The 68372-nt window shown below is 58.7% G+C and overlaps 3 protein-coding genes across 5 annotated transcripts; 1 reads left to right on the top strand and 2 right to left on the bottom strand.

Moving 5' to 3' along the window:
- Positions 1-8482: 8482 nt before the first annotated feature.
- Positions 8483-10937, top strand: CCDC8 (coiled-coil domain containing 8; the record flags this gene model as incomplete). The annotated part of the gene is made up of 2 exons (XM_058673942.1): positions 8483-10057; positions 10322-10937. Coding segments are annotated over 2 exons (2067 nt in total), but the record flags the coding sequence as incomplete, so codon positions are not given.
- Positions 10938-18315: 7378 nt separating this feature from the next.
- Positions 18316-38796, bottom strand: PPP5C (protein phosphatase 5 catalytic subunit). The gene is made up of 13 exons (XM_004597046.3): positions 38574-38796; positions 33835-34076; positions 27117-27264; positions 23462-23583; positions 22027-22092; positions 21676-21774; positions 21152-21257; positions 20342-20484; positions 20173-20260; positions 19688-19728; positions 19408-19586; positions 18927-19008; positions 18316-18831 (listed from the first exon to the last, which is right to left on the bottom strand). The coding sequence occupies exons 1-13, from the start codon at positions 38692-38694 to the stop codon at positions 18769-18771; spliced, it is 1500 nt and encodes a 499-aa protein (XP_004597103.2). The 5' UTR covers positions 38695-38796; the 3' UTR covers positions 18316-18768.
- A 3798-nt stretch (positions 38797-42594) lies between these two features.
- Positions 42595-67533, bottom strand: HIF3A (hypoxia inducible factor 3 subunit alpha). 3 transcript variants are annotated; one of them, XM_004597218.2, is made up of 15 exons: positions 67427-67533; positions 62602-62792; positions 61488-61633; positions 60451-60535; positions 60072-60184; positions 59609-59817; positions 57756-57862; positions 57407-57554; positions 53032-53150; positions 52147-52340; positions 51062-51166; positions 48322-48593; positions 46859-46976; positions 45577-45658; positions 42595-44197 (listed from the first exon to the last, which is right to left on the bottom strand). In XM_004597218.2, exons 1-15 carry the CDS (start codon positions 67450-67452, stop codon positions 44100-44102), a joined length of 2013 nt encoding a protein of 670 aa, XP_004597275.2. In that variant the 5' UTR covers positions 67453-67533; the 3' UTR covers positions 42595-44099. The 3 variants fall into 3 exon arrangements, with proteins under 3 accessions (XP_004597275.2, XP_058530557.1, XP_058530556.1); XM_058674574.1 differs by lacking the exon at positions 67427-67533 and adding an exon at positions 66043-66140; XM_058674573.1 differs by having other exon boundaries at positions 57407-57862.
- Between the last annotated feature and the right edge of the window lie 839 nt (positions 67534-68372).

The following is a 68372-nucleotide window of genomic DNA, read 5'->3' as shown; positions in this document are numbered from 1 at the left end:
AGCCAAACCTGTCCCAGGGAACATTGAGGCCAGTCAGCAAGTACTGCACTCCGCACCCGCGCCAGGCAGCAGCACAAGCCTGGTGACAATTATAGGGCTTCTCTCGCCAACCTTACCAGGTGGGGCTGGCCTGCTGCGGCCAGAGCGCTAAGCTCCTCAAAGCAGCTTCTATCTCATGCACCCAAGTATGCCGGCACGGGGCCGGAGCGGGGATGGAAACATCTCCGTCAACACGGGTGGGAGACATACAGGAGGCCTTCTGTGGGCTGCTGCGCAAATCAGGAATGTGCCCCAGCCCTGGGAAATGAGAACAGGATTCCTACTGTCCTACGCTGAGGCTGGGAGCTCCCAGGAGGGAAGGCAAGTCCAGAGAGACACATGGCACGGGGACCCTCCCGTGGGGCTTGTAGGCGAAGGTGGGGAAGGAAGCCCCCCCACTCCAAGGCCGGGATCCAGGGAAGATCACCTTAGGGTGGGCACCAGGGAGCCCCAAGACACTGCTTCTGGGCTCGGTTAATCCCTGGGTGGGCAGGAGTAGGGCTGGGAGCAGGGTGCTGGAAGCTGTACACACTCCCCTACTGGCATTGGCCCAGGTTACCTAGAAAACCAGTTCCACCAATCACTGGAGGAAAGGGTGGGATTACAATGATTAGTTCAAATCTATCAGAGCCTGCCCACTCTTTTTCTTGTTTGTTTGTTTGTTTGGTTTTTTTAAGGGGGAGAGAAGGTAAGAAACGATGTTGGGAAGTGAGGAAGTGATTATGTAGGCGAAATTATTTCTTTTTTCTTTCTTTTTTTTTTAAGAATTTTTGTGTGGACACAGTTTTTTTTTTAAGATATATTTATTTCCCATTACAAAGTCAGATATACAGAGAGGAGAAGAGACAGAGAGGAAGATCTTCCATCTGATGATTCACTCCCTAAGTGGCTACAATGGCTGGAGCTGATCTGATCTGAAACCAGGAGCCAGGAGCTTCTTCCAGGTATCCCACATTAGTGCAGGGTCCCAAGGCTTTGGGCCGTCCTCGACTGCTTTTCCAGGACACAAGCAGGGAGCTAGATGGGAAGTGGAGCTGATGGGATTAGAACCGGCGCCCATATGGGATCCCCATGTGTGTAAGGCGAGGACTTTAGGCGCTAGGCCACCGTGCAGGGCCCGGAATTATTTCTTTTTGAGGCTCTCTGCCTGTGGTCAGTTAAGCTGCAGGGCTGGCATCCCAGATGAGTGCTGGTTCACTGACTGCTCCACGTCTGGTCCAGCTCCCTGCTTACGCACCTGGGAAGGCACTGGGAGATCGCCCCAGTGGCTGGGCCTTCACTGCGCTCCTGAAGGAATGCATGTTCTAGGCCCCTGGTCTCATCCTAGCCCACCTCTGCTGTGGCTCTTTGGGAAGGGACTCAGTGTGGATGCAAGAATTCCTCTCTTTCTCCCCGTAATTCTGCCTTTCAAATAATTCTGGCCAACACGGTGACCTAGCAGCCGAAGTCCTCACCTTGAATGTGCCGGGATCCCATATGGGCACCGGTTCTAATCCAGGCAGCTCCACTTCCCATCCAGCTCCCTGCTTGTGGCCTGGGAAAACAGTCGAGGACGGCCCAAAGCCTTGGGACCCTGCACCCATGTGGGAGACCTGGAGGAAGTTCCTGGCTCCTGGCTTTGGATTGGTGCAGTACCGGCTGTTCCAGTCACTTGGGGAGTGGTTGATCGGATGGAAGATCTTCCTCTCTGTCTCTCCTCTCTGTATATCTGACTTTCCAATAAAAAAATGTTTTAAAAATTTAATCCTTCTTAAAAATATCTGAAACAGGGACCGGAATGTTGGCTCAACTGGCTAATCCTCCACCTGCAAGCCATGGGATCCCATAGAAGCATTGGTTTGTGTCCCAGCTGCTCCACTTCCCATCCAGCTCACTCTTGTACCATGGGCAAGCAGCAAAGGATGCCTCAAGTCCTCGGGCACCTGTACCCATGTGGAAGACCCAGATGAATCTCTTGGCTTTGGGTCAGCTCAGCTTCAGCTGTTGTGGCCATCTGGGGAGTGAACCAGTACATGGATGCTCTTTCTCTCCTCTTGGTAAAATCTACCTTTGCAACAAACATAAATAAATCTTTAAATTTTTTATCTGAAAAAGCCACAGGCATAGAGAAAAGATGCAAAAACATGGCACAGTTTTTCAAACCATCGTGAGAATTAACCCACCGCTGTGCGTCTCCGTCTGCCTGTGGATCTCTGTATTTTTGCTTATATGTTTGCGTGTTTCCCTCTGTGTGTTCTTGCATGTATGTACACATATGTGTCTTTGTGTCCGTGTGCCTCTCTTTGTTCCTGTGTGTGTCTTACTCTCTGTCTCTCCATATCTTGCTGTGTGCCTGTGTGTCTCACAAACAAGGACATGTAATTTAAAGGCATGTCTGTTCTCTCACTGCTGAGGCTGCAAGTTCTTGAGGTGCCGCCCCAGTCCCTGTCCCCCCCAAATCTTCCCCGCACTCCTGCGCTGTGGCCACAGGGGCTAACTGCTCCCACTTTTGTTCCCCGGGGCTATCCTCTAACTATCTGTTTTGCTATGGTGATGCTCGCCCCTGGAGCCCTGACCGCCCGCTCGCGAGTCCTGCCAAGGTCCGCAGTGGGCTCAGAGTTCCCTCATGCGTTGCTCCCAAAGGATGCTCCAGGCTTATCTTGTACAGCTCTCTGCAATTGGTCACTTTCTCATGACCCCTCACCTCTGAATGACACCCTCAGACTCTCTGATATCAAGGCTGCTGGGGCGGTCAATGGCTGAGGGGACGCAATAGCAGTTGCCATGGTGATCGCCAGAGCAGAAGTAGCCAGTGGCCTCACTAAAGAAGCAAGTCTCTGGGTTGGGGGAGATGGCGCAGGCCACTGTGGCCGCCTCCCAGGAGGCGACCCTGGGACCGTTTCTTGTGGGCTTCCCGGAGAAGACCAGGCTGGCAACGACAGGAGGGACGAAAACAAGCACAAGAAAAGTGGCTGGGGGCTGGGCACGGTGAAACCCTCGCCTTGCAACTGCGAGGATTCCATGTGGGGGCTGGTTTGTGTTTCAGATGCTCCGCTTCCCATCCAGCTCCCTGCTTGTGGACTGAGAAAGCAGTCGAGGGACCCTGGACCTACATGGGAGACCAGAAAGAGGCTCCTGGTTCCTGACTTTGGATTGGCTCAGCTTTGTGGCCACTTGGGAAGTGAATCATTGGACAGAAGATCTTCCTCTCTGTCTTTCCTCCTCTGTATATCTGAGGGAGGAGGGTGACCAGACTCAGTCTCTAGAGAACTATAAAATGTGGGTGAACCTCCAACAGCCCCTGAGAATGAGGCGGGCAGAGGAGTTGATTCTGGTGCAAACACGGTTCTGAAATCCATGCCCAGGTCTCCGCAGGAGCATCTTCCACAAGCTGATTTTGAAGACTCCTCACATGCATGGCTTTCCAAATCCGCTAAAAAACAACCTATCTTTGGATTCCACTTTCCAATAGTTCTTAGAAACAGGTGCACTCGGAAGGTGGAGTTACAGAGAGAGGGAGAGGAGGAGATGTCCCACCTGCTGGTTTACCTCCCAAATGACTGCAGTGTCCCAGGCTGGCCAGGCTGGAGCCAGGAGCTGCTTGCAGGTCTCCCACAGGCTGCAGGGGCTCAATGGCTTGGACCCTCTGCTGCTGCTTTCCCAGGCGCAGGGAGCTGGCTTCAGAGTGAAGCAGCGGTGTCCGTATGGAATGCTGGCATTGCAGGTGGCACCTTTACCCACAGCACCACAAAACTGGCCCCACTGATGTTTTCCAAGAAGTGGCACTAAACTCTCTTTTTTTTTTTCCGGGGGTTTTAGGAGAACAAAGAATGATGAACCAGGGCTTGAGCCGGCTCAAGCCACTTCAATTTATTGTGTCAAATCGTGCTTTATATGAACACAATGATGGTGAATGTGGTGGTGGTGGTGGTGATGGTAGTTGGTGGTGTTGGTGATGGTGATGATGGTGTCTGTGGTGATGGTGATTATGGCAGCTGGTGGTGACTGTGATGATGCAACTGACCCCCCCCCCCCGGGATACCAAGGGGCAGCTTTCTATGTCATGGGGGAGGGAGCAGCTCCCCTCCCCCCAGTTCTTATCTGGGCTCTCTACTCAGGAATGAAGGACGGCAGGAGCTGCTGACCTGGAGACGAGCTAGCTGCTAACACTGGGATCACCACAGGAGTGATGGACGCACCGAGGCCTGGCATGCACAGCCTTTCTGGACAAACAGCTGTATGTCTGTGCAGGGACAGCAGGAGGAAGGGGTCGCTGTACCGGGCAGCAGTGGAGGCCCATGGGAGTGGGCTCCCCAGAGCTGGTGGATTCAGGCTCAGGGGGCCATAGGGGCCAGGTCCTGGCGACGCAGGCTGCTGTCTGGCCTCGGTGTGTGAAGGACGCCTTCCGGGGGACTGACCATGGGGGTGTGCCTCTCTGTGGGGAGACAGAAGAGGCCAATGACCCTCTGAGGTGGCCTTTCCTATGGGACATCAGCGCCTGACCCCCAAGAGACCAGCCCAGCGTCCTGCAGGAGGCGTCCCTGACGCCCCAGAGAAGGCAGTCTGTTGATTACCACCTGGGTGGTGCCTTAGGGGACCCTTCCAAGGTGCCCCTCCCCCAAACTGCCTCCTGGGGCTCAGGACACCCTGTGAGTACTTCAGGGGCTGTTACTCTTGGGGGTCAAGGTCAGAGTCACACTCTGAGTCTTCCTCCTTGCAGCCTGGAAAATCCGTGGTCACTGGGGGTGGGGTGGGGGAGGTGGGGGGACTACACACTTCCTGTCGGTGCCACAAATGAATGCAAACCAGAGGGACCAGAGGGACCAGGGGGCGATGCCGCAGGTTAAATCATTGCCCACAACCACAGCATCCCATAGGAGCCCCGGCAGCTCCGCTTCCCATCCAGTTCCCTGCTAATGTGCCTGGGAAAGCAGTGGAAAAGGGCCCAAGTTTTTAGGCTCCTGCACCCACATGGGAGACCTGGAGGGGATCCCAGGCTGCTGGCTTCAACCTGGCCTCGTCCTGGCTACTGAGGTCATTTGGATAAAAAGGCAGTGGGGCGGGGCGGGGGGCAAGCTCTCCCTTTCTCCTTCCTCCTCCATCCCAACTCTACCTTTCAAATACGTATGAATGAAGAAATAATATTCAGACGTATACCAAGGTGAGCTTGATCCTTTCGGGACAAGCACAGAGCTACCTGCGTCCTCTGGGTGAGGACAGAGAACCACAACGGGTGGCGGCGGACGGCTGGCGTTGGCTGGGAGAAGCCCGAGCATTTGGGGTTTCCGTTTCTAGAATCATCTTCTCTGTTCCCACCCTCCAAAACCTTTACCGCCTTAGGAACTCAAACGTCTCATCTCCCAGCTCGCCCTGCCGTGGCGATGCTTAAGCCAGCTTTCCCGAAAAGCGCGGGGTGTCCCGTGATTCCCGCTTCGGAGTTCCAGAGCAGCTTTTCGGGCTACCTGGCTTGGGGATCAGGCCCGAAGAAAGAACACCCCTCCCCGCTACTCCCTCCCTTTCCGTTCTGCCTCCGCCTGGCCTGCACCCCCTTAACGCGGCCGGGTTGGGGAGCGTCCGTGGTTGCCATGGAGCCCGCGGGGCAGCGCAGGCGCAGGCGGGTCTGCAGGAGGCCCCCCGTGCTGCAGCGGGGCTGGGATGGGGCGGGTGTGCAGAGGGAAAACACAGCGCTGCCCAGCGACCTGGCCTTGCCGAGTGAAAACAGCTCATCCCGCGGAGCCAGGAACTGCAGAGGCCTGCGGGGAGGGGAGGATGTGGTTGGCAGCCAGTGGAACTGCGCCCCACCGTCTCTCCTTTTCCCTCCGTTCTCCCCGCTAAGGATCTGCCTGGTTCGTCCAGGGGTTGAATGCAATCACGCAAGTCCATTTTTAAAAAAAATAAGATCTATCTATTTGCAAAGTTACACAAACAGAGAGAGGAAAAGATACACAAATCTATTTGCTAGTTCATTCTCCAAATACCACAATGGTGGGGTTGGACCAGGCAGAAGCCAGGAGCTTGTTCCGGGTCTCCCACACCGGCGCAGGGGCCCCAGGACCTGGGCCATCCTCCACTGCTTTCCCAGGTGTGTGAGCAGGGAGCTGGATGGGAAGTGGAACAGTCAGGACTTGAACCAGTTCTCATTGGAGCCCCAGGCAGGGGCTTAATGTGCGGCGCCCAACAGTAGGAATTGATACGTGTTGAAAAACTTGGTTTTGAAATGAGTCCAATGGCATAGAGAGAGTGCTGCGAGAGGGCGGTGGGTGAGTTAGCAAGCAGGTGAGGGAGGGCCTCTCTGGGCAGGTGGCATTGCAGCAGAGGCAAGAGTCAGAGGAGGGGGCTGGCCCAGGGTAGGTGGGGCAGGACATTCAGGGTGGGCAGGTGCAAGGGTCCCCGGTGGGAAGAGCCTGGTGTGTGGAGGGTGGGAGGGCAGCAGAGAGGCCTGGGGGGCACAGTGAAGAATGAGATAGCAGGAGGGAGGGAAAGGTGTGGCAGGCCGTGGTGGGGGCTCGGCTTCGATTCTGAGTGTAATGGAAAAATTTCGAGCCAAAAGATAAATTTTTTTTGAAGATTCTTCTTGGGGCTGGTGCGATGGTTCAGTGGCTAAATTCTTGCCTCCTGTGTGCTGGGATCCCATATAGGCGCCAGTTCTAATCCCGGCTGCTCCACTTCCCATCCAGCTCCCTGCTTCTGGCCTGGGAAAGCAGTGGAGGATGGCCCAAAGCCTTGGGACCCTGCACCCGTGTGGGAGACCTGGAAGAAGCTCCTGGCTTCTGGTTTCAGATCAGCTCAGCTCTGGCCATTGTGGCCACTTAGGGGGGTGAACCAGTGGATGGAAGATCTTTGTCTCTTTCTGTAAATCTGTCTTTCAAATAAATACATAAATCTTAAGGAAAAAAAAAAGCAGAGATTCTTCCTTGTAGCTGCTGAGTGTGTGGGGGTGTGGATGGCACGTGCGGGGGTGGGGGCGGTTAGGACCTGGAAGCCCAGTCACCCACTATGGAGGGGGGAGAGCTGCCCAGGGTTGCAGGCCCCTTGGGGGTTAAATGGCCCAGCCTTTATGGGAGAGAAACCGGGTTAAGCTAATGCCTGGTTAGTGTTTAGCTTGAGATCTGCTCCTGATAGCAGCCTGCTGTTTACAGCACAGACCAAGGAGCAGGTGCCGTGGGCCTGGCACCAAGGCATGTCCTCAAACGGCTGCCCCAGGGAGACCCCGTCCCTGCAGCTTACCTGGTGTTAAGGCATGTGATGTTCCCACCCAGGGTGAACGGGATGGGGGGGCCCAGGACGACTCTAGCTTGTGTTTTGTTGATGTAAGCACCATCTCCCCCTTACCTTCAGACAGTTCACTATGGGCAGTGTTGGCACACACACTTTGCACACCGGTGCCTATACAACAGCTAGACTGGTCTGCGTACACAGCTCCGCCTCGTTAGGTGCCTGGATGGCAGTGGTGTCAATTCCAGGGACCTCAGTTTCCCTACTGTGACACACAACCTTGTTACTCAGATAGTGGGGGATCTGGAAGCCCTGGAAATGGCACCCAGGGTCCCTCCAGTGCTCAACAAACTTGCCTAACCTTGGTCCATTCATTCGTAGCCACCTAGAATTCCACTGTAAAATCAACCCTTCAAAAACAGTCCCACCGATGAATATTTAGGTTCATTTACACACTCACACTACTTGCTGGGCATGGACTATGTGCCAGCACCAGGTACCTGGCAATCAAGCGCTGGTGTCAAGAGCCACATGAAGTTAAAAACCGCGTCTTGGCGACGCCGGTGGCACCCTCAGCACGTCGAGGATGGCGGGTTTGGGGACGGGCCTCCATGGCAAGGTGCTGACGTGGGCCCCAGCGAGGCTGGCTTGCGCAGGGGCGCGCGGCCACACCCCTGGCGGGGAGGAGAGTGAGGCCGGCCCGAGGGGAGTGGACGGTCCCCTTGTCACTCTTCCCCGAGCTGGGAGTGTAAGATGAGAGGGGGAGGTGGGCCTCACCCCCTCCGGGGTGGGGGTGGAGTAGGGGAGGGCGCCCGGGAACTTCCTGGCCATGCCGCTGCGCCGCCCCCTGAGTGTGCGCTGGCTGGGAGGCGGGAGGCGCGTCAAGGTCAGGCGGGAGCGGGGTGGCAGGCTGCCTGGGGGCGGGAGACCCTCCGAGGGCGGGGGTGAGGGTGGGGAACTGGCTGGGCAGAGGCCTCCCAGCGCTCGGCCATATTGAATAGCCTGCGCGGGCGGGCGGCGGAGTCGCCTTTGTTTGCCAAGTCCTTTCCCAACTTTGCAGCCACGTCCCGGTTGCTTGGGGTTGGCACAAGCGCCCGTGCGCCCCAAACCTGCTTGGCGCGGCCTTCGAGGCTGCCAGTCAGCGGCGTGGGCACTGTTGCCCAGCGCGATTTCGGGGGTGCGCCAGATTTGGGCCCGACCCGGATTGCTGCAGGGTAGGCGTCTTTCCCAACCTCGGAGTGGGACGTGAGTCTCCCAGGCAGCGGCGCCCTGCCCCCTAGCCTTAGGGACTGACTGTGGGGACTCCCAGCCGGATCCCCTCGCCCCAGCCGTCACCCTGGAGATCTTAAAGACCCTGGAGAAAAGCCACGTGGGGGGCTGGTTCCCCTGGGGCTTCCTGCCGTCCCCGGACTGTCTCATCTTGTGGAGTGTGCCGGACGCGTGCAAAGATGTGGACTTGGATGTCCTCGTGGAAGCGCTGAAGCCCGTGGGGACCTTCAAGAAGATCGGGAAGGTGTTCCGGCGCGAGGAGGACTCCACCGTGGGCTTGCTGCAGATCGGCGACGATGTGGACTACCTGCTCATCCCACGCGAGATCCACCTGGCCGGGGCCGTCTGGAGGGTCCTCTCCAAGCCGGCCACCAAGGAGGCGGAATTCCGCGAGCGGCTCACCCAGTTTCTGGAAGAAGAGGGCCGCACGCTGGAAGATGTGGCCCGCATGATTGAGAAGAGCACCCCGCACCCGCCGCAGCCCCCCAAGAAACCCAAGGCGCCCCGAGAGAGGAGGCGAGTGCCCCTGATGGTGACGCCTCCACCCCGGCTCGTCGTGGGCACCTACGACAGCAGCAACGCCAGCGACAGCGAGTTCAGCGACTTCGAGATGGCCAAGGCCCGGCCGGCCGGTCGCGGGGCGCGGCGGGGCCGGCGCGTACGCAGGATGCCCGTCAGCTACCTGGGCAGCAAGTTCTTGGGCAGCGACGTGGAGAGCGAGGACGACGAGGAGCTGGTGGACGCCTTCCTGCGGCGCGGGGAGAAGCCGCCCAGCGCGCAGCCCGCGCGCCGCCGCCTCCCCGGGCCCGTGCCCGTGGTGGAGGACAACCCGGGGCCCCGGCCGTCCAGGGCCGACAGATGCCGCGAGTACATCAGCCAGGTGTCCTGGGGGAGGCTGAAGCAAAGGGTGAAGGGCTGGGCGCCCAGGACCCGCCCCAACGACGTGGAGCCGGAGCCAAGGGACAGCCGTGGCCAGGGTCAGGCGGAGAGGGAGGATGGAGAGGACCCCACCCCCAGGCGATGGAGGCCCAGGATCAGCTGGGCCTCCTTCCGCGGCCGTCGGAGAGAGGGGGCGGTGTCCACAGCTCACAGGACAGGGGTCCTGGCTGACCAGGGGGCGGAGGCCGTGGCTGACCAGGGGGTGGAGGACAGAGCTGACCAGGGGGTGGAGGGAATAGCTGACCAGAGGGGTGAAGGAATGGCTGACCAGAGGGCTGAAGAAATGGCTGGCCAGGGGGTGGAGGCTGTGGCTGACCAGGGGGTGGAGGCTGTGGCCGACCAGGGGGTGGAGGCTGTGGCCGACCAGGGGGTGGAGGCCGTGGCCAACCAGCGGGCAGGAGCCATGGCCGACCAGGGGGCAGAGGGCATGGCTGACCATGTAGTGGAGGGCATAGCTGGCCAAGCATCAATGGCCACAAAGAATCAGAGGGCAGAAGGTATCACTGGCCAGAGGACAGGAACTCCAGCTGACCAGGGGACAGAGGCTGAAGGCCATGGGACAGCAGAGACCTCAGCTGGTTCAGGGGCAGAGGCAGCAGGCAGCCAGAGAGTCGAGGTTGCGGAAGGTCAGAGGGTGGAGGCAGCAGAAGGTCAGAGGGCGGAGGCTGCAGAAGGTCAGAGGGTGGAGGCAGCAGGGAGCCAGAGGGTGGAGGCAGCAGGGAGCCAGAGGGTGGAGGCTGCAGGGAGCCAGAGGGCAGAGGCTGCAGAGTGTCAGAGGGTGGAGGCTGCAGAAGGTCAGAGGGCGGAGGCTGCAGGGAGCCAGAGGGCAGAGGCTCCAGAGGGTCAGAGGGTGGAGGCTGCAGAGGGCCAGAGGGCGGAGGCAGCAGAGGGTCAGAGGGCGGAGGCTGCAGGGAGCCAGAGGGTGGAGGCTGCAGAGGGCCAGAGGGTGGAGGCAGCAGAGGGCCAGAGGGTGGAGGCAGCAGAGGGTCAGAGGGCGGAGGCTGCAGGGAGCCAGAGGGTGGAGGCTGCAGAGGGCCAGAGGGTGGAGGCAGCAGAGGGCCAGAGGGTGGAGGCAGCAGGCAGCCAGAGGGCAGGGCCATCAGCTAACCTGGAAGCTGATACTTCAGCTGCTCGGGGCCCGCCAGGGGCTGTGCCAGGAGCCAGGGCCCAGAAACCAGTCAAGACCGTGAGGTTCCAGACCCCTGGACGCTTCTCCTGGTTCCGCAAGCGCCACAGAGCCTTCTGGCACAGCCCGCGCCTGCCAGTCCTGCCTAAGAGAGCTCCCAGGGCAGGTGACACCAGGAGCCTGAGGGTGCTGAGGGCTGAGGCCAGGGTGGAAGAGGAGCAGAGAGAGCGGGAAGACCAGCTGTGAGACCAGACCACTCTCCCTGACCCTGCCCAGCAGGCCAGAGGAGAAGGGCACAATAGCGCCCTCTGCTGGTCCTCCCTTGTGAAAGCTTCTGCTGGCTGGCTTTATTTTTATTATTTTTTAAAATGTTAACCCAAAGAATGCAACCCAAAGAATGCGAGGGACAAAGCCCAGACACGCCCATGCTGTACCCCCTCAGGTGCAGTTCTAGAAGCCTGGCTGGGGAGGGAGCGGGAAAATCGCTTCTTTCCCTTGGCTGCCTGTCACCTGTCCAGGGGGACATGGGCTGCCTCCTTGAACTTAAAAAAAAAAAAAAAAAAAAGCAGCTTTAAGCCAACATGCAAATAAAGGTGTGCACCAGTCGACTTCTTGGGTTTGGACTCTCGGCAGCTGTCGACTGCCCCTTGCTGGCCGTTCCACTTCTGTCCCCATCTCCGCATGGTCACTTTGCTGCCCTAGCTGGGTTCCCAGACTCCTTGCTGGCAGCCCACCATCTTGCATACTTCTCCCCCAATCTTGGTCCAGGAGGAGGTGGTCCCCCCCCAGGAGGGGCTCGAGGGGCGAAGGCAGTGGGAATACAGATTCTGTGGCCATGGGCGCCGCGTCTTGGGGTTGGCCTGCTGTGCTGACCCAGGCAGCCCTTCTAACGTCCGGGCCACTGGGCACGTGGAAGTCACTGCGATAGAGCAGAGCGCAGGAGCTGGGGGTCTAGTGAGGACAGGGCTTTGGTGGGAAGGGGCTGGGAGGAGGTGGGGGAGGGGCGAGGGGAGGGCATCTCTCTGATCTGCCTGGACCCCTGAACCCACACCCTCAGGAAGCTGAGCCAGCACCAATCCCCGCCCACTCGAACCACCCCAGGCCAGCGAGTCTCAGAGCTGCAGGCCTGGTCCTGGCATTCTCTCCTTCCTGGCTGACTTCAGTTTCTGGGTGGAGCTCAGGGCCCCTGGCTGGGACCTCTGTGTTCTTGGCAGTGGGCAGCCAGCTGTGAGGTTCATGGCCAGCCAGAGGCCCTGGGGAGGTATGGAAGGCAGGCAAGGTCTGGGCCCCATCTGGGAGTGGAAGGGGCAGTGTGGTGGGTGGGGGGAGCAAACCAGGCTTGGGGGGCAGTGGTTCTGGGTGACTGATTCCCTGTGTGTGGCTGGCCAGCCCCATGGGCGCCGTCTTGGTCCCTGCCCGCCTGGGAGGGCAGTGGTGACCGCGGGCGGGAGCCCCTGGTCTGCTTGGGAGCAGAGAGGCAGGGGAGACTTGGCTGTCAGGAAAAATGAGAGGCAGGGAGCCACGGGGCTGCAGTGACTCCTCCCCTGCTGCCTGGAGCTGGGACAGGCTGGAGGGAAGGGGCACTGGGGGGTGTGGGACGAAAGGGGGTGTAGTCCCAAAAGGGGTGAGAGGCAAAAGGGCTGAGCAGTGGAGAGTTCACAGATTTTAAAAAGTTAGTTTATTTATTTATTTATTTATTGAAAAGTCAAATTTACAGAGACAGAAAGAACTTCCATCTGCTGGTTCACTCTCCAAGTGGCCACAATGGCCAGATCTGAGCCAATCTGAAGCCAGGAGCTTCTTCCGGGTCTCCCACGTGGGTGCAGGGTCCCAAGACTTTGGCCCGTCCTCTGCTGCTTTCCCAGGCCACAAGCAGGGCTCTGGATGGTAAATGGAGCAGCCAGGACATGAACCAGTGCAATATGGGATCCTGCCTGGTATTTGGAGGTGGAAGATTAGCCAGTTGAGCCATTGTGCCAGGCCCAGTGAGTTCACACTTCACACTCATGTGCTTGGCTACACGTGGGTTGTGCTCACGTGGGCTCCCCTTCCCCCCGCCCTGCTGTGTTGGGTGCACTCTGGCTCCCTCTTCAGCCGCAGCCCTACTGGACTGCCAAGCAGGCGGTCACCCACAGTCATGACCACACACACTCACAGCCACGTGTTCACATGTCACACACCTTCAACCACACATACACAGCCATACAGAAACTCAGGGTGGCCAGGGACAGAGCTGCTCACCCCCCAATACATGCACCTTCCCTTGCTACAGCCCCTCTTTGCATGCTGACTGCGTGGGCAGAGCAGTGTGGTCCCAAGCCCACCCAACTCCAGTCCCAGCAGCCCCAGGGGTAACTGAGTCTGTGGGATTTCTCACCCAAAAGCGATCAAATGCAGAGCTGGTCCCCAAAAGCAAGTCCTGGCTCTAAAGGCACAGGAGCTTCCGGGGACAAAGTCCGGGAAACCAGAATTTCCGCTCCAGGTGAGCGAGGCCCTGTCTGAACCAGAGACGTAGTAGAAGCCCTGGCCCCTGCCCACTGTCACACAAGAACAAATGAGACCCACCGGGGGCTCGGTGGGCGAACCAAGAGGCTACAGACTCCTGCAATGACCACCATGGCCAGGGCTGGGCCGTGCTGGAACCTGGAGCCAGGGCTTCGTCCTGGTCTCCCACGCAGGTGTCAGGCCCCCAGCAGACCCCAGGTATCACATCACATCGGCTGCGACTTCACCCGCCAGGCCAACCACGCTCCCCGAAGCTCAGCTTTCAGTCCGCAGGCCACGGTGCACTGGGACTACATGGTGCAGACACATGTGTCCAAGGCAGAGCGCTACCCTTTGTGTGGCAGTGCTGTGCCGCCACCTTCTGCTCAACGCGCTTTGTGGGTGTAGGGTGCTGCCGGCCATGGGGTGCGCTCCTCTCCCTGTCCCAGGAATCCAGGCCTTGGCCCAGACTCAGGCAGTGGCAGCAAGGGCTGACGCTGGGTCTGTGACCTTTCACTGCCCTGGTGGACGAGGTCCCTCGCCAGGGGAACAAGAGTGTCCTTGGCACGAGGGGTCCCTAGAGGATGAGACAAACCCAGGTTCGGACTCCCTTCCTGAATCCCAAGTCTCAGCTTTGTCATCTGGGAAACAGGAGTGAAAATGAACTTTTTAAACCTCACTGCTGGGCCTGGCGCGGCAGTCTAGTGGCTGAAGTCCTTGCTTCGAATGTGCCGGGATCCCATATGGACGCCGGTATGAATCCCAGCTGCTCCACTTCCCTTCTGGCTCCCTGTCTGTGGCCTGGGAAAGCAGTCCAGGACGGCCCAAAGCCTTGGGACCCTGCACCCGCGTGGGAGACCTGGAAGAAGCTTCTGGCTCCTAGCTTCGGATCAGCTCAGCTCCCGCGTTGTGGCTACTTGCGGAGTGAACCAGTGGATGGAAGCTCTTTCTATTTCTCCTTTTCGTAAATCTGACTTTCCAATCAAAATAATAAAGTCAATCATAAAACAGAAACAAAAAAAAAAAATCTTACTGTCTTCAAATCCACTCCCTTTGCCACACATGCGTACGGGGTGGCCCAGGTTCCAGCGTCGCCCCCTCCCTCCCAGCTCGCTGCAGACACAAGACCCTCCCTGACCTGCAAGAAACCCTCCCGGGATCCCCACTCCCCCCCCCCAGCGCCTCATCCCTGCCTTCAAGGCTCTGCCATACAGATCCTCCACTCTGCCGCCACCACACCTCTGCAGTGGCTGTTGGGAGCCTGCACCAGTCCCTGGGTGGGGCGCCCTTCCCTGCAGCACCTGCAGGACCTTGGGGCTCCCCCCTGCCTCTGGACACCCCCCCCACACCTCGCGTTCCAGCACATTCCTCGCTCGCTGCATCAGGGTCACCCAGGGGCCAGTAGTCCCACTCGCTTGGCATTCTCTGACCCAATCGCCGTGGTCACTAACCTCTTCTCTGGACCTTGGCGAGCTGATGACTGGGTGCTGGGGAGGCGTACAGCTGCTCAAGGACACTGGTTTCCGACAACGACTCTGAACGCCGTCCCAGGGGTTGGGGAAGAGAGTCCTCGAATTGGACCCCATCTCGCCTGGACCCCAGGCTAGCCCAGATTGCAGCGAAGGTACGGCGGCGCCACCTGCTGGCGGCAGAGGGTCACATAGGCCGGGTCCCGCAGCGCGCCGCACTGTGCCCTCTGGTGGCGGAAACAGGGACTGCACCCAGCTGTTACCCCCAGTGGACATTTTCTAAAGTTACTTAAAAAAAGATTTATTGGGGCCCGGCGGCGTGGCCTAGCGGCTAAAGTCCTCGCCTTGAACGCCCCGGGATCCCATATGGGCACCGGTTCTAATCCAGGCAGCTCCACTTCCCATCCAGCTCCCTGCTTGTGGCCTGGGAAAGCAGTTGAGGACGGCCCAATGCACTGGGACCCTGCACCTGCGTGGGAGACCCGGAAGAGGTTCCTGGTTCCCGGCCTCGGATGGGCGCAGCAACGGCCATTGCGCTCACTTGGGGAGTGAATCATAGGACGGAAGCTCTTCCTCTCTGTCTCTCTCCTCTCTGTATATCTGACTGTAATAAAATGAATAAATCTTTTGATTCGCTATGCCACACCGCCGGGCCCAAGATTTATTTATTTTTATTGGAAAGGCAGATAAAGAGAGAGGAAAGACAGAGAGGAAGATCCTCCGTCTAATGTTTCACTCCACAGGTGGCTTCAATGACCAGAGCTGAGCTGATCCAAAGCCAGGAGCTTCTTCTGGGTCTCCCATGCAGGTGCAGGGTCCCAAGGCTTTGGGCCACAAGCAGGGAGCTGGATGGTAATTGTTGCCATAGTTACCGGAGGAGAGTGGAGCTTGCTTGGAGCCCGGTCGGTCACTCTAGCCTCAGGCTGGGACTAGGAAGGGACCACAGAATTCTGGGGGGCCCCCCAAGGCAGTGAAATCACTACTACACCAATGACACACAAGTCGATACTCCCCACCCAATAAGGGCCCAAGTGACCCCCGCTTCATCTTCTGTGTCAAGAGGGGTTTAAAAGTCCCTTGCATGTTTCTTCCGTTTTTTTTTTTTTTTTTCTCTTTCCTCTGTAGCTCCCTGCTTTGCTACACTGGGAAGGGAAGCCTGTGACCCGTGGTTCCCCGTTATAAAGGCCCCCTAAATTCTTTTCTATACATGGTTGATGTGTTTCTTCCCTGGTGGTCAGCGAATCTAACACATGGAAAGTGAAGTAGCCGGGACACTAACCTGTGCCCATATGGGCTCCTGGGTGTGCAAGGAGAGGACTTTAGCCACTAGGCTACTGTGCCAGGCCTGGGAAGGGACTTTCTGAATACCGAGGACTCAGTGATTGCAAGCTCCTGTCCCCAGAGCCGGCCTTCGGGATGTGTGGAGCCCAAGTCGTGTTTGGATAGACACGGACCCGAAAGCCCAGGTCTGGATACAAATTTGGCCTCAGAGTGCAAACCTGAACTCCCGTCTGCACCATGGAGAAGGCAGGCATGGAGGGTCGCTGCTGGCCATGTCCTGGGAGGGGGGACACACGGCGGCATGCGCAGCCCCCAGGGTGGGACAGTGGACACCAAGATGCAGGAAGGCTGGGGGGGGCGTTACCAGGCTCACTCCAACCCACCATCCCACCTCCTCGTCCTCCTCCAGGCCTGCTGTGCTTCCCTTTCTGCACCTGACAGCGCCAGCAGGTGGCAGAGTACAGGGGTCATCCCTGGACACACACATGATGCATTTAAGCTTCTTCCAGGACTCCCATGTAGGTGCAGGGGCCCAAGCACTTGGGTCATCCTCTGCTGCCTTCCCAGATCATAAGCAGGGAGCTGGATCAGAAGTGGAGCAGCCGGGACTGGAGGGGATGCCCATAGGGCATGCCAGCGCCGCAGGTAGCATCTTTACCCACTGTGCTGCAGTGCTGCTGCCTGGAGATGATTCCTTAGGGAATTCCGTGGGGGCTCCCTGCCCTGGGACGCTTGCATTTTTCTGTGGCTCCTACTTCTACTGGGGCAGGACATTAGGAAGTCTCACATGCAGCGCCCAGGGGAGGCTGGAGGACAGGAGGACGAAACCAAGGGCAAGGGGAGGCAGGCGGCCAGAGCTCATGTCTGTGTTCACTGCCTTCCTCCCCGCCGCCACTGTCGGTGTCTGTGCGTGCACAGCCTCCGGGGCCATGCAGGGGAGCGCGCAGTGCCCGTGAGCAGCAGAGGGTGCGCAGGGTGTGGACGCAATGGGGACACCGGGTGTCAGGTGGGCCGATGGCTCGCTTTGGGGTCCCGGTTCTTTCCGCAGTTTGGAGCCAACACTGTTTTTCCAGCTCAGAGCTTTCTGGAAAGTGCCCCTGGGGTTGGCCGTTGGGCATTTCGGGCATGGGAAGTTCAGGATACTGGGCCGGCTGGACTTAAGGCCCACTGGTTTTCCGGGTATGAGCACACGCCAAGTTAGCCATCATGCATGGGTGTTAGCCCTGGGTCAGCAGTGCCTGTAGTGGTTTGTGCCATCAGCGGGTGGGGAGGCCTGGGGACTGCAGCCTGCTGTCCGCTCTCCATGGGGCCGCTCATGCACGGTGCCCCAGGTAACACCAGGGGGAGCCCCTGACCTCTTCAGCCCAGGGCTGCACGCCCACACTTCCTCTCCTGCGTCTGCCTGGTCAAACCACAGAGCAGCTGGTTCTAGTGGCCGGGTCTAACAGCCCTGCCAGGAGAGTGGAGCTGCTGGCGGCCATGCTGTGTGTCCCGGGGCCTCTTCCCTCAGGAAACATCTGACTTCAGCTTTAACTGGGGTAGGGAGGGTCGATGTGAGGAAGGGGTGGTTAGGGGCTGGTCCTGAGAGCATGAGAATATTCTAGAACAGAGGGAGGGGAAGGACAGTCCACTGCACACCTTGGAATCAGCCACAACAGGTGCTCCTGGACTTAGAATGGGGTCCAGGCTAATCAGGCAAAGTCACGCAGTAATGAGGCTGCCTGACCAGTGTCACCACATCTCACCCTGCTCCCTGGGAGCCGGCCAGCTCTCCTCACACAGGGAGCCGAGTCCCATGTGCCACACATGACCCCTGGACCCAACTCTTTGCCACACCGAGCCTGCAGCTGGCGGCCTGGAGAGGGCGTGGTGGAGCTGCAGTGGAGGTCCTCTTGCATTCGGAAATGTGGCTACGGAGTGCTCATCCCTAATCTTTCTCTTCTTTAGAGAAAGACTCGGGGAGAGGGAGCACCCCATTGGCTCACCTTAAATGCCGACAGCAGGGGCTGCCGGGAACTGGACACAAACAACCCAAGTCTCCCATGCAGGTGGCAGGAGGGCTGGCTGTCCACCGGGGCTGCATCAGCTGGGAGCCGGAGCAGGGACTTGAACCCACATACTGAGGCAGGATGCCAGCAGCTTAACCGCCCCGCCATGTGCCTCAGGACACCAGGAGTAACTGGAGGAAGCTGGGTAAATACGCATTATAAAGAAGGAAGTCCCATGCCGGAGAGGATAAAAACCACTGGGTTACTGTGAGTTGGGTGCTCAGGTTAGACACAGCCAGGCCCCGTGCACAGGGCAGGAGCTGAGCACGGGCTGGGGCTGAGCGCATGTTGGGGTGAAGTGTGGAATTGGGGCGTGGTTGAGTGTTTGGCCAGGGCCAGGTGGGAGCAAGCGCTGGGCTGGCAGCCAGGCAGGGGACTGGCCCAGGCTCCCAACCCACTGCGGCTCCCAAGCAAATGGTTTCCACACCACTCCCCGCCCCTCCCCGCTCCAGCAGCTGACACAGGCTGACTTCCAATAATGACTTTATTTTAACATTTAATTACAGACAAAACAGCTGGGGAAGGGGGCAGACCCCAGCCCGGCCCCACCCCGAGATCAGGGGTGGGGGTGCGTGGGGCATCCCTGACGACCCTGGCGGGACTCTCTATGGCGGTGGGGCCCTATTGCTTTAGCGGGGGAGGAGCCATGCACACGAGGTGGGCACATGTCCCAGGCACCTCCCTCCAGAATGCCCGGGCCGAGCCCCGCCCCCAGCCTCGCCACCTGCGTCCTGCAGCCAGGGAGCTGACCCCTGGCCAGCCCACGCTCTGCCCCCACCCCTTCTGTGAGCCTAAGGGGAATAAATACAAACTTTACAAAGTAAAAGGGGGTCCAGCATCACCCTGGGGCAGGGCCTGCTTGGCCCGGCCCTGGTCTCGCAGGAGTGGAGGGGTTCTGGGTGCAGGCTGCCTGCCGCCCTCACATCACCCCTAACTGCAGCAGTGCGTTGGCGTAGGCCATGGGCTTGACGTTGGGGTGAGGCTGTGGGGAAGGGGGGACAAAGGCACAAGCATTAGACTGGGCCCTGATGCTCAGGCAGACCCCTTCCCCGCACCCCCATCCAGCCCACAGCTCACCACTGCTGTGAACTGGTGGAACTGGGGCCGCAAGTCAGAGCCGCGCAGGTGAATGTAGGAGGCTTTGTTCCCCATCTGGTCACTGCAGGGGCAGGGGCGGCGGTCAGCAGGGGTGAGGGGTGGGAGCACAGCCCTGGCAGAGGTGGAGGGCCAAGGGCAGCGGAGAGCGAGGAGGGACGAGGGGATGAGACCAGGAACGGCTCCCAGATTTGAGGACCCTCAGGAGACAGTGATGCCTTGGGGTGGGTCTCTGCCTCATCCAGGCCCAGGCAGCTCGGGCGGCCAGGCTTCCTCCCAGCCCCGGGGAGGAGGGAGCTCAGGGTTGAGGCCACACACGGGGCCCCCTGTTGGGTCCTGCTCTGAGTGACCAGGGGTTTTGGTGGCAGCAAGGGGGAGCCAGCTCAGGGCAGGGTGGGGTGTGGCCCCATGCTGTCCCCTATGGCCCAGGAGCAGGCGGGGGCTGGGGCCCAGGGACACACACCAGTAGTTGGGGGCGGAGAAGACAGTGACGCAGCGGCCGCCGTGCGCCACCTCATAGCCCTCGGCCTTGACCTCGTGGCTTCGGATGATGTAATCCAGGTGGTTCTCCTCCAGGAAGGCCTTGGTCACGTCAGGCCCGAACTGGCAGCTCACGCCCCGCTTGCTGACCGAGCGCCCGTTCTAGGGGGCAGGGGGGAAGTGGGGAGGGAGGGGGCTCAGAGACGGCCCTCCCACTCCACCTGCTGTGCCTGTGCCCCCATCTGCTGGCCCCACAGACTCACCTGCGGCTGTGGATCTGACCAGAGCAGGTCGCACATGGGGCCTGGCGGGGTGAAAAGAAATGTCAGATGTTTCTTGGCCTGGCGGGCACCCAGCCCATGGCCATCCAAATCGGGGTGGGCCTAGCCAGACCCCATTCAACCCACTTTGACCCTGACCCTTCAACGTCACAATGCAGACAGGCCCCAGTTGTGCCGCGCCTTCTGGGGTTCCCAACTGCCCCAGGCATGCAGAACAAGCTCCTGCCTGGGCCTTGAAGGTTCCACAGGTTCTGGGCCAGTCAAGGCCACGGCCCAGTCTGTGTCACTCACCGATGCTCCCTGCCACACTCAGAACACAGGCAGGCTGCCTCCTGGGGTGTCAGCCCAACACTGTCCCCCAACCCTGCTGACACCTATGGCCTATCCCCACCACGGCCGCGACGTCTCCCTCCGAGGTTTCCCGACACTCCTGGGCAGCAGAGCGGGGAGGGAGGGCCCGCCCCCACCTGAGTCTGGCGGCTGCCGGTTCCGCTCGATCTTCCGGATGTCGTCCAGGGTGACGCCGTCCTCGCTGAACAGGCCCCCGTGCATGATCTGGTGGGCAGAGGAGAGAGGTAGCGGTGAGGGGGCCGGGCCCGGGCTGGGCGCCAGGCGGGACAGGTGCTGCCAGCTCACCAGCACTTTGCCGTTGATGCACTGCGCCAGCGGGAGCCACTCGAACACTTCGCTGAAGAGCTCGTACATCTGTGCCGTGTACTTGGCCTTCACCTCGCCCTCGAAGCCGTAGATCTGGTTCATGTTGTCCGTCTCATGGTTGCCTGGCCGACGGAGGGGAGAGACCCTCAGGAGGACCACCCATGGCAGCATGCAAGCCCTGAGCCAAGGACGCTCCCCGCCCCCCTGCTGGGTCCAGGATCCCTGTGCCCAGGCCACAGGTGCAGGCTGTCCTGACGGCCCCAGCCCCTCCCTGGCTCTGGGCCATGGCTGTGTCCCCTCTGCTTGTGGGTCGTTGGGGGTCCCGGGCATTGGGGTGAGGCTGGGTCCTGAGCACAACAGGCAGGCCACTCCCTCCTTCCTGGTCTGCCTAGGCCCTTTCCTTGCGGAGCTCACTGTGGCCAACCCCACGTGGCCACCTTGGAACCTATGCTTGGCAGCCATGCCCCTCCTGGGCAGCCACAGTTTCCAGGAGCTCTGCCTCCAAGCCCAGAGAGCCCCTGTCCCTCAGACCCACCTCCGCCCCTCTGGCGCACACCCAGGCTGTCATTCCAATGAAAACCAGACCTCCCAGTTCCTGTCAGGGTTCAGTAGCCTCCTCCCTGTCCCCATCCCTAGGCTCTGGCCTCACCCTGGTTCCCTCACGGGAGGCCAAGGAACCCCTGAGAAGTCAGCCCCTGCCTCCCTTCCTCTGCCCTGGGTTGGGCTGGACCCGCATCCTCCCGGAGTGCGAGTACCTCGCCAGGCCCCAGCCCAGCCACTCGGACTCACCTCGAAGCAGGTGGAAGTGGTCAGGGTACAGGAGCTTGAAGCCAAAAAGGGTGAGGATCACTTCGACGGAGAAGGAGCCGCGGTCCACGAAGTCACCATTAAATATCTGTCCCGCTAAGGAAGCGGCCGTGAGGAGGGGTGGGCAGCCTGGGGGCTGTGCTCTCCCACCCAGTGCCATCCCCTCACTCTTCCCTGGGGGCAGCAATCCTGTGCCTGTCCCTTCCATGGCCGTTGCGGGGACAGGGGCCCAGGTGGCCACTCGCCAGAACACAGCCTGAGCGGCAAATGCCAGCCATGGGCCAGCCCATGTTCTGAGCATGGTCAGCCTGGCAACACCATGAGGGAACGGAGGCACCAAGAGGTGACAGAACCGCCATGGCTGGCAGGTGCAAATCCAGAAAAGGCCACAGCACAAAACCTGGGGCTCAGGAACACTGGGCAGCCAGCAGGGACCACATGGCATGCAAGCGCCAGGCCAGCCTGCCCGGTCCCCATGCCTGGTCCGGCTGTGCTGACAAGGATACGTAGGGGTTGGTCTCTGAGGGTAAGCCGTTGAGTTCGAATATGTTGAGGAGGTCATAGAACTGGCCGTGCGTGTCCCCGCACACTGTAATCTTCTCTGTCTGGAAGAAAAGAGGCCACCGGAGAGGGAGGGGCCCAGAGAGAGACGTGGGGAGGGGGCAGAGGTGAGGGGATGGGCAGGAGGTCAGGGCAGACGGAGATGATCCATGCAAGAGGTGCAGGCAGGGGCCGCAGGAATGAGGGGCATGGGACAGAGAACCCAGGGCGGGGGGACGGGAGAGGCACGGAGCGTGCAGGGGTGAAGGCCTGGGGCCAGCAGGGAGGGAAGGTGGGCAGCGAGCCCCAACACGCACCTCTTTCAGTGTGGTCTCCACCAGCGTGCTCAGCTTGGAGAGGACCTCTTTGACCTGTACCAGGATCTGGAAGGCGGGGCAGATGGTGAGGGTCTGGGTTCCCCTCTGACAACCCAGGCTGGGGGCCGAGCCCTCTGGGTGCCACGCTGGAGTCCTGGGTTGGGTCCCTGGCTCCACTTCCTGCTACTGCGCCCCCGGGAGGTCCTGCCAGCCACGCGGGACACCTGCACTGTGCTTCTGGCCCAGGCAAGGCCACCTTGCTGCTGCCGGCACCTGGGGAGTGGGCCGGCAGACAGGAGCGGCAGACGGGAGCACGCTCTCTGCCTCTGGATAAATCAACAAAATAAAGGAATGCTCTCTCGCCACTGAAGCCATTCATAGGCGCCACAAGGGGGCGCAAGGAGCCGGATACGCCCACTGGCCACCATCCTGGACTCCAGCCCAGAAGTCCCTTCCTGGGGAGCCCAGGTGACAGGACGGGTTCTGGGTGGCAACAGGGGAAGTCAGAAGAGTGGTCAGGAGATGGAGGTGCTGCCATCTCAGACGACCACAGGGACACCTGCCCACACGCTCTGGCTGTGTGCTCTGGACTGTAGCTACCCAGGACAACGCCCTTCTGCCTGGAAGACAAGGGCCGCTCCCTGGAAAGGGAAGAGGGGACGCTGCGCATGCGTACACCAGGTGCGGGAGGCAGCTGGCGGTCGGCGGCTGCTGCTCTGCCGCCACTTCCGCAGGTCGGACAGTTTTCAGGATGAGAAGTTGGGGAACCGGCTGAGTGTTTAGAGACCAGGGGAGAGTGAGAGCTCCCACATGACGGAAGAGAAGCTGGGGATCCTGTGGTGCAGCGAGACCCCCGGGGCAGGAAGGTGGGGAGCAAGAACAGAGAAGCCCCTGCCACAGGGCTGGTACCAGCTCTCCTGGGTTCCAGGGGCCAGTGACTTAACACAAAGACCCCTGGGACAGTACCCGGCCGAGACCCAGGCTGCCTCGAGGGCAGTAACAGCGCTATAGGAGCAAACCCAGCCCTCCGGCTTCAGGGTCCACCATCAGGCAGGTGAGATCCCGCAGGCCCTACAGCTCCACTTTTCCCATCGCTCCTGTTACCCACGCTCCTCTGGGTCACCTGCCTGACAAACCCACTGTGTGGACCCCAGCTGCCTGCGAGGTCAGAGCAGTGGGCCCTGGCCAGGCGAGCCACTCCCTCCACACCCCGAGGCTGGCTGCCCTAGGCAGGATCGGGCACCAGGACTGGAACGGCCTGCAGCCCGCACACGGCCTCAGATGCGGGAACCTGCTTCTTCACTCCAACCCTAGGCCTGTGTCTCGGGCACCACCTGCCCTCCCGCCCTGCTGGGGCACTGGACAAGGTCATGTGGTGACCTGAGGCACGCACAACTTTGGCTCAAGAGTGGCGGGCAGCTGGCAGGGGTGGTACCTGGTAGGCGCATTTCCGGTGCAGTTTCTTCTGGTCCTTGTACCACTGCATGAGCTCCTTCATGAAGGTGATTGTCACTTTGCCGTCCTCCAGTTTGGGCCCGCTGTACTCGTCCTCGATGGCTAGTGTGTGTGAGCGGGGGAAGGACCGTCAGCAGCCTTGCCCAGGCACAGGGCAGGCCTGGCTGTGGGGGCAGGCTGGGGTGCCGCCAAAGACTCTAGCACCCCGGGTCCCAGGGCCAGCACACAACTGTCCGCGCTAAGTGCCCTCCACGCAGGCACGGTGCCAGGCAGCCAGTGCTAGGGACAACCTCAGCAGGACAAGGTCATGACCGCCCAGCCCCACACAGGGAGGAAAGCAGCCACCAGCCAAAGATGCCATCAAGCTTGAAAAGTCCCCAAGGCATGGCAGTGCCCCCTGCAGGCCTCACACGGCCAGCCCCTGGGCTGCATCACGCAGCCCCTCTCAGAGAACCAGAAAATCCAGGGGGTCTTCTCTGAGCACTGGGAACTCCTCAAGCCCCCTAGAAGAGGCAGTCAGAAGAACCCCGACGAACGGCCAGGCAGTCAGAAGCACTGGGGGACAACGAAGGAAGTAACCCGAATGAGGGAACGCTTGACTGGGGCAGCTGGTGGGGAGGGCCCCACCGTTCTCTTGGTGGCCAGGGGCCACGGAAGCCTCCTATGTGGACCATGGAGAGGGCAGGAGAGACGTGGAGTCGACCCCACTCCCCAGCCCAGAGGACTGGCCCCTGGGCGCCTGCACCACCCGCCACAGCCTCACCCAGCCCAGGGAGGCAGTGTGTTCTCCTCCCACTGCTGTGCGCAGCACAGCAGGTTCACTGTCACCAACTGCCCATGAACCCACAACCAACCAACCACGTGCCTGCAAGACGCTCTGGCTTTGGGGTTAGTGGGCGGCCTGAGTTCTAGGTCGCGGTCCCCTTCCAGCAGCTCGGCAACAGCTCAACAAAAATCCTTTTACTCCAGGGGCCCGTCAGTGGAGGAGATAAGTCCTCACTGCCCGTGGACTTGGGAGGCGGTTCTGGTCCCTGGCCCCCTGGACGTGCGAGGAAATGGGGGACAGTGCAGCAGCCCCCCCCACCCCCCCCGCTTGCTGCTCTGCTGTCTGCTGCAGCTCAGGCCAAAGTCACCGGGTGCCAGGCCTGACCTTGATGCACGGCCGGCCGGATCAGATTCCAGGCGCTGAGCTCTGGCTTCCAGCCACCGTGCCGCTGCCAGGGGACAGGGACCGTAATGGCCAGGGTAGGGAGAGCAGGGGGAGGGGCAGACACCATCTAGCAGCAGGGACCCGAGGTGTTCACTGCACTGAAGGGGCAGGAGGGAGAGAGGGGCCGTTCTTCCTGGGACATGCAAGAACGTGCCGCTCGTGAGCCAGAAAGGAGCATCACCAGGGAGGTGGCTTAGAGGACTCTGAGGACCTGAGGCTCGTGTCCTGGCTCAACATTTGTCCCTCTTCTGTCACTACTTGTCCCCACTTCCTCCAAGTTCCCAGGTGCATGGGCCATGCCTTCTGCAAGGCGAAGCAGGCAGCCCAGTACTGCCTCCCCACCCGTCTGGGCTCTCACTGGCTTGGAGGCCTGGCCACATGGTTGGGCACGAAGGTCTGCGACAGGGATGCGATGGGGATACCCAAGGGAGTTCCAGGAGTGCATGGGTGGCGGGGAGCAGATGCCTGCCAGAAGCAGCAGCCCCTCCCGGGTCCCAAGGGGACAGCACTGACACGTGTCCTCCAGGCCTGCTCAGCACAGCCACCAAGGACTAGCAAAGCATGGTTGGCAGGCAGCTGTGGTCCTGCGGAGCCGGCTGCACCTGCCCGTGCCCCCTCAAGCTCCCTCAGGCCCCTGAAGACGTCCCTGAGGAACAGCAGGACTACTGGTCTGGGCAGGCCCCACCCCACACGACCTGTGACTCTGGTGGAGCCCGCGGTAGGGACAGCCTGGGGGACAACCTCAGACTCCATTGCTGCCTTGCTTCCTCTGGCAGGTGCTCACGGTCAGGGAGCCAGTGGGGAAACACAGGGGTGGACGCTGCGCCAGGTGGACGGCCACCAGGCCTGCGATGGGCAGACCTCCTCCTCTGAATACGGAGTGGCTGCGATGTGGGGTGTCAGCAGGGTGGCTGGCGCGGGGTGTCTGCTAGACAGCACGCTTGTGTGGGGACGACACTTCTTACTCCACTTCCCCGCTCTGCGCTGCTTTCCTCCCCTCATCAGATCAGGTGACAATTCCTAAGCAGGAGCTGGGACGCGTCAGGATCCCCCAGGGCCCACTGGCATGGTGGCTCCTCCTCCAGAACTGAGCAAACTGGACAGAGCAAGGAAGGGGGAGACGGCTGGGGGTTTTCGCCCACCTGGCCGTGCTCAGGCCACACGGGCCTAGAGCAGGAAAGGCACTCGCTGACTGCCGGGACTGGCCCCAGCGGCCCTTCCAGAGACGTCTGCATGTGAACACGGGCAGGGAGCAGCTGAGGGGAAAGGAGGACTCACTGGCTTACATCCTATGGAACCCCAAGTCCATGGCTACTCTGAGCTCGCTGACACCTGGGGCTGGCAGCTGTGTCACGTCCTCAGGGCGCCCTCCAGGAGCCCGCGAGCCGGGGCCTCAGCCAGAAACGCCCTCCACGGACAAGCACTGGCCTCGCGCGTGATTCTGGATCAGGTCAGCTGTGACAGCCTGACAAGGCAGACGCCCCCGGCCCCGCCCCCCACCTGCCTGCTGCATGCAAACCCCAGGGGACAGCCGGCGGGCACGGGGCTGCTATGCTAGGCGGGGCTGACCAGCCCAACGTGGGTCAGGGCCACAGCAGAGCCACAGCCCGCAGGTGCAGCCCTGGAGCTGAACCACCAACAGGCGAGTGTCAGCCGGGGAACATGCTCCCCCCACTCCACGCACGGCACAAATGCAACCCAGTGCGCCCCGCGGCTCGCTGCTCCCGTCTCACTGGGACAGGAACTCTGGCGAGACTCACCCACGCGGCACCTCCGGCTGCTGTCTGGGCCTGTCGCTGGGCATGGTCATTCAGCCGGCCAACCCGGAGCAAGGGCTGTGTCCCACTTGGGGCAAGCAACAGCTTCCAACCCTGTCGGCCTCACCGAGCCTCTGGGTCACCCTACTCACCCACATGTGTAACACGGACTACAGCAAACCACCGCCCCACTAAGGTTTCCCCAAGTTCTGAGAGATACCCCAGAAAACCCGTCTCACTGGACAAGGGCTGCTGGGAGCCCAGCTTACAGCGGCAGCACAGGAAGTGGGGGGCTGAGCCCTCAGAGCACGGGACCTGCCGCCACCTCCAGGCCCACAGTGTCAGGCCTGGCCTGACCCCACCCTCCCTGAAGCAAGGGCGACGCCGCCTGCTGCTGGCCTGCCTTTCGCCATCACAGCCTCAGGGCCACCGTGCCAGGAACTGCCTTGTTCCCAGCTGGGACTGCAGGCCTGGCATGTGGCTGGTGGGCAGCAGACGCTTGGTGGCCCCCTGCGCACATGTGGCAGAATGTACCCTGAGGTGCAGTCACGGAGGTCTCCCAGGGCTCCCCCCACCCCTGGGGGCCCAGCCGCCGTGACACGGGCAGGGAGTGCCCCATGGCAGCCTGCGGGCAGCCGCTGCGAGTGTGGGGCACGGGGCTGACTCACTCATGCTCTCGATGTCCAGCGAGTCTACGACGGAGCGTTTGTGCTCGTCGCCCGCGATGGCGCGCTCGAAGGCCTTCTGCTTCACGATCTTGTTGCACTCCTGGTACTTCATCTGCGCGTCCTTGTCATGCGGCTTCACCTTGACCACCTGTGGGGGGAGGTGGGGCATCAGTGCACACGCCGAGCGAGGCGGGGGCTCGGCGCCTGGCCCAAGCCTGTGCCCTGCAGATGCTAAAGTCAGACTGCCTGGGCTCACCATCTGCAACCCAGACCTCTGCTTTTGTGCCCCAATTCTGGGCATTAAACAAAGTCGTCCACAGGGCACTGTGTGGGGTGGACCTTACGCCCACAAGGTTGCTAGGAGGAATCCCTGGGAAAATGCACAGCTGGCTAGCCGGAGGCCCTGAGTATAGCTGCAGGCTTGTGGCCAGGAGCGCTGGCTAAGGCTCGCATGCTGGGGTCACTGCTGGCACCGCCCAGGGGCAAGAGAGCCAGGGATGGGCTGGCCACAGTCACAAGTAGCATCCCAGACTCACATGGAGGACCCTGGACCTTGATCCCAAAAATATCCCGTAAAATGGTGATGACAAGGGGTCCCGCCTGCCAGGGCTGCTGACGCATAAGTAATGGGTTCAAGGCCCAGCACATGGCGGGAGTTGGGCAGGGGCCTGGCAGGGGCCGGACAGGGCCAGGCAGAGGTTGGGCAGGGCCAGGCAGAGGTTGGGCAGGGGCCTGGCAGGGGCCGGACAGGGCCAGGCAGAGGTTGGGCAGGGCCAGGCAGAGGTTGGGCAGGGGCCTGGCAGGGGCCGGACAGGGCCAGGCAGAGGTTGGGCAGGGCCAGGCAGAGGTTGGGCAGGGGCCTGGCAGGGGCCGGACAGGGCTAGGCAGAGGTTGGGCAGGGCCAGGCAGGCAGCACCACACGACTCGCTCACTCAGGGCTTCAGGAGAGATTCGGAACACACAGCTCCGCTCGATCTCCTCCAAAGGGATGAGATGGGGGGTCACTCGGGCTCGAGCCCAGGCAAGGGAGCCTCCTGTCTGAGGTTTCCCTGTGAGGGGGAAACGAGAGAACAGCAATGACAGGAAAGAGCAGGCCCCGGCAGTGGCGGCACTTCGTGCCCACCGAGCCTGACCACCTCCGACAAGCACCGGCGCCCCCGGATGACAGAGCCTGCCCCGCTCCCTCCCCATCTGCAGAACCAGATCCTTCCAGCTCAAAGACAGACTAGGGGGGCGGCATGGTGAGCTAAGCCACCACCTGTGACGCTGACATCCCACAGAGAAATGTGCAGGTTTGAATCCCGGCACTCTGCTTCTGATCCCACATGGTGAAAGCAGCTAAAGACGGACTGGATGCCTGGGCCCCTGCCACCACGTGGGAGGCCCCAAGGATTCCTAGCTCCTGACTTTGGTCTGGTCTTCCAGCCCCAGCCCCTGCGGCCTTCTGGAGAGTGAACCAACAGATGGAAGATTCTCTCCCTCTCACCCCACTCTGTCACTCTACCTTTCAAACAAATAAAATAAATCTTAAAAACAAAAATCTGACAAGGCCAAGTTCAGACCTTTGTTTTTTCCACTTGACATGTGGTGACCTTGGGCAAGTGACCCCATCCCTCCGAGCCTCCGTCTAGATCCCATCTCGTCTGCTCACCCAGCTCCAGGGCTGGCTCCCAAGGAGCGGAAGCGCCCCCTGGTGGAACATCTGGCAGGCTGAGTCAAGAGACCCCTGTGGGGCTGGGAGGGGCACCGGCAGGCACCAGCTAGTGCACCCCACCAGGCAGCTCCACCTGGGGCATGGGTGTGTGTGGGGCAGGCAACACCAGATGGGCCCTGGAGTCCTGCCCGGGAGAGAGGTTGAGTCCACGCCCCAGGATATAGTCCAAGCCGCCCCAGGCCTGGTCCACAAGGCCCAGCCCAGCCTTCCACTTTCTGTTTGCCCAGCACTACTGCCAGGCCACTCCCCCACTCTCCGGGGGCCTTGCCAGCTCCTCTGACCTCCAGCAATTTACACAGACGGCTCTGCCCAGGACGCCTCGTCTCCACTCCCAACTCCTCCTCAGGCTCCCTCACCCTAGCCCTGCACATGCTGGGGACAGGCCTGCCCAGCCCCCGGAGCATGGCTACGTCCCCCAGAGGTGAAGGTCTGTCCCTCAGTTGGAAGACTCAGGGACCCAGCATTTCCTCAGGGCCAGGCCTCCTTCTCGGGGGGGCTGGCAGGCTGGGGCAGCAGGACATAAGCCAAGGACGACGCAGAGGGAAGGGCTGGGCCAGGATCCAACGGCTCCTGCTGCCTCCCGCCCCAGGGTCCCCCGCGCACCCAGCAAGGAGGCACCACAACTTGGAGCCGGGTGGGCCCACCTCCACAGCCTCCCGCGGGAGCTTGGCAGTGCTCTGGCCAGGCCCCTGCTCCAGGGAAAAGTCATGTGTTCCAGACCTCGGTGACCAGCCGGCCCCGAGCTCGACTGCACTTTTCTTTCGACAGTGATATCTGGGGTGAGCAGAGCTAACACACCACTTGGGGGGAACTCCCGCGTCCCGTCTCGGAGGGCCCAGGTTCAAGTCTCAGCTCGGTTTTCAATTTCAGCTTTTTTGCTAACGTGTACCCTGTGGGGCTCCAGCGGCTGGTCCTGGCCACCCTCAAAGGAGACCCAAACTCAGCTCCTGGCTCCTGACTTCAGCCTGGCCCAGCTTCGGCTGCTGCTGGGGGGTGAACCAGCACAGGACAGATCTTTATTTCTCTTCCAAATAAACACTTCAATAAATTAAAAAATAAAGTGGTGGGCCCAGCACTGGAGCCTAGTGGCAAAGTCCTCGCCTTGCATCCCCGGGATCCCATACGGGTGCTGGGTGCTGGTTCAAATTCTGGCTGCCGCGCCTCCCTTCCAGCTCCCTGCGGGTGGCCTGGGAAAGCAGCAGCGGACGGCCCAAAGCCTTGGGACCCTGCCTGCCTGGGAGTCTCGGAAGAAGCTCCTGGCTCCTGAGTTCTGATAGGCTCAGCTCTGGTCATTGCGGCTGCTTGGGAAGTGAACCAGTGGATGCAAGATCATTCTCTCTATAAATCTGCCTTTCCAATAAAAATAATGAATTAATTTTTTTTTTAAATAAAGTGGTATCTTGATCCTACCAATGCCCATACCCAGTCTTTAACATTCACATGGAAACATGACATTTACCACGGGAGGTGGAGATCTGTCTGTTACAACGGCCCATGACTCTACAGTGCTCTCAAAACAGTTTTTTTTTTTAAGCTTTATTTTTACTTTTATTGGAAAGGCGGATATACAGAGAGGAGGAGAGACAGAGAGGAAGATCTTCTGTCCGATGGTTCACTCCCCAAGTGAGCGCAACGGCTGGAGCTGAGCCAATCAGAAGCCAGGAACTCTTCCGGGTCTCCCACACTGGTGCAGGGTCCCAAGGCTTTGGGCCGTCCTCAACTCCTTTCCCATGCCCCAAGCAGGGAGCTGGATGGGAAGCAGGGCCTCTGGGATTAGAACCGGTGCCCATATGGGATCCCAGCAGGTGCAACATGAGGACCTTAACCACTGTGCTATTGCGCCGGGCCCCAAAACACACAGTTTTAAGAACTAGTATCATCGGGGCTGGTGCGATGGCTCAACCAGCTAATCCTCTGCCTTGCAGTGCCAGCATCTCATATGGATGCTGGTTCGTATCCCAGCTGCTCCACTTCCCATCCAGCTCCCTGCTTGCGGCCTGGGAAAGCAGTGCAGGACAGCCCAACGCCTTGGGATTCTGCACCGCATGGGAGACCCAGCAGAAGTTCCTGGTTTTGAATAGGCTCAGTCCTGGCCATTGTGGACACTTGCGGAGTGAACCAGCAGATGGAAGATCTTTCTGTCTCTCCTTCTCTCTGCACTTGATCCTAGCCAAAAGGCCGAGAAGCAATTCTCCATATCTCTGTAAATCAGCCTTTCCAGCGGAAATAAATCAATCTTAAACAAACAAACAAATGCCCCCCAAACCTGGCATCCTCGGGGCAGGCACTGTGCCATCATAGGACTGGGTTTGATGCCCGACTTGGGCATGGGCTCTGAATGCAGTGCTGGGAGGCAACAGCTATGGCTTGATCAGGCCCCTGCCATCCACAGGGGAGACCTTGACTGGGTTCCTGCCTCTCAGCTTCTGGCCCCTGCTCCCAAGTCCTTGCCATCTGCTGGACAGTGAGCCAGCAGACTGGAGATTCCATATGATGGCACAGCAGGTTAAGCAGCCATCCCATACCTCAGTGCCAGTTCATGTCCCGGCTACCTTGCTTCCAAGTCAGCTCCCTGTTAACGTGCCCGAGAAGGTAGTGGTGGCGGCTGGCCCAAGCACATGGGCTCCTGCACCTGGGGACCAGAGCGGGAGGCAGCTCCTGGCTCCTGGTTCCGGCTTAGCCCATCCCTGGCTGGTGCTGCTACCTGGGGCACAAACTGGTGGGCAGGAGGTCTTTCTCTGTCATTCCACCTTTCAAATAATAATTTTTTTAAAGTGGTACCTTCAACTGGGAGTGCTTGCAGGCAGGAGGGGACCGCGTGTGTCTACCACCTGCTAGAAGTCAGGCAGCAGCCTCTGCAGGTGCCGGGGGCAGCTGGTGGGGGTTTCTGGATGCCAGTGAGGTGGTTCAGGGCATACTCGCTGTCACAGGATGCCCATGGCAGGGCCAGGGCAGCCCCAGGGGATGGCACGCACTCCCCCTTCAGTGGCCGAGGCCCCTAGTCACACTACAGCCTGTTAACAGCTTCCCAGTAACCCCACTCAGGTTCTGCCATGAAATGGGCTGCTGGAACCTACTGGAACTGCTGTTTTTCAGCAGACAAGGAATAAAAAAATAAACTATTATTATTATTTTTTAATTAAAGGCAGATTCACAGAAAAGAAGAGACAGAGAAGAAGATCTTCCATCCCAAGTGGCTGCAATAGCCTGAGCTGAGCTGATCTGAAGTCAGGAGCCTGGAGCTTCTTCCGGGTCTCCCACACAGGTGCAGGGTCCCAAGGCTTTGGGCCGTCCTCCACTGTTTTCCCAGGCCACAAGCAGGAAGCTGGATGGGAACTGGACAGCCAAGACCCAAACCCAAGCCACAGTACAAAGCCAACATGGGGTGACCTGCTATCATTAACCTGAAGACGTAGGTGTGGGAGGGCAAGAGGAGGGATTTCCATGGGCTACTGCAGAGGGTGGCGGCCCAGCCCTGGAGGCGGGGCAAAATAGGGACTCACCCAGCTCCCCTGGGCCCTGTCAACCACCCACTGTCTGCACCAGCAGTGCTATGAGACAGGGAGCGTACACTTGTGCTAGGCTCGGCTCAGGGCACGCCCCGCTCCAAGGGCACCAGGGTCTGGGGCGCCAAAGGGCGGGAACCATGGCCCTGGGAGCCACCCAGCTGGTACCCAGGCTCAGCCACAACCGGGCCATGGAGCTGAGGGCCCCACACTGGTGACCCGCAGACCTGACCGTGGTCTGTGGTGAGAACCACGCATTGTCTCCACTCGACACACCTATGCTCATCCAGACGTCACGATCACACAGTATGGACACACTTCATCTGTGGCTGATGCCAAACTGCCACAGTGACTGCAGCGCCTGCTGGCTTAAGTCCCAGAGCTGCCATTTCCCTGCTGGTGGCCTCGGAGGGGGCCTCCCCTTTGTGTGGGGGGCAGGGGACCAGGCCTGGGCAGGCCCAGATCCCAGGCTGCCCGTGCAGAGGAGGGGGACCATGCCAACATAGGTGCGGCGTGTGGCCCCATCTCAGGTTCCCCCCTGACCTGCCCTCCGTGGGGCCTGGGTGCAGCTCTGAATCGGGCCATCCACAGGCTGGCTACAGCCACTGGCCAGCCTCACAGAGGACTCAGGCTCAGGCCCAGCCAGGCGAGTGCGTGAGCAGAGCCCTGCTCCCACCCGCACAAAGACCTGCGTGCAGCTGGACCGTGGCTGAGACCTGTCCCACACCTGTACCGTCCCCCTGGGTTACTCATTACCGCCAGTGACCTTTGCTCATGCCACTTAACCAGAGCCCCCACCTCCTGGGGGGCGGCCACTCCAGGCTGGGCCACCAATGCACAACAAGGGTGGGGCCTGGCCATGGGATGGCTCTGGAGTCCCAGTTTGAAGGCAATCTGTTCTGCTCTTCCTCCACATCCTGCTCTGACACACTGGACCCTGGCCGTGGCCGTGGCCTTGCCTCAGGCCTTCAGCTGTCCTGACGCCTGCTCTCCAGCCCAGGCCAGCAGCTGGTCCAGGCCACGTGACCTGGCTCCCTCCAACTGCAGACCAGCTGCTCAGGCCAGTGTGGCTGCTTCCCTGTCCGGGCAGGTGCTCAGAGGAGGTGGGACATGAAATGGTAGGAGAGGGCTGAAGTCAGTCCATGGGTGGTGGGGACAGACCGACCCACTAGACACGGCCTCATGCTGCCCACCCATTTGGGGGTCCAGGATGCTGCAGCTCAAACCCCAGCTCTACCGCTTATCAGCTGGTCCCTGGCCAGATAATCTAACCCCTTGAGGCCTCAGTTTCCTCATCTGAACAATGGGAATGACCACAGTCCCACCTCCCAAGTAACAGCTCTCTAGGACCACAAAGTGTGTGACAGCAGAGCGGGGCTGGGACCCAGGTGGCCTCATGGCTGCATGAGTGAGTGGCCCAGGTAGCACCAGCCACCCTGGCCTGCCACGCCCTGGGGGCTGCCCCTCCTCAGCCAGCCTGCCCCTTCCACTGGCTCACCGTCTCATAGTCTCGCAGGGCGGCCCGGAACTTGCCCAGGGCCATGTTGCTGGCGGCCCGGCGGTAGTAGCCCTTGATGTACTTCTTGTCCAGCTCGATGGCCCGCGTGGCATCGGCCAGCGCGTAGCCATAGCACTCAGTGCGCAGGTAGGCCAGGCTGCGGTTGCCGTAGTAGATGGCATTGCTGGGGTTCAGCTCAATGGCCTGGCTGTAGAACTTGATGGCGTTCTCGTAGTCCTTGGCTGTGAGAGCAGAGGAGGATAAGGGTGTGAGACCTCTTGGCTGGACAGAAGTCCAAGTCCACAGCTGAGCCAGGAAACGTCTCCCCAGCTTGCCCCTCTCCCTGCAGGAGCCAGGGCCCCCGACAGGACGAACCACAGGTGCCCTTCGTGGGGACAAGCCCTGGGCTTGAGGACCCAGTGACAGGCTGAGGAGGCTGAGGTGGAGGGGGCTGCTGCAATGGGGGAGGGTGGGAGGAGGAGCTGGGGAGGCTGATGGGGGGATGCCCCCCCACCTGGGTCTGGCACCGTGTGCGACATCAGGCCAAAGGCATGACATTAGATTGCTTTTTTTTTCTTACTGAGTCACAGCTGTGCCCTGCCCTTTCTGTTCTGATCTGTGGGATCCTCACGCTCCATGGAGGAAGAACCATAGGGGCTCACTTTATAGACCAACCACAGTGATCCTGTCCGAGGCCAAATGCCCAAATCCGGCCCTGCAGCCTCAGGCAGGCGCTGCCCCATTCTCCTCACCCGAGGCTCTTCATCCATCGAGCCCACTGTGCACCCCAAGGATGACCACCTAAGCCCCCGTCTCCAGATGGGGGGGCCTACAGCTCAGAGCGGGAAGGCCCACTCTCTGGGTCACACAATGAGGAGAACGGAGGAACTCCGAGCAAGGCCAGAGCCGTGAGGAAGTCATGACGAGGTGAGCAAACAAATGACTAAATGTGGTTGAAGGAAGGGAACGCAGAGGGACCTGTGTCCAGGCCCCTTCCCCCCATCTCCCGCACCCCCAGTTCTGTTCTGTTCTGTGAGCTCCCACTCCCAGGCCCAGGGCCGGCAGGCTGGCTGAGAGCCGCACAGGATAGGGGGCCTGGACCTGATCCCTGCCTCGCTGGGCGTCCTTGGACAACTGGCGTGCCCCATGTGGGTTAGAGCTCCCTTGCCCTACCACTGGCCTCAAAGGGGAGTCCCCCACTTTTCACCACTTCCGATCTGCCTGTGGGTTCACCCTAAATCTCCAGGATTGAGCCTTTCTTCCTAGGCTCACAATCTAGGGCAGGAGACAGATGTCCTGAGACAGTGGGGTGACCCTGCGGCAGCCCGGAGGGGCACAAAGTGAGACCTGCAGGAGGAGTGACCCAAGGTCCACGAGCGGCTGTTCGGAGGATGAAGGAAAGGTGACCTGGGGAGAGGCTGACCCTGAGAGGGGAGCAGCACCCTAGGGGCGCGGCCAGGCACATAGCAGCAGTGCTAACCTCTGGCCATCTTCCAAGTGGCTCCCAAGTCCCCTCCTTCAGGAAGCCCCCCAAACGCCAGTGAGCCTGTGGGCTGCCCCTGCCGCTCTGGGCCAGCACTGTCAGGGCATGCTCTCTGGCTGGTGCACCCCTCAGCCAGGCCTCAGGCAGACACCCCACCCTGTCTGAGTCTGTGTCCCCATCAGAACTGGGGAGTCCTGGTAGGTGTGGCCTCACTGGGTGGTTGCACGGGTTCCCCGGACACGTGTGGGCGAAAGGGCTGCTGCACAGGAGGCCAGACTGTGGAGGTGAATGAGCGGGTGACTCAGAGTGCGAGGCAGCAGAGATGGGAGGCCAGGCTCCCAACACGCCACGCCTGCCACCGCGCATGCTGACTCCCCAAGTTTCCAGTTCTGAGGCAAGAAGGTGGAGTCCCAGGGAGGCCAGGTCACAGGCCCTGGGGGCTCTGCGGCCAAGCGGCCTGAGCTTTGCGGCGCAATGCGCTTCCTCCCCAAGGCCTCTCTACCCAGGACACTTATGTGGGGCGGAAGCACCCCCCACATCTTACAGGTTAGGGACACCAAGGCCTGGGGACAGGGGTTAAGTTGTTGGGCTCATCTCCAGGACTATGGAGTAAGCCCTGAGAGGACCAGTCGCTGGGGGGTGGGGTCCCCTCTCAGGGGCTCTGGTGTGGCCTCCAGACAGGAGTGCTGGGCACGTGGGAGGAAGGGGATATCCAGGCCCGGTGCTCACCCGCTCTGACCTTGGCTGGTGGTTTCACTTCTCTGTGTCTTGCTTCCTCTATAAAGCAAGCAGGGCTGCTCCCGGCCACAGCACCCGTGCCCGGCCGCCACTTCCTGGCCACCACGGGGGCTCAATTAAAGTGAGCGGTAATTATTCTTTTTATTGTTATTCCCACAGCTCAGCAGCCCGGGGCTGTGTGCCTGCCACTGCCTGCCAGCCAGCAGCCGTGCCCTCTGCTGTGCCTGCCCAGTTCCGGGGCTTCCTGGCTGCTCACCTGGCCCCCGCAGCAAGCCACCCGCTTGCTTGTCCCAGGCCCCCAGGTGCAGATGGCCATGGTGCCCAGCCCGCCTGGCCACTCGGCCTCTTTCTGCACAGTCCTCAGCCCCCACGCCCCACATGGATGAACTGGCTTCTGGCAGGTCAGCCCACCTGTGCTGTGCAGCCCTTTACTGCCTCCTGGGCACACAGCCCTGCTCCGGCTTGGGTTCCCCTGTGTTCTCCTGTGCAGGGGGGTCTTTGCAAAGCACACACCTGCTGAGCGCCCTCCATGGGAGGCAGCCCTAGTTTGCAGAGGAAAGCGCAGACAGCCTCCACTGAGCCAGGGCCTTTGCCACCCGGCTCTTCCTGCCGCCGGTATCCGCCCCCTCGGATTTCCTCTCTGCAACACTTCTCCAATCCACTTCCTTCCCCCAGCCTGGGGAAGCAGCACCAGCCGCTCACTACCTGTTCACCACGCTGTCTCCTGCCTACAGGCAAACATTCCCCCACGCCTGTTACACCAGATTAAGTCACTGCTTTCCTAAAACCTCAGGGGCTCCCCCTACCCCCACCCCAGAACAGGATGCCACAGACCGCAACTTGGCCTCTGAGGCCCAACCTTGGTCCTCAGCTTCCACCAGACCCCCTTCAATCCATCTCTGCCCCACCGCAGGCCAGCTTTCCCCACCTCCAGGCCACCCCGCCTTCTCCAGCTTTGAGTTCTGAATACGCCCTCTCTCCTGCAAAACCAATGAGACCCTACTCTAGTCTACCTCATTCTTAAAAAAAGAAAAGAGGTACAGCAGGTAAACCACCACCTGCCATGCCAGCATTCCACATGGGTGCCGGTGTGCTTCTTCGTGTCCTGGTTACCTCACCTCTGACCCAGCTCCCTGCTCAGGTGCCTGGGAAAGCAGCAGAGGATGGCCCGAGTGCATGGGCCCGGCACCCACATGGGGGGCCTTGCTCTGGCCTGGTCCAGTCCTGGCTGCTATGGCCAACTGGGGAGTGAACCGGGATGGAAGATCTCTGTCTCTCTCTCTCTCTTTCAGAGCCAAAACACTTGGCCAGCACCTGCCGTCTCCACTTCCTCATCTCTCCTCCCCATTCACATGCCTGTGGCTCCCCTGGCTGGCCACTCGGTCGCCAACACCAGCCTCCTGGAGCCTGGGCCCATGGTCAGCGCTCAGTGCCAGCCAGGGCAGCACCTCACCAAGGAACCCCAACCCCTCTGTCTTCTCTGTTTTCATTCCCGACCCCTTCCTGCTCACCCCGTCAGCCCCTCCTCCTCCTCCCTGGCTGCAGGCTTCTCGGGTCCCACACCCCAGGTCTCCTTCTGGTGCCTGCACCCACTCCCAGGCCATTTCCAATGAGGACCACACCCAGTCCAGAGGGGACTCTTCAGGCCACTCAAGGGTCCCCTCTCAGAAAGCTGTGAAAGCCAAAGCAGTTGCTCTGGCGATGGAGGAGCCTGTTGCATGACCTGGGCCCTGTCCCAACTCACTGGCTAGTGCTCCAACGATACCAACCCGTCACGTCCCACCCCAGGGTCTCAGCACATGTGCCCTCTTTACACAGGACACCTGTCTGCACGCCCTGGTCCACGTCTGAATTCTCCAGCTAAATCACAAGCAGGGCCACATGGCTTCCTCCTTCTCAGGGCCTAGGGCAGTCCCCAGTCCCCGGCACCTAACACGTACACGTGTTCAACCAACACTGAATGAATGAATGATATCTGCTCCTGCCCTCAAGCGATTCTTAGGGCTCCCTCCCCGCTGTGCCCAAGGGCTTCCCGGGACGTGTTCCCCGTATTCTCCTGCTCCTTCCTTCCCCCACCTTCCCATCCGCCCTCCCAGTCCACCAGCCTTTCCCCTCCCCCACAATCCCTCCCTCCCCACACCACACACACACTCCAGGTCTCTCCCACCCTACATATTACTCCGGGCCGTACGGTCCCCCCTTCAGCGATCACCCAGCCCTCTCCAAGGAGCGCCCCTTTCGGGGTGCCCTCCTCCTGCCCCACGCCCGGCAGGATTCAGGGCAGCCTCCCCTCACTCCGTGCCCCTTTTTGAGGGAGCACTCAGATGCCCCTCAGCAGCACCCAAACCATGTCTCCCCCTTGCAAGCGCCATCCTGGGCCTCCCCACGCCCGGTCACTTGGTGGTGCCTGCCCCGCGCCCCGACTGCCGCTCCGCGTTGCCATGGTTCCGCGCGGGCCCGGCATCCCCCTCGCCCCGGGCCTTGGGCCGCTGTCCACCCCTGTCCGGCGCGGGCGCACCTTTGAAATAGTCGTTGGCTTGCGTCTTGAGCTCTTCCGCCCGCTTCAGTGCGCCATCAGCCGGGGGTTCGTCCCGGGGGTGCTCAGCACACTCCGTCCGCTCACCCTCCGCCATCGCCATGCCGCAAAGCGACCCCCACCCTGGCAACGGCCGCCAGCGGCACCCGGCCGAACCGTCGCGAAGGAGAGCCGAGTGGCCGGCCCGCCGCTGCCGCGCAAGTGTCGTAAAGCGCGGGCCCCACAGGCGTCCTCGGCGCGCCTGCGCAGGCCTCCTCGGCCGCGCCGCCCGTGCGCTCCCCTCGCCGTGGAGCGCGCCGAGGGCGCAAGGTGACCAGCCGGTGCGCTCGGGCAGCGCCCTTCGTGCCAGGAACCACTAGGAAGCCGCTAGGAGGAGCATAGGGCCCCCTAAGAGGAGCGGGAGCGAGTGGGGCTGCAAAGGCCCGGCCTGTGTTTCCTGGCTCGCAGCGTCTCGGCCTTCCGAAGTTGCTCAAGGAGCGTTTCCCTGCGGTTCTCCCGGGGCTGGCCACCCCAGGCCTCATCCTGCGGAGCCGGGGCTGGCGGCAGTGTACCTGGGTGACCTTGAACCGGGGTGGGGCGTTTGGGACCTTGGTGATCCTCTTAGAAATGGGAGTGGGGTGGTCGCCCTAAGTTCCTAGGGGGAGGGACGTGGCACCCTCGGAGCTCCGTCCCCAGGGTGGCCACGTCTTTAGTGGGTCTCCGGACAGTGTCCTGCCTGGCCCGGCCCCTCAGCCTTAGCCTCTGTCGATTCCTCTCCTTGTGGCAGCTAGGAAAAGTCTTTGGAAGCTGGTTTTGTCTCACTGCATCTCTCTTCCCCTCCTCCCTGCCAGATCCCACAGTCACCCTGCTCAGGCGCTAGGATTGTCATGCCCCTTTTTACCTACGTGGACTCTGAGATTTGCAGAGATCAGTACACTTACCCAAAGTCACACTCACTGAAAGGAAGTGGTAGAGTCAGGATCGGAACCTGACTCAGCTAATTATTGACTTTTTTTAAAAAAGATTGATTTATTTTATTTTCAATGGAAAGGCAGATATACAGAGGAGAGACGGGAAGATCTTCCTTCCATTGATTCATTCCCCAAGTGGCCACAACGGCTGGAGTTGCGCCAATCTGAAGCCAGGAACCAGGAGTATCTTCAGGGTCTCCCACATGGGTGGGGGGGTCCCAAATTTTGGACCATCCTTGGCTGCTTTCCTAGGCCACAAGCAGGGCCGCCAGGATTAGAACCAGTGCCCATATGGGATCCCAAAAATTTTAACCGCTACACTATCGTGCCGGGCCCTTTCCTGTGGTTTTTGTTTGGTTTTTAAAATTTGTGCAGGCACTTCTGGCTCAACAGGCTAATCTTCCCCTTCAAGGGCCAGCATCCCTTGTGGATGCCAGTTCGCATCCCGGAGGAGGAGTCAGACTGCTTTCCCAGGCCACAAGCAGGGAGCTGGATGGGAAGTGGAGCTGCCGGGATTAGAACCGGTGCCCATATAGGATCCCGGGGCTTTCAAGGCGAGGACTTTAGCCACTAGGCCACGCCGCCGGGCCCAATAAATATATTTTTAAAAGATTTATCTATTTTTATTGGAAAGGCAGAGGAGAGACAGAAGAAAATCTTTTGTCCATTGATTCACTCTCCAAGTGGCTGCAATGGCCAGAGCTGTGCCAATCCGAAGCCAGGAGCCAGGAGCTTCCAGGTCTCCCACACCAGGGCAGGGTCCCAAGGCATTGGGCTGTCCCCAGCCACCCTCCCCAGGCCACAAGCAGGGAGCTGGATGGGAAGCAGGGCAGAAGAATAACTCATGCGTCTGCTAACTCGCTCCCAAAGGGCTTGATCAGGCCGAAGCCAGGCACTGAAACTCCATGCAGGTCTCCCTGTGTGTAGCAGGGGGTCGAGCACTTGGGGCCATCCTCCACAGCCTGTCCAGATGCATTAGCAGGGAGATGAATGAGAAGTCAGCAGCCAGGTTTCAAGACAGTGCTCCAATAGAGGACATGTGCAGCTTAACCCACTGCACCACAGCCTCAGCCCCCTAGTTTCTGTCTGCTGCCTTTGTGTGCCAGAACCCACCTTGCGGTTGGGGTTGATTTTTTTTTCTTCTTTATTTTTTGGTGGGGAGGCAACTTCTGCGATGGATTTGAATCCTGCATTCAAGTCTAGTCCAGCCTTTCCCAGCTGCGTGGCCTTGAGCAAGTGGCTACCCTCTCTGAACCCGAGTGTCATCCCCTGTAATGGGAGGATGATAACGTCCTTCCTGCATGTGGGATGAGAAGGTCCCATGAAGGGTGGGACATGGAGGAAGTGCTTTGCAGGTCCTCTTGCAGGTACTCAGAACGTGTGGGCGGCGCTGAGGGTGGCACAGAACGTCTAATGCTCCAGGGAGGGGAGAGGGACTCAGTGGGTGGGAACTATGGGAGGACTTCATCCAGCTGGAAGGCTTCCTGGAGGAGTACAAAAGCCTGAGCTGGTTGTGTGTCCCTGGAAAGGTTTACTGTGGCACCTAGGAAATGGGCTGTGAGGTACAGAGGTGTACAGCTGTGTCTGAGCAGACATGTCACCCACATGGGCATCTTCATGCACACACACACACACACACACACACACACAGAGTCACACAGGGAACCCAGGCCTGCAGTGTTGGACTACACGTCATCCACACAAGCTTACACACACACACACACACACACACACACACACACACAGCAACACCCAGGCCTGCCAAGTCAGACACTCAGAACCACATCACACAGGTGTACACGATAACCTTGCTTCCCATACTACTAATCAGCAACTCACACATACCCTGGGTAGAACAATGCCATCCGCACACGGAAACAGAGGGACAACGCTCCCCAACACAGCAGATACACACACACACACAAGCACTTCACATAGACCCATGTAGAAACAATTACATACAATCAGCAAGTAATATGGACACCCAGCCAGCCCTATACACACAACCCCGAGATGCGCCCCCACAAATGAGTCAGCACACAGAGTTCTGGTGCCCACCAAGGCAAGCAAGGTCTTTATGGTGCTCTGTGGACTTGTGGGTTTCAGGGCCCGTGTGACTGGTCCAGTCCCTTCCTCTCTCTAGCCCAGCACAGTTCCTTCCATCATGGGCAGCCTAGTCACCTACTGAGATGACGAGGATTCAGACCCATTCCTTCCCCACCTTAGCACCAATCAGGACAGGTCACCCCCTTAAAAAAATGAATGGTACCTCCTCCCAAAGGGGGTGAATAGAGCCGGAAGGAGGCTTTTCCTATGGGAGAACAGAGTAGCACCACTTGAGGGGACAGTATGGGGGACACATGGCTGGTGGCCTCTCTCCGCACCTGTGATGTGAAGACACAGCTGAGCATGTATCATGTAATTAGAGAAGCCTGATCTCTTGGATTGTGAGCACCCCAAAGGGGTCATGGAAGCCCCCAACCTGACCCCCTGTAACCTGGACATTCAGGTAAAACTCAAGGTTATTTGCATGTAGGGAGGGTTGGGATCCAGAGGGGGAAGCACATCCCGAGACTTTGGGGGGTGCCTGAGCATGAAGTTCATGAGTAGACCCTCGGGGTGGGGGAGTGAGTGGAGCTCTGGAATGGGAAGACTTAAGACTGAAGGTAGGAACCTGGTGGGAGGTGGGGTGGGGAGCAGTCTGGTGGGCTGAGAAGCCTAGAGTGGTGTGAGCGGGTTGGGGTGTGGCATTAGGAAGTCCAAGCCCAAGTCATCCCGAGGGTGGAATCCAATTCTAGCACCAAGAGGAGGAGTTCTAGCACCATTATGCAAAATCAGAGTCAGGTGCAGGCTGGGAGGCCCTAGCACCAGAGGGATTCAGAGTAAGACTAGGATTTGAAAAAGTACACAGAGCACGTTCTGGAACCACATGGATTTTGGAAGTCTAGAAGGAGTTCAAGGACATACGGTGTAGAGCCAGGAAAAGTGTGAGGTAAGGTCTTTACTGGTAAGACGCATGAAGGCTGAGTTCTGCAGGGGGAAGGGGGCGGGGGGAGGTGGATTTTGTGAGGTATGGAATCAAAAGGATTTAACAGGTGGGGTTTAGAGTCTAAAGACAATGTGAGGCTCCGTTCTAGAACCAAACAGCAGGTCACGTGATATGGGCTGTAGGGTGCAAGAGGTCAAGGTTATGACCTTTAGAACTGGTGAATGCTGAAGGTCTGGTTCTAGAAGGCCACGGCCTAAAGCTCCTTTTACGTCATTATGATAGGGCAGTCTCTGAGTATAGAGTGAGGGAAGCAGGAATGGGCATCGTGAGATTTGGAATCAAGATGATGAACATTTAGGTCTGGCTTTGAATCAAATGTATTGCAGTCCAGAAAGCCTAGACCCAACAAAAAGGTTGCTGTCGTGGTGTCAAGGACCAGGAAAATCATTGGTTGTGAAAGCTGAAATCACCAGAATTTGGAGGATGTCAGGCTAAGAACCAGAGGAATTTGCTGGAAGAAATCTAGAGCCAAAGGAAATCAGAGTTCTATGCTGGATTCTAGAACCTGGGGTCTCGGCTGGTCATAGGCTCTAGATCCAGTGTGTGTTAGAGGCTGCAAGGCCTACAAAAGAGTGGTTTGTAGAGATTGTAAGATTTGGAAATGGGAAGAATTGGAGGCTATGAGGTCCAGAATGAAAAAGAACCAAAAAGATTTGGAACCAGAGAGGCGAAGTCTAAACCAGACTGTGCCAGCAACCATGTGATCTAGAACATGGGAAGGCAAAAGTCCCCCAGTCTAGAACTGATGAAGGTCAGAGGTTATGTGGTCTGGAACCAGAGGAGATTGGGATGTGACCCCAGGAACAGGAAGAGGCTTCATCGTCTGGGAACCAGTGAAGGTCAGACGCCATGCAGTCTGGAACCCAAGAAGGTTGTACAGTGTGGAACCAGAGGAGGTTGGCAGAGACCACCCAAATAGGAATACCACAGTGGAGTCACTGCCCAGACGAGGTTGGAGGCAGCAGGGACTCCAGTGGAAGGGGCAGGCAGACATTTCTGGGGGGGAGGTCTGGCCCAGTGCTTGCCCCCACTGACACTGGAGAAAGGGGAGGCCGGAACCCCACATGAATATGGGCCTTAGGTAATTCATGGTGATGCAAGCCATAGCATGAAGACAAGAAAAATCAAAACCAAAGAAGGACACAAACAAACAAACAAACACCTATCTGTGCCCCAGCCCACCCCCTTGTTCCCCAAAATAAAGCTCAGAGAGTTAGAGGACGGGTGATGAGGTAACCAGGGAGCCCCAAGGGAAGTCCTGAGAGGGGAGGAGGGGGCTGAGGACCCCCTCCCAGAGGTCACTGAGCTGAGACCACCCCACGCAGCCCCCTCAACAGTGGGAGCACACGGGGGGGTGGGGCTGAGGTAGGCCCGAGGCTGGCGGAGGGGGCCATTCAGAGATGGGAGCCCCCTGTCCTGTGCGCTGGTTGCCGGCTTGGAGTGTGGCTGAGGTCCTGTGGTGGGGCGGGAGGAGAAGGGAGGTGAGACGTGAGTGGGTGGGAGGCTGGCTCAGTGGGCACGGGCTGAGTCTGCTGCCGGCTGGAAGAGGCTCCTGGATGGGGTGGCATCCTCCACTGGGTAGTGAGAGAGCAGTGAGGGACCCAGGCCTGCAGGGGAAGAACGAACAGAGACCAGAAGGTAACCAAGAGCCCAACCTGTCTCCCATATCCTCCCCACACCAAAGCCTGGAAGTCAGCTGCAGGGCCAGCACTGAGCTCTTGGGCGAGCGGTTAAGAGCCCCCGTGCAGGGCCCGGCAGCGTGGCCTAGGGGCTAAAGTCCTCGCCTTGAAAGCCCCAGGATCCCATAGGGGTGCTGGTTCTAATCCCGGCAGCTCCACTTCCGATCCGGCTCCCTGCTTGTGGCCTGGGAAAGCAGTTGAGGACGGCCCAATGCATTGGGACCCTGCACCCGCGTGGGAGACCTGGAAGAGGTTCCAGGTTCCCGGCTTCAGATCAGCACGCATCGGCCTGTTGCGGCTCACTTGGGGAGTGAATCATCGGACGGAAGATCTTCCTCTCTGTCTCTCCTCCTCTGTGTATATATCTGGCTGTAATAAAATGAATACATCTTAAAAAAAAAAAAAAAAAAAGAGCCCCCCGTGCAGAGCCAGCTTGAATCCAGGAGTTCTTGGTGGCTTGTTGTGTCACATGGGGCAGGTGACGTGACCTATTGAGGCCTCAGTCTGCTCATCTGTAGAATGGGTGAATGGCAGCTTCCTCTCAGCAGGAGTGGGAGGGGTCAATGAGTACCTGTGCTGGTACTAGTGAGAGAGTTGGCACACCCGGCCGGCACTGGTGAGTGAGTGCCCAATGGACCTTGGCATCTCTGTGCTGTGAACCCACGCTGGGTCACGTGGCCACACGGCAGGCATTATGGGTCCTGCACAGCAATTCTGCAAGTCTACAGAATGTCTTCAGGTAGGACCCAGGGCAGTGGGGTCCGTGCCGTGTGTGTATGTGCACATGTGTGCATAGTACCGCGTGTCTGTGTGCATGTGTGTGCCGCATGCATGTGTTCATGTGCACACGTGTGTCATGTTTGTGTGTGTGCATACACACATGTTCATGCATCTGCTTGTCAAGTGTACATGGAGCATTGTGTTCATGTGTATGTGTGTAAGCATGTACGTGTGTCACATTTATGTGGGTCTGTGTGCATATATGTGCATGGTCATGTGTACACACATATATGTATGCATATGTGGCAGAAATGATCCTGAGGCCACACAGCTGGGAGTGGCCAGGTGGGATTCAACCCCCTATTTGTCAAGCCCCAAAGTATAAGCTCGAGGGGCTAAGGTTTGGCCATGACCTTGGCTTATTCTCCCAGGAGCAGCCCTGCTCTTGAAGCATCTCTTTCCCCTCTACAATACCCAGGAAACGAGAAAGGGGCAGCCCATAGCCATCAGTGTGCCCAGGGTTGGCAGTGTTCCCGCCCCACCCCCAGCCCTCTCTGAGTCACCCAGCACAGCAGGGTGTCACTCACCCAGGCATTCATTCAGGTCCTGGAGGGAAGTGCTGGGCTCCTGCTGGCGTCCTAGAACAGGTCCTCCCGGCCAAAGAAAACTCTGGGGGAAGGAGACAAAGCTTTTCCATCACTCTCATCACCCCAGGATGCGAGGCGGCTGGAGGGCTCAGTGGGGTGAGAGCACTGTGGGGGCCCGGGTGCCATAGCGGGCAAGTCACTGTCCCAATGTCCTCGGTGTGCTCCTCCATAGCCACCTGCTCCCTGCGTCCCCTCCTCCCCTGGCACAGGTGGGCACCTGTGCAGCCTCACTCTAGTTTCTAGCAGGTGCCAGAGGAAAGGGGAGAGGAAGGTCATTTATCCTTCTAGCTGCTTTCATGTCTGGCCACTGTGGGTTTGGCCATGGTCTTCTGTGGACCTGACCAAGTAGACCCCTCTCTGTCCCACAGTCCAGGGACCACCTCTGTCCTTCACCTTCAAACTAGGGTTGGTACCAACTCCCCAGGCAGCCACACCTTTGTACGGTTTCCTGCCTAGGTTGAGCCAGCTGCTGAAGCTATCTGTGCCAGGGCAAGTGCCCATGAGGATGACAAAAGCTAGCCAGCCAGACCTAAACACGGCAGGCATTCAGGCTGGTCAGCTGTCAATGGCATTCACCCACAGTTCCCATGCTTGAACAGTTGGCCGAGGATCCAGGACCCTTGTGTAGGTTTTAGGGAGTCATGGAAAGGCCTAGAGCGAGGCCTTGTGTCCAGTGATACAGACCAAGCTGGCTTTGAGAAAGGGCACCTTGTTTGTAGGATGATGGGGTGAGGGAGTGCTGGGGGCAGTGAGCCTTGAGACAGGGGCTGGGGGAAGGCTGCGTGTGTGTATGCGTGTGTGCATCAGCGAAGAGCCTGGTTCCATCTGACTTCCAAGGTGCTCAATGTGGCGACCTTGCCTGCCCAGAGTTCTCAGTTCCCACGTGGCAGGCCTGGCACTTGCATTGGGTCCATCTGTGTTCTCACCCCTGAATCACTCACTGAGGCACGTCCAAGGTCTGATCCGCCTTGGGGAGGGGGCCCATGGGAGCAGAGGTGACGCCCACAGGCAGACCCTAGCCACCTGCCCATTCCCCCCTTACCTGCCTAACTTGCTCTCTCAGCGCCTTTCATCAACCAGCAGCTGTTTGCAAAGGCCTTTCCCCCCAGAGCTACAAGGTCAAGGTCCCAACCTCAGCTGGGCCCCTGGCCTTCTGCCTGACCTGCAGCCAGCCCCTGTTCCTCTCTGCTGTCCAGGGAAGCCCATTGATCGCCAGACATACCAGGCTGAGCGGAGGCAGCACAAAGTTGTTGGGTTCTGGCCCCGGGGGCCGTTTTGGGGGTCTCACTCCCAGCAGCTCCACCCCTTCAGTCTCATCCTCTGAACTTGGGGCCAGGGTCCTGGAGGGCAACAAGGCAAGAGACACTCAGAACACAGCAATCAGGCAGATGAAGGCATTCACTCACCCCGCTCGCAATCATTCCTCTACTCACAGCAATCCAACTATCTACCAAACCATCCTCTCGTTCAAACAGCCAATCATCCATCACCCACCCACCCATCCAACCTTTCTATCAGTCTCTGCATTCATCCATGCACCGATCTGCTTTCCATTTCAACTACTCTCGCCCATCCTTCCATCCCCCCACCCCACTACTCACTCATCCATCCATCCATCCATCCATCCATTCCCCCACCCCGCTACTCACCCACCCACCCATCTTCCTGCTCACATTTGCTGATCTACCTTTCCATTAATCCACTTATCTATTCATCCATCCATCTTTCACAAATTCCTTCCCTCCCTCATTTCATAAGCATCACTAGACATCTACCATTTATATGCCAAGCCTCAAGCCGGGCGCCTCGGGAGATACTGAGATATACCCACAAAAAACCCCACAAAGATAGTAAAGGGCCCACTCTGGAGACCAAAGGGGAACATGTCACCAACTTGGGAAGCAGAAAGTTGAGTCTTAGTGCAAGGAATTGGGGGGGGTCAGGACCATTTAAAATTATAAACAATTTTTGTCTGTGTTTGTATTTAAATTGTCTTGGAAAGAATCTGTGGCTTTGATGAGATTCTCAAAGTTGTTAAGCAACTTAGCTGTCAACACCATGCAGTGACTGTGACAGACATGGTCACTAGGCCAGATGTGGCCAGATGTGGGTGCCAGCTGAGAGCAGCTTGGGAGAGAACAGTAGAGGGCGCTCCCAAGAGCATGCACTGAGGCAAAGGGGCACAGAGCTTGGAACAACCCTGGCCCATGCTGGGCATGGGAGGGCCCAGGGGAGTGGACATCAGGGGACAGGGGGTGGTGTGGGATGAGGAGGCTTGTAGGAGGACATTGTGACCCTAGAAGGTCAGTGAGCACAGGATTACAGTTGATTGGACAATATTTGTATGATAAACAACTGAATAGGTGTGACTGATTGGATATCCTTTGCATGAAAACTGAATGATACCTTTTGTATAACTGATGAGATATCATTTGTATAAGAACAGTTGAGTGGAAAGTAATATACAAGAAAAAAGGACAGTTGATGGTTTTGTTGATGAACTAAGTATCTCTACTCTAATCTTGTATGCCCCTCAGTGTATAAAGTCTGATGCTACTAATAAACTACGGCTTTGACCATCAGTCAGGGTCCACGTGTGTTATTATCGGCTCCGTGCACCAAGTCCATCGCTACGGGACAGCGACAGAGGCTGAAGGCAGGATGCCTCCTTTCTCTGTGGCTTACCTCTTCTGAGCCCTGGGCACAGGGGAGGACACCGAGGCGTCCCTTCTGCAAGGGCTAGAGCAGCTCAGCCGGGGGTCACTGCCCCAGCGGGGCAGTACAGAGGCCTCTGGGGTCAGAGGCGACAGTCCGTGGAAGCTCCGTGCGCGGGGCCGGGGGACAGTCCCTGCAGGTTTGTGGTAGACCCTGGGCAGCTGGTCACAGGAGCTGAGCTGGAAGTCATCGTCCATGGAGATGTACGGAGCCAGCATTTCCAAGTCCAGGCCATTGGCATCCTGGGGACAGGGGCAGGAGGGAGTTGAGAGCACACTCCACCAATACCCGACCCTGCCTCAGTTTCCCTGCCTCATCTGTCACTGCCGTCAGAGGATGGCTGGGCTAAAGTCCTAAGTGCTAGTCGTGTAAATCCATATATTTTGGATGGATTGAGCATCCAAAAACAGAGAAGAGTAAGTCTGGGAGGGGCACTGCCCTGGCAAACAACTCTGTGTGGTGGGTGTGGCCTTCAAGCTGAGCTTTGGGTGGGGTACGGAGATTCTGGAAGGCTTATTAGGTCAAGCTCAAATGCCTTGGAACAACTAGTCCTGAAAATAATCCGACGGTTGAGGAGGTTGCCAGTAGTGGCTAAGAACTGAGGAAACCAGGGGAGAGGGGATTCTTTTTCATTTTCTTTTTAATTATTATTTTTTTGATTTTTTGGGGGGTATAGTGACTGAAAGTTTAGCAACACTGTTTCCAGCAGCTTTTTCTGTGGGAAAATGGGCAACTGACTGGGCTTGGGTGCTTTAGTGCAGAAAACTTCCAGCTGGAATGTTGGAGGTGCCAACCAATGGCTAACTTTTTTGCTACTTGCAACAGCCAAGGTGGAGTGGGGTGGGGGAAGAAGCTAAAGGGAGAAGTGTCACACATGAGAGGGCTGGCAGTGCAGTGTTTTAAAACGCTCCACCTCTTTGAATTAACATTGTACACAGGCAGCTGGCCTGGGTCTCAACTGAGAAGTAATCTTGGAATTCCTGCACTCCCCCACCCCCACCTCAGGCCTAGCTTTGTAGTTCACCCTGGGTCCCTTGGACATCACTTAGTAGCTCAGGCTAATGAGGTGACTCATGATAGGTTCCCTAGATGGCTTATGCTAATGAGGTGACTCACGATGGGCTGCCTAGACAGTTTATGCTAATGAGATGCTGGGGGCTGGAAGGACAGACTGTGTGATTTGGGCAGGAGAAATCAACTTGACCTCCAGGGAAGGTGGAGGTAGCATTGGAGATTGATTTTGGTTAGATGGGTAATAACCGTACTAAGTGATGGAACCCCAATAACAACTCTGGAGCCTGGAGCTGGGGTGGGCGTCCTGGCTTGGCAGCAATGTGGGCACACTGCCACTGATTTGGTGCCAGGAAGGGAACATGTCCCTGAGGCCACCACAGCTTCTAACTGGGGACCCATCCAGTCCCAGATCCCGCCGCATGCATGTCTTCCTTAGACTGGTTCTGGTTTGTTTCTATTTTGGGGGTTTTCATGCACTTGAAAGAGACACACAGAGCCCTCTTCACCAGTTCACTCCCCAGGTGCCTGCAACAGCTGGGGCCGGACCAGATCAAAGCCAGCACTCAGGAATTTCATCCTGGGTTCCCACATGACATGGCAGGACACAATCACTTCACCTGCTGCGCCTTAGGCTCTGCAGGAAGCCGGAATTGGTAGGCGAGCTGCCACCCAAAGCTGGGCACTCAGACCCGGGTGCAGGCACACCAAGGAGCAGCGTGCATGTCCCTGAGTTCATTTTTTTGCTCTAATAAAACTGAAACTAGAAGGATAGCATACTCCTGGTCTCTAAGTCAGCACATTATCATGCCTGAGGAAGTCTGTGGGATCTGAAGGCAGGTTGACCCGGGGACACTCAGACGTCATGGGTAGAGTGGACAGGCTGGGAGACTGCATCCTACTGTACCCGTCACCCTGGCTGACTATAGGAACTCCTAGGAGGGCAAGTAGTGCCAAACCTACATGGGTTCTGAGCCCAAGGGGACAGTCTCAGGAGAGCATAGGCTGAGGATGGAGTTCAGGGGCCACTGCAGAACCCTTGGTTAAGATCGTGGAAAGATCCAGAGTGTGTCTGAGTCTACTTCAAACGGAGGGCATGCTGCAGCTGGGAGAGTGAGCCCTCCTGCCCACAGATGGTCCTCCGCAGCTAATGTAGTCGCCTTGAACGTGCCAGGATCCCATATGGGCACTGGTTCTAATCCCGGCAGCCCCACTTCCCATCCAGCTCCCTGCTTGTGGCCTGGGAAAGTAGTCGAGGATGGCCCAAAGCCTTGGGACCCTGCACCCACGGGAGAGACCTGGAAGAAGCCCCGGGCTCCTGGTTTGGGATTGGCTCATCTCTGGCTGTTGTGGTCACTTGGGGAGTGAATCAGTGGACAGAAGATCTTTGTCTCTTCTCCTCCCTGTATATCTGACTTTTCCAATGAAAATAAATAAATCTTTAAAAAATGTTAGCTGTTTCCACATGCCAAGTCTTGGAGTAGTTTGTTACGCAACAATAGCTAACTAATACATCATGTCTATGTCAGCTAGCTGTTCAATAAAATATCCAAATATCCATCTAGTCAAGGAACAGATGGCTTGTACATCTAGACTATATCTTAATATCTTTCCATCCATCCAAATGTCTGCCTAAATATTGTCCATCCATCCTTCCACACTCCTGTCCGTCCACCCATCCATCCATGCCTGCCCTTACCTGAGCTACCTCTAGCTCTGTCTCTTTTGCCTCCAGGGTTTTCTGGGTCACCACGGGTTTGTGTGTGTTCTCCATGCCCACAAGCATTTGATCTGGGAGATCAGCCTGTGGAGGAATAAAGGAGAGACATCAGGAAATCTTGACCTTGGAGGTGTCAACAGTAAGACAGCCTGGAGCTCGGGGTCAGGGCAAGCACTGTGGGCCGGACACCAGACAGCTGGGGCACCAGGCGGGTCCAATGGCAGGAGCAAATAAATCCCAATGTGGGCATTCAAAGTCAGTGTGCCTGGACACGGACAAGGGGACTTCAAAAATGTTTATGGAAAACAGAATTAGAAGTATGAGTTTAAGGGCCGGTATTGTAGCATAGCAAGTGAAGCTACTGCTATGCCAGTTTGCATTCTGGTCGCTCCACTTCTACTCCAGCTTCCTGTTAATGGCCTGGGAAAGCAGCATGGTTCAAGTGCTCTGGCCCCTGCAACCATGTGGGAGACCCTGAACAAATGCCTTCCTACTGGCTTTGGACTGGTTCAGTGCTGGCCATTGCAGCCATGCGGGCAGCGAACCAGTGGATAGAACATTTTTGTCTCTCTGACCCTGTCTCTGTAACTGCATTTTAAATAAAAATCAATGAATCTTTTTAAAAAAGAAAAAGTTAGACTCCCTAAACTCTCAGTAAAATGGTAAACTCTTTAGTCCTGGAATACCTGTGTCACATCGAAGTACCAGTTCAAGTCTCTGCTACTTTGCTTCTGATTGAGCGGACAATGGTTCAAGTGCTCAGACAAGCCACAGGGGATTGTAGGCCTTTAGGGAGTGAACCAGTGGATAGAAGATTCTCTCTGACTCTTTGAGGTTCAAGTTCAGAGAACCTGGGATATTTGATCAAAAGCTGGGAGGGGTCTCTCATGCCAGTCCCAAACCTGTCAGGAGGAGGCTGAACTCCAGAATTCCAACAGTTTAAGAAATCCAGGTCTCAAAGGAACCCCAACCCCATCTCCTCTCAACCCACAGGTTCAAGCTAAAGGCCTCCTGGTGGGCACGGATGCTGACGGGAAGAGGACTGGGTGGGCGGGGATGCTTACCAGAACAGGGCTCAGGGGACGCCGCCCAGCTGGCCGTGTGCTGGGGGCGGCGGCTGCAACCGAAGCCCCATCCAGAATGGGTGCCAGGAGGCGGCGGAGGTCGGGGCTACAGAAACGGCGGGGGTCAGCGGCCAGCGCAGCCTCGCTCAGGGCAGGAGGGTGCAGGAAGGCCAGGACCCGGGGACCAGGCCGGTCTGCAGGACACGTGGGCATAGGGGGTGGACACAGGTGGTCATCTGGGGGCCGGAGGCAGAGGGCAGGGACCCCCACACCAACCCCAGGGGACACAGCTGACATCCCCGACTTGCATAGTCAGGGTGACTGTTACCTACAGAGTTGGGCAGAGGGTCCAGGCGGTAGCTTTTGTTTGCCAGGTTGTCATGAAACACAACCCTTCCACCCTTCCCCAGAGCTTCCCAGGGGAGCTTGCAAGGCTGGGAGAAAAGTGTGGTTCAAGCCCCGCCCACCCCTACCGCAGGAGGGCCTAAGGTCCCTGGAGGTTAAGAAAAAAGGGCAAATCAGTTACCCCCTCCTCTCCTCATCCCCCCAGGATCCAACAGGGAGAGAAGGCTGAGCTAGGATGAGCAGAGAGAAGAGACGGAGGCAGAGGGAATTATAGCAGGATTCAGGGCAGAGGCAACAAGAAAATGAGCTGTTCAGGCAGGGGCACTGGTGGGAAGAGGGGCAGTGGAGGAGGCAACTGCATATGACAAGGCTGGGGCCCTGTCCACATGGCCCCCGGACCCTTCCTGCAAGACGGAGGAGGGAACCAAGCAGGCAGGACCCAGATCTAGCACGGCCTGGGCTTTCTCCTAAGGGTCCAAGGGATACAGCCCCTTCCCAGCCCCTGCCCTACCCTGCCTGCCTCCCACCCCTACCCCGTACCATGTCTATCCCCAGAGGCAGGCCCATCCGTCTGAGAGGGGACGCTCCGCTGATGGGGTCTGCGTGAGTTTCGCTCCGTCTGCTCCAGGGACAGCACCACTCCGGTTTCCTCCACTCGGCTGAGGTACAAGGCAGAAAGGGGGTGGGGGCTGGGAGTCACGGGCGTGGAGGTGGCGGGGTGGTCCTTGGCCACAGCCAGGTCACCCTGGCAGGTTATAGGAAGCAGCTGGGGGTGGGGTGGGGGGACAAAAGGTAAAATTCCCCCTCTTTCCTCTGATTCGTATAAAGCCTTGCTTTTTGTGGATTGCTTTTGGTGATACGAGGGTACTTCAAAAAGTTTGTGGAAATGGAATACAAAGGTTATTTTGGTGCAAGAAAACTTTTTTTTTAAATTCCGTGCATACGACGGCTGAGCATCCCTAATCCGAAAATCCGAAATGCTCCAAACTCCGAAACTTTTTGAGTGCCAACGTGAATGGAAAATCCCATGCCATGAAGCTGGGTTTCAGGCTGAGAATTCTTTTCAAAACCCAGTGCATGTCATTAGCTGCAGCCTACGTGTAGAGGAGGGTCGTGTTGGGACTTGGGCCTCTTCCCCAAGATGGCTCATGACGTATACACAAGCCCCAAAGAATCCGAAATCTGAAATACTTCCGGCCCCACGCATTTCGGATGAGGGATACTCAACTTGTCACGGCATTTAAAAGAGAGTTAAGTTTGTCACTTCCCAAGCTCCATCTGCAGAAGGAAAGAGAAAAAAAAAAAAGCTGGCATTTAGCACAGCTTGGTAGAGAGAAGACTGGGGTGGGGCTAGGGGTGGGAGACGCAGGGAGGGGAGGAGGTGGGGGACAGAGCAGGATGGGGGAGATTCAGCGGTGTGGGGGGAGTGACAGCCCAAGGGCTCAGTCTTTATAGACATTGACATAAACATTATTCTCATCAGCCTGCTGATGGCATAGCCATGCTCGTATCCTTCACTGCGTGACCAAGCATGAAGAATCCAGAGGGCTTTGGTTTCATGAAAAAGGACTTATTTAGGAAGCTTCTATTCATAGATGTGTTTCAAACTCAAGAGAACAAATTTATAAATACAGCTTGTGCCCCCCACCTCCCCGCCCGCAGGCTCCAGCTGTAGGACCCAGCATTCCGTGGGGCAGGGCACGTGGGGAAGACTTGGTCTGGGGCTAAAGACCCGCCCCCCCCTTATTTGCACCTCATTTGGCTAACAGTCCCCTGGGCTGAATGTTCTGAGAAGCTGAGACCACGCCCCCACCCTCACTAAGTCCTTCCTGGGCCAAACCTTCCAATGCAAGCCATGCCACGCCCCATGAATCCCTCTGAAACAGCAGCCACAGTCACGTGTGTACACACACTTGGTACACACAGCCTCATGTGCCACAGGTACACACACCCACATTCAGGGACAAACACGCTCCCAGGCTGTGTGCACACACGGTAGGCTCACTCCACAGACATCTGCTAGGCTGTGCTGTGCTGTGCTGTGCCAGAGCCGAGCGCAAGAACTTTGTGCAGCCGTGGCCCTGGGTTCAAATCCCGGCTCTGCCTCTACACCTCGCTGGGCCACCCTGGAGCTGCATGTCCTCTTCTGGAACAGTTTCTCCTCCCCAGAGTGTTAGGAGGGTTAAATAAGTCAGCGTGTGGTGCAACGCATACAGCCGTGCTGGACCTGCGGCAAGCTCCATGTGTCTGCTAGGATTCAGCTTTAAATTATTTTTCTTTTTCTTTTTGTTTATTTGGGAGATAAACACACAATCACACACACACACATCCACTGGTTCACTCCCCAAATGCCTGCAATGGCCAGGGCTGGGACTTGGCTGGGAGTGGGGCTGCAGCTCAACCCAGGCGTACTCCCTGAGTGACAGAGACCTGGTTATTCGGGCTGTCCCTGCTGCCTCCTGAGGCTGGGCTGGCAGGGAGCTGGAACCAGAAACTAAACCCAGGTACTCCAAGGTGGGACGTGGACATCTGAACCAGTGGTTTACTATTGAGACACCTACCCCTGCTGCTATCGTTATTAATTACCATTTGCTGAGCAACTACTATGTCCTGGAAACTGGGGACTCAGTAGAAAACAAGACAAAGCTCACTGTCTTCATGGGGTAACGAAATGCTGGTGGCAAAATGTACAATGTAGCGAGTGTTCAGGGTCCCTAACTCCACAGCCATGCTAACCTCGTACAGCCATCGGATAGCGCCTGCACCGGGAACCCGGCCAGGTGGAAGGCAGGAGTCGCTCATTCTCTGTTGACTGCAGATGGAAACAATCTCCGGATGTGCCACCTCGCATGTGTCCCAACAGTGTCACATGCTTCTTTTTACCTTTGGAATGTGGCTCCTAGAAAATTCATAATGGCACCTGTGCCTGGTGTCACACTCTTCCCAGGACAGTGTTGGGCGTCGGGAGAGAGAAGGACGAGGGTTCGCAGCTTCGGAAAGGCCAAGGAAGTTAGTGCAGTCCAAGGGGAAGCAGCAGGTACAAAGGCCGTGGGGTTTGGTGTGTGCATGACAGGAGCAGGGAGGCAGGGCCTCACAGCACAGAGGAATTCTGCTGAAGAGCCAGGGGGCTGCAGACAGCTCTGAGCATTGAGGTGATTTGCATTTCAGGACGTGTTCCAGAACTGGGAAAATCCCTGAGGCTTTAGAAATCAGAGGACCAGGCAAGGAAGCTTAGCAGCTAGGGTCCTTGCCTTGCATGCGCCAGGATCCCATAGGGGCGCTGGTTCTAATCCTGGCGGCCCGGCTTCCCATCCAGCTCCCTGCCTGTGCCTGGGAAAAGTGGTCGGGGATGGCCCAAAGCCTTGGGACCCTGCCCCCGCGTGGGAGACCCAGAGGAAGCTCTGGGCGCCTGGCTTCGGATTGGCTCAGCTCGGGCCTTTGCAGCCGCTTGGGGAATGAATTGGCAGATGAAGGAATCTTCCTATCTGTCTCTCCTCTCTGTGTCTGACTTTCCAATAAAAGTAAATAAATAAAATAAATTAAAAAAAAAAAAAAAAAAGGAAATCAGAGCCCTGCAGCTCAACAGACTAATCCTCCACCTGCAAGCACCAGGATCCCATATGGGTGCCCGTTTGTGTCCCGGCTGCTCCATCCAGCTCCCTGCTTGTGGCCTGGGAAAGCAGCAAGGAATGGCTCAAGTCTTTGGACCCCTCCTCTCATGGGGAAGACCTGGAAGAAGCTTCTGTCTCCTGGCTTCGGATCGGCTTTGCTCTGACTTATACGCCCATCTGGGGAGTGAACCAATGGATGGAAGATCTCTCTGTCTCTCCTTTTCTCTGTAGATCTGCCTTTCCAATAACAATAAATGAACCTTTAAAAAGGGGAAAAGAATCAAAACCATGTGCTGTGATTTTTACCACTACATACCTGTCAGAAGAGTTGAAAGTTAAAAAAGAAAAAGAAAACAAAACAAAAAAACACAACCAACTAACTAATGTGATGAAATGCTGGAAGGAGGTGGGGCAGCCAGAACTATCACTGTCATTCATTCATGTAAAAAGGCCGAGCCAGCTCCCAGGCAGCCCACTGCCCCGCACCTGCTGCCAGAAATGAAACCTACAAAACCTCGTTCCCCCACTGGTGTGTATGTGTCCCCGCGTGGCTGCCCAGCACAGAGGCTCCACGGTCACAGCCCACACCTTGGTCATGTCTCAGACACGTCACAGCACACAGAGGCTGCATATGGTGGGCTTTTTGTGTTTGGCATTCTGGGAAGGGCAGGCGGTGCTGGGAGTGTGGGGGCACTGAGGCAGCTGGGGCGGAGGCCCTGTGCTAGGAGGTAAAGCTCAATTCTGCATGTGTTTGCCAACAATGTGCTAATAGAACGGATGCAAACCCTCAGCCAGTTTTTAAAAAGTGGAAACAGAACCTCACAATTCTGCTGCATTTCTTGCGGAGGGTCCCTTTAAATTTGAAGCGCTTCTTGCGCCACATTGGGAACCCTGGGATGGTGTCAGGTGGCTGTCCTCCATCCCAGGGTGCAGAGGCATTTGGGAGGCTGGATGTGGCTTCTCCCCTTACTCCCCCTCCCCCCAAATACAGGAAGGAAAAAGAGAATGTGGAAATAATGGTTTCAACCACATTTCTGTAGCTCTTGATCCTTATCACCCTAATCAACTATGTAAAAATCATCAAAAATAAAAATAATTATCTTCTAAAAATAATAAATTTAAAGCTGTTGACACACGCGCACACACAGGCACATGCACCTACAGATGCTGTCTGCAGTCTTGTGGTCACACATGTTCTCCGTGTCCATGCATACATACACACATGTCTCTGTGACACACGTGTCCACACACATGCAGACCAGACACAGGTTCACGGACACCCCAGCGTGCCCTTTCCGGCTTACCTGATTAGGAAGTGGACGCAGACGATGCTCTCAGACTGGGGACCCCGGCCCCCTGACACCACTGTGGCCTGGGTCTGGGTCCACAGGTAGCCACCGCTCCGAGCCAGGAAGCGATACTGCCCCGTTACTGCCTGGCCCTTGCTCAGCACTGAGGGGAGCAGGCAGGGGTCAGGGCCAGAGAGAGGGCTCTGAGGGGGTGCCAAGGGGCGGGCAGGAGGTGGATGGGGAGGAGAAGGCTCCTTGGTGGGGATTGGGGAGCAGGGAGCTGTTGCTGAGTGGGGGTGGCAGGGCTCCTGGCATGTGGGGAGCCAGGACCAGTGGCAGCCATGGAGACAGGGGACACACGTACGGGTGTGGATGCTCTTGCTCACGGCATCCGAGTCCAGTGCGTGGATATACTCGTAGGCTGAGCAGCCAATCAGGTCATCAGGGCTGTAGCCAGCAACCTCTGCGATCCTGGGGGTGGGTGGAGGTTAGGGTACACGGGGCTGCGGCAGGATGAAGGGTGAGGCAGGCCAGCCAGGGGGACAGCAGGCGAGGGGGAGGGAGGGAGAAGCAGGGTCGCAACAGAGAGAAGAGGGTGAGAGCAGTGTGGTGGATTGCCTGGGACTTGGCGATATGGTCTGCTAAGGGGGCCCTGCAGATACCATGAAACAGAAAGCACCCCAAGCCAGGGACAAGATCTTCCATTATCTCCACGGGTCCCCCCAGGGAAGGGTCAGGAAGCCCACGGGGAGCAAAGGGGATCCTGGAGGGAAGCAGGAGACAGCACCAGCAGTCCTGCAGGTGACACTGACGGAATCCTCTCTGGTTGACCCTGGCAGGGCCCTGCCAGCTGGCCGCTGTGAGGGCGGGCGAGGGCTGTCATTCTCTCCAGGACAGAGACACTGGGCGCCAACCAGGGCTGGTGTTGTGGGGCAACAGGACAAGCCCTGCAATGCCAGCTTCCCATGTAAGCAGTGGTTCAAGTCCCCACTGCTCTACTTCCCATCCAGCTCTCTCCTTACGGCCTGGGAAAGCAGCAGAGCATGGCCCAAGTCCTTGGGTCTCTGTACCCACGTGAGAGACCTGGAAGAAACTCCTGGCTCCTGGCCAGCCTGGCTCTGATCACTGTGCCGTTTGAGAAGAGAACCAGAGGATGGAAGATCTCTCCATGCCTCTCCTTCTCTTTCCATAAAATCAGCCTTCCAGGGCCCAGCACCATAGCCTAGTGGCTAAAGTTCTTGCCTTAATGCACTGGGATCCCATATGCATGCCAGTTCACATCTTGGTTGGCCCTGCTACCCATCCAGCTCCCTGCTTGTGGCCTGGGAAAGCAGTGAAGGACGGCCCAAAGCCTTGAGACCCTGCACCCACGTGGGAGACCCGGAAGAGGCTCTTGGGTCCTGGCTTTGGATCAGCTCAGCTCTGGCCATTGTGGCTAATTGGGGAGTGAATCAGTGGATGGAGGATCTTCTTTGTCTCTCCTCCTGTCTGTATATCTGACTTTCCAATAAAAGTTAAAAAAAAAATCTTTAAAAAAAAAAATCTGCCTTTCAAATAAAAAAAAAAAAACTTTACAAAAAAATAACTGATTCATTCAAAGAAAAAAAAAAGAAGAAAGAAAAAGACTGAGACTTTGCAGGACCCTGAAATACTCAAGGAAGGGCCCGGTGGCTGTGGCCTAGCGGCTTAAGTCCTCGCCTTGAATGCGGCCCGGGGTTCCCATATGGGCGCCGGTTCTAATCCCGGCAGCTCCACTTCCCATCCAGCTCCCCGACTGTGGCCTGGGAAAGCAGTCGAGGACGGACCAATGCTTTGGGACCCTGCACCCATGTGGGAGACCCGGAGGAGGTTCCTGGTTCCCGGCTTCGGATGGGCGCAGCAACGGCCATTGCGCTCACTTGGGGAGTGAATCATCGGACAGAAGATCTTCCTCTCTGTCTCTCCTCCTCTCTGTATATCTGACTTTGTAATAAAAATAAATAAATCTTTTTAAAAAAAGAAAGAAATACTCAAAGAAACGCAGAGGGAGGATGAAAGACGAGAAATTGCACAAGGGCAGCCACGCAAAAAGGGACAAATGGATGGAGGACCAGTGGAGGCTGAGAGATGGGTCAGGCAGGGCAGGGCGCAGAGCCCGCAGGGGAGGGCGCAGAGCCCGCAGGGCAGGGCGCAGAGCCTGGGGCCTCGGGCGGAAGGCAGGGAGAGGAGCCTGCCCACCTCTCGTCGCAGTACGTGAACTTCATGTCCAGGCTGTGGCGGCTGAGGAAGGACCCCCGGGCCAGCGGTGGCTCCAGGCTGCCGGGGTGGGGGATGGCTTCACAGATGAGCACCAGGCACTGCAGGGGCGGCTCTGAGCGAGGGCTCCCAGTTGGGGAGGTCTGAGCCGGGGGCCTGTAGGCCCGCATGTGTCCGGAACAGTGTAGCACCTGGGGGCCAGGTGGGGCAGGCAGGACTCAGAGCTTCCAGGACCCCCAACTACAAGCGCTTGGGAATCCCAACCTTAGGATTCTCCAGACACCCCAAGTCTCCGTATGCCTCCCTAAGGACTCCCCATCCTAAGCCCTGCGACATCCTTGCTTGCAAGAGACCCTTGGACTCCAATCACCTCCCAGTGAGATCCCGAGGGTGGTGGGCCGTCTCTCCTGACAATGCCCCCCCCACACCCCAGGGCCCTGCCCACCTTCCAGGTGGCTGCCTTGAGGTTGAGGGTGCGGCCACGGCTGGTCAGGGTGCTCTTCATTCGCAAGGAGAAGCTCCGCTCCGTGGGGACCTCTGGCTTCTTCCTGGACAGGCCTAGGGAGATCCCGGGGCAGCTGCACCCCAACAGCTCAAGTGTCCACTCTCATCTCCCAAACCTGGACTTAGCACCACACAGGGGTCCCCAGGGAGGGGGGCGGAGGAGAGCAGGGCTCCTGCGTCAGCGCCCCCTCCCACCAAGCAAGGCCGTGGGTCCCCTCAGATCCACCTCCCCACCCCACACACTGCAGGGCAGGCAGGCCCCTGTGGGGTCAGTGAGGCAGTGGAGGCGGGGCCAAGCAGAGGGGTGGAGGGACACTCACTCTGCCGTGGCGTCAGGGCGTCCTGCAGTTCCTCTTGGTCACAGGGGTGGACGTAGTCAAAGATGCTGTGTCCAATGAGCTCCAGCTGCCAGGCAGGGCGCAGAGCAGTCGGCTCTCCTCAGCCTCCCTGATCCGGCTTAGGCCCCGACTGCCCAGTCACTGTTCACTGACCAAGCATCACTCTGGCACCTGCCATTCCTCAGGCCCTCCACGCAGAATCCAACCTTGCAGTGCTTTCTGGCTAGTGTGTGTGCGCATGGGTGCAAAAATATAGTGAACACCATAGTGCAAAAACACAGCAGGGGGCCAGGCATCATGGTACGCGACACCAGCAGCACATATGGCTGCCAGTTCTGGTCCTGGCTGCTCCACTTCTGATCAATGTGTCTGGGAAAGTAGTGGAGACAGTACAATGCTTGGGCCTCTGCTGGAGTTTTAGTGCTTGGAAGTTGGAGCCATTTGGGGAGTGTACTAGCAAATGAAAAATCTCTCTCTTGCTTTTCCTTTCAAATAAATCAACAATGTTTGAATAAAATGTCAATCCTATTTTAAAATGTCAATCTGATTTTGCCTGTGGCACAGCCTCCCCTCTGGTCAGAATCATTCCTGGGCTCCCCTGGGAATAACTCTTATCCCCCAGGTATCTCTGACCTCTCTCTCTCTTCCCTGCCGCTCTGTGCCAAGCCAGGATAATTTCTTCACTTCCCTCAAAGCACTCTGCCCTACCCCCATCTCTGAATTCTGACTCCTCTGGTGGGTGCATTCCCTATTCCTCTGTGGCTAGAGGGGATCAGTAACCCTCTCCTCCAGGAAGTCCTCCATCCCCTCTCCCAGGCTGGGCCAGGTCCTCCCAAGGGCCCCAGCTCAGCCCTGCCCATCCCACGTCTTCCTGCCTGGGGAGATATGTCATCCCGCTGCTCTACCGGGAGTCCACAAAGACAGAGTTACTCTCCTCCACACCCCTCCCTGCCCTGCTGTCCTCGGTGTCCCCACTGCCTCCCCAGTGTCCCCCAGGCTCAGGCCTGCAGGCCTCTCACCTGACTGAGGCCCAGGTGTTTGGTGACATTCTCCGACAGGTAGGCCATGTCGCCCTCAGCCGTGAGCACCATGACGAAGCCCTCCAGAGCCTTCAGGTAGCAGGCGTCCAGGGGCTCCCCCTCGACCCCCGGCTGGCTCCACTCCCCTGGCGCGGGGGCACGAGGGGGCCTCCAGTCACTCATGGTTGCCCCCTGCCCAACCTTGCCCATACCTGTCCCCACTCAGTGGAACTTCCAGGAGCTCCCAGGTGAGCAGGTTGCAGTCCCACTGGGGAAGGTGGGACCACCAAGCTTGAGACAGAATGCTAAGGGATTTGAGATGTCCTAATGGGAGGCTCTCCAGGGAGGGCAGAATTTGAATAACAAATGCTCAGACTCCTGGGATTTCAAAGTGTGTGTACACAGGCCAAGCTGCTACTAATGGTGGTTCCCAGCTTCCGGATCCAGCTCCCTGCTAATGCACCTGGAAGGCAGTCGAAGACGGCCCACATACCTGGGCCCCTGCATCCAACGTGGGAAACCCAGACAGCATTCCTCGCTCCAGGTCGAGAGCTGGCCCAGCCCCCTAGCTGTTAATGGCCATTTGAGGAGTGAATTAGCGGATGGAAGACCTGTCTGTCCCTCTGCTTTTCAAATAAATAATCTTAAAAAAAAACTTTTTTTAAAAATTGGGTGGAAATTCAATAAATGCTGGAATAATTGAATAATAGGCAGCAAAGCCTCTTAAGGGTATGTGTTACAAGAGGCTGGGGTCCTAGCAAGGAAAGTCCCCTAAGGAGGCCACGTGCTGGGGCCTGCGGGAGCCTGCTGCCCCGCCAGCCCTTAAGGCCCCGGGTGCAGACCTGGAGGCAGGGGTCTCCCAAATGACAGACGTCCAGGGAGGCAGGACTTCCAAGGGCAAAGGGCTCTGGCTGGCCTGGAGCTCCCAGGGGCGGAACCTCGCCTGGGCAGTGGCTCTCAGTGGGTGGAGCTCTGCGGGCAAACCCGACCCGGGGGATGGAAGGGGCGGCTCTCCAGGCTCCAGGCTCCGCTTCCCGGGGGTGGGGCCAGCGTGGGAAACTGTTTCCCGAGGGCGAGGCCGGGCGCAGCCGGGCCTTCCAGCGGCCGGGCTCACCTGCGGCGCAGAGCCGGTGCATGCGCAGGTAGCTGATGGTCAGGCGCATGATGGAAGCCTTGTCCAGGTGCGCGCTGACGCCGCGCGCGAAGGGCAGAGTGTGTGCCAGCTGGTATAACACCTCGGTCTCCTGGCTGCGCCGGCTGCGGGCAGCATCCCGGGATTTCTCCTTGCGCAGCTCCGTGCTCGACCTGTGTGCAAGGGCTGCGGTCACTGCGGGGCGTCCCCGGAACGGAAAAAGGCCGGATGGGACGCGCACGTGGGGAGTGGGGTGGGGTGTGGCCGCTGACCCCCCACGAGGGCCAGGGCTCATCCAGGGCGGAGTGGTCGCTGCAGTGCGGCCCCGGGGCTCGCTGGAGGTACTTCCTAGCCCCAAATTTTACCTGTCTCCGCGCCAGCCCATGCTGCTGTCCCTGGAGTAGTGTGCCTCTTTCTCTCCAGAGGCGTGCCTGGGACTGCAACGTCCCCTCCTTGACTTATCTGCAGTTTGTTTTCCAGGCTGGGGACGCCTAGGGGACCAGGAGGCCTCCTGCTGCCAGGGGGCCCCTGTGGGGCTGGCCCCGTGCCAGAGGAGGGAGGGAGTGCACAAACGAGTCTCCTGCCCTCCAGCCTTCTAGAACACCCTTCCCTACCCTTTCTCTGAGTTGTGTCTTCATAATCTAACAGTCCCGATCTCAAAGTCTAATGACCACCAACCAGGGCCAGGGTGGCCAGCCAAGCCCCCCTCCCTGCCCCGGGGGCAGAGGTTCTGTCCATCCAGCGGCTAACCTCTCACCCTGCCCTTTCATCCACTTCAAACACCTGCATTTTGCAGGTGGCAGGTTGTACTGAGAGTGGAATGATGAGACTGATTTTCCAGAAATAGCTGCCACTTGCTCAGCTTTGCCCAGTGCCAAGTTCCCAGCTTACATGAACCCAAGGAAAGTTCAGACAATCCTGGGAGAAAGCTAACGTCATTATTCCCCTTTGATCGAACAGGAAAATCAAGCTGCCGGCAGTGCTTCCCCATAAACAGAGAAGCCAAGGTTGGAACACCAGTAAACCCCAACTCTTAAACTTTCTATCTTTTCTGGTCTTGGGTGTTGGTTCAGGTATTGGCAGACCTCCACTCAAGTTCAAACTCCAGGCCTGTCTGAACCCAATGTCTCCATTATTTTATTTGAGAGGAAAGAAAGAGAGAGAGAGAGAGAGAGAGAGAGAGAGAGAATGAATGAATCTACCTACTGATTCACTCCTTAAATACCCAGGAGCCAAGAACTCTTTCCCGGTCTCACACCTGGGTGGCAAGGTGTGCACCTGCTGACTCCAAGGTGTGCACCTGCTGGCGCTGAGGTATGCACCTGCTCTGGAATCAGGCCTGAAACCCAGTGTCTGGCTACATCCGTAGCCACTCTGTCACATGCTTGGCTACTGCTTTTTTCATAACTTGTCAGGCCTCTTAGACCTTGTCCATGAGTGACGAGCAGCTGTCATTTGCAAGAACTTCCTCTGGGAGGAAGCCTCGAGTTTTCTCCCTCCACTGCCTCCTCCTTGCCCTCTAGCCCTGGGCAACAGAGGCCACCTCTGGGTTGGCATTAACCCCATCCCCAGGCAGGAGGTTGACCGCGCAAGGGAGGAGAGCTTCCTGTCCAACTACAGAGAGAAAAAAATAGCCCAAGGGTGGGACGCACAGAAGGGGCCAGGCTGGGTGGGGGAAGGGCTGGAGGGGGTGAAGTACACGCCCCCACTCCCACCCCTCCTTCCTGCCAGCCCAGAGGACATTCCGTCCTGTGTTCTGTTCCAGCCCTGTTTGTCTTCCGGCCCCTGGAGGGTGAGGGTGGGCGGGCCTCGCCAAGCAGGGGCCCGACATAGGGAAGAGGACTGAAGGGGGGTGGTGGTGGCGTGGGGCCCTGCGCCACCCGGGGCAGCTGGACTCTGTAACCCTCTCTTACCAATGGCAATGGAAGGGGCCAGCTGGTGGCAGGAGAGGGACCTTCCTCCCAACCCCCAGCCTGTTCCGATGGGAAATCTGGGCCTCTCGCTGGCTCAGACAACAGGGGAGATGGAGGCTCAGCCTTGGGGCTCCCACTGCCGCCATACCCCGCCCCCCACGTGCCATTTCAGCTGTGAGGCTTTTGGCACATTGCATCGCCTCTCTGAGCACCTCATAGAGCTGTCTGACCTATGCATATGGACCTGAGTGCATGGAGCTCAAGGGCTTAGGAAGCTGGGCTTGGCTATTGGTTGATGCTTCCTAACATTCAAACTTGGCAAACTTGAGGCTAGGGGTAAGGGGGTGGGTGGGTGGTGTCCCTGGGTCCAGAGCTGCAGCTTTGGTGGGACAGGGTATCCTGCACAGCCACACTCCTCAGGCAGCAGGACCCTGTACCTGTTAGGGACCCAATGAGGAAGCAGCTCTGGGGGTGCAGGGGTGAGGGCAATGCCACAACTCTTCGTGGCAAAGCAGGGATTTAGACCAACTGTCTGCTTGCTCACACTGCCAACCTGTTCAGTGTTCCCCTCACTGCCTCTCCTCCCACAGTCTGGCTTCTCACTGACTCTGTGGTCTGAACTGAGGGCTGGAGGAGGTAAGATGCACCCCTAATTTTCAGGAAACCTGGGACGCTGTGGGACAATCTCTGGCACAAAGGTTGGCAGCCGGGAAGCAACTGAGCTGGGATTTGAACCGGGACTCCCAGCCTCCTTGCTCACTGCCCCCGGGGATGGGGGTGGTCACTGCCTGCCTTGGCCTAGTGGCCTCCATCTCTCCTTCCTCCCCACATCCCCTTCCCCCCTCCCCGTCCTCCCAGCTGCCAGATCTCCCCAGCTGGCCCCATGCCTGGCCTGGCCCAGCCCCTTGGCACTCTGCCCAGCTCAAGACGTGCAGCTGGAGTCATGCCCCTCTTCCTCCGTGTTCCAGCCCAGAACACAGGGCGGGGCCGGGAGGCCCCAGGGGGAGGCCTGGAAAGGGGAGAGGGGGAGTGTGTCCTGCAACCAGGAGGGGGAGAAGTCCACTCCCCTCACCCTCCTGAGGCACTTGCCCTGAGAGCCAGGAGCCCCGTGTCCCAAGTCTTGGCTTCCATCTCCTGAGGCTTAGCTTGGGTAGTGGGCCATATTACACAAAGCATGGGGGGTCGGGGGAGGGAAGCCCAGGATGTGGCTTGGCAGGGACCCCTCTGGCATTGCCTGGAGGTGGCTTGAGAGGCCAGAGGCAGTGGTTTGGGTTTAAGAAGAACTTGGGGTGCAGGTAGAAGGTGTCTCTCTGCCCTTTGCTGTGTTCGTTCCCAAGGTGGGTTTTGGGGAGCTGTCCCCCAAGGCCATCTCTTCTGCCTCAGGTGGGCTCAGGGCACTGTGCCCATCTTCATAGGGCACTGCTCAAGAATATTTTCACCCACACCCCCCTTCAACTAGGGGTGAGCTGGCAGCTAGCCTAAGCTGAGGAGGGGAAGGGGGCCCACTCACCATCTCCCAGGCCTTCTCCTGCCCAGGTGCCATCCTGGGCCTGCAGGAGCGAACGGAGCGTGGCCGGGATCCGGGTGCGAGTTACGAGTGAGCATTGCGCACGCAGTGGGATGCACCACACAGGAAAGGGCTGGCCTTGGGTGGCGAGGGGGGGAGCACCCCAGCTCAGCGCTGAAGTCCCCACCCAGCCAAGAGGGGGCGCTGGGGGGCGGGGCTGGGGCTGGCCCAGCAGAGGTGGGCTGGCATTCCCTGGTGGGCTCGCGGCCAGGGATTGGAACAGAATGGGGGGGGATTATTGGAATGGGCTGGCGGGGGGGTGGTTAAAAAAACGAGGGGTGTGTGGAGGGAACCAATCAGACCTGGACAGTCAGGGAGGAGGGAAGGGGGTGAGGCTCGTCGGATGCCTCAGATTGGACAGGGGAAAACCTAGAGCGTGGGATGCGTTCTGGGGTGGCCCTTAACTCCTGGGCAGACAGGTCTCCCTGGCAGTGGTCCCAGGCCCTGAGTCTGCGTGGACCCCACAGAGCTCCGTGTGCTGAGAGGTTAACACGGAAACCCACCCTCTGGGCCAGGTGGAGGTTGCTGAGCACCGTGGATGGAGGGGTGCACCCAACACCACCTGTGGGGTCCCAGCCTGCATTGGGCATGGCACACACCCACCCATGGAGGGTCCTGGGAAGAACGTGTGGCTGGGCACCCCCCACCCCCATCTCAACAACAGCCACTGGGGGGGGTTGCTGGAGGAGCAAGAGAAGGAGCCAACTGGGCTTTGTCAAGTGGCTCCAGCTTTGGTCTCTGTTAGGGAAAGGGTGGCTTTTCAAAAGACATAAAAATGGTCCCTGACAGCCCCGGACAAGGTCCCCCTACCCAAGAAGGCGCCTTTCTCCTCCCCTGGCACTCGCCCGCTAGGTCCTCATGGGGGGGCTCATAGTATGTACCTGCGTAGGCTCAGTAGGGGAGGACCCCCATACCCCCTAGGGTCTCAGGGTCTCCTGGCAAAGACCCACCTCAACTCTGGGGGCTCAGAGGCCAGAGATCCTATGGGTGACGCTAGACTTCACTCCAAGACCCCCCCACCTCCGACCCCCAGATGCCCTGGAGGGTTGGGGCGCAGTCACCTTCAGTTCCCGTCGCTGGAGCGCGAATTTCCACCTAGAACCAGGTTGGGAAGCGAACCCGGGGTAACAGGAAACGAGAGAGGCAGGGGGCACCAGGGACTCGGGGTGAAGCCCCCCATTGCTGCAGCCGCCCAGGGTGTGTGTGTGGAGGGGTGCGCCCCCGGGGTGTCCTTTGACCTTAGCCGCGTGCCCCCCGCCACACCTTAGGGGTCCCCAGAAGGAGAGTCCGTCAACCCCCCATCAGGCCTGCCCCTGCAGCCCAGTACCTGGCGCGTTGCAGCCCCAGCGCCATGGCTCGCCCGTCGCTGCTCCCAAGCCCTCGGTGGCCCCGGCCCCCTCCCCGGGCTCTGCGAGCCCCCTCCCCAGCGCCACCCCTGCCGCCTCATTGGCTGCGGGGCGACCGGCCCGCGGCTCTGATCGGCCGACGGGTCTGTCGCTCTGGTGGAGGGGGCGGGAGGAGGCGAGGCTGGAGGGGTGGGGGGCGCCGGCGAACACACACTCCAGCCACGCCCCTCGCCGCGGATTTCCTCGCCTGGCCGCTCGGGCCCGGCCTGGGAAGTTCCTACACCCACCCAGCTGGCCTTGGTCTCCGCCCACCAGCCTCCTGCTCCGGGTCCTTCCACTGTCCACACGCGGGGCGCCCCTGCGCTCCCCAATCCCACAGGCTGCTCTCCCTTCCCCCAACCTCGCCCTCTCTGTGCCCACGACCCCCGTGTCTCCTCCCTCGGCCTGGGGACCACACTGCTTTCTCCTGGCCCCTCCCCACACTGCCCCCAACTGCAGCCCACCGCTCCACCCACGCTCCCCAGCAGCCCTCCGTCTCCACTCCCTCTGCCTCCGTTTTTTTTTCTTAAGGACATTGACTTGAAAGGCAGAGTTGCAGAGGGAGGCAGGGACAGAGAGGGGTCTCCCACCTGCTGGTTTACTTGGCTGAGTCAGGTGGAAGCCAGGAGCTCCAGCGGGGTGTCCCACCTGAGCGGCAGGGGAAAAGGGTGTGACTGTGTGTTGCCGGACAGCCTGCGTGGTCAGCGTCCTGGATGTCCCTTTGGGCCAGAAGAGGAGATTCCCCAGCACAGGTGGCCCTGCTGACCCTTGCTCTTACCAGGGCCCCGGGCACTTGCTGTCCCCTGTGCTCACATGGTGGGCACTCCATGGCAGCCCGGCATCCCAGCCCCTTCTCTCCCCAACTCAGTCTCTGCCGTATGACTGTAG

The sequence above is a fragment of the Ochotona princeps genome, chromosome 16 (assembly GCF_030435755.1).
Source record: "Ochotona princeps isolate mOchPri1 chromosome 16, mOchPri1.hap1, whole genome shotgun sequence".
NCBI lineage: Eukaryota > Metazoa > Chordata > Mammalia > Lagomorpha > Ochotonidae > Ochotona > Ochotona princeps.
The sequence above is the reverse complement of the archived record's forward strand: the minus strand, read 5'-3'. Positions and strand labels throughout refer to the sequence as shown.

Coding starts and splice junctions, on each gene's coding strand:
- PPP5C (XM_004597046.3), bottom strand. CDS start 38,694: ATGGCGATGGCGGAGGGTGAGCGGACGGAGTGTGCTGAGCACCCCCGG. Junction 27,265..33,834: donor CCCTGCGAGACTATGAGACG/GTGAGCCAGTGG, acceptor CTCCCCCCACAG/GTGGTCAAGGTGAAGCCGCA. Junction 20,261..20,341: donor GCATCAACGGCAAAGTGCTG/GTGAGCTGGCAG, acceptor TCTGCCCACCAG/ATCATGCACGGGGGCCTGTT.
- HIF3A (XM_058674573.1), bottom strand. CDS start 67,452: ATGGCGCTGGGGCTGCAACGCGCCAG. Junction 51,167..52,146: donor GTCCCCTGAGCCCTGTTCTG/GTAAGCATCCCC, acceptor ATTCCTCCACAG/GCTGATCTCCCAGATCAAAT. Junction 46,977..48,321: donor GTGCCCAGGGCTCAGAAGAG/GTAAGCCACAGA, acceptor GTTGCCCTCCAG/GACCCTGGCCCCAAGTTCAG.